Below are 72089 nucleotides of genomic sequence, written 5' to 3' on the forward strand. Positions count from 1 at the left end.
GCACGTCGGATGGAACTTTGCATCGTACTTCTGAAGAACACAGGCGCTGCAATACTGTACTCATGTGTGTGGTTTTCTCTCGTCTGACTGAGCGTTGGCTACGCGCATTGGTATCCTGGCACTTTTGGCCAGATTTTTGAGTGCCGATATACCTAGTTGAATCGGTAAAATTTTTATTAACACTTTTATGGGTCTTCATCAGTATATATCACAGCAGTTCTTTCCATGTTTCACACGAACTGTGTTACTTGGCAGTGACACATCATGTGAAAGTTACTTTGGTGTTCATGTTTAGCACATCAATGTATTTTTTTGAGTCAATTGTCGATTTTTAAAGTAGATTTGTGGTAATCCTTTCCATCCCTAATCTATTCACTGTAATTATTAAGAAAAAATCAGATCAAGTGAAATTCCACACCTTGTCGAGTGTCAGGGCCGGGGGTAGTCTAGTAGAAATGTGGTCTGAACTTTTCATATCTCCTTCTCTACTTCTCCGTGCAGCATTATGTTTTACCCTGCTGTTACAGAACTGACTTCGTTCTTACAAATTACACTTTCACTGCCAGTCAAAAGTTTTCGTTTACCCATGGAAAAACTTTTATACTTTATTTTAGTACAAAAACCGGTCGCATAAACCAAAGAGCATACAAAATTAGCCTTTTTCTCTTTCTCTCATATAGCACAGCGCAATATTAGATTCAATTCTTTGCCCTCAGAAGAACAGCACAATCTCTTAGGATTCTGGAGACGAGATACTTGAGTATTTTTGCAGATATTGCAGTCCAACATGTCCGTAAATAATTGCACGACCTCACTTTTCATACCTCCCTATCAAGTTCATGACATAAAATATTAATGGGGTTTAAGGCAGGTGACCGACTTGGCCGAATCATATTCTCCATTTCCCCACCTATCTCTTTTCTATTGAAATACCAACTGCGCGATTTAAAAATATCTCTGGGATCGTTGTTCTGCCGCAGAAAAACTCTCGACCAGAGAGTCTCCTACAAGGTGGAAGTGCATTTTTAGTCAGAATCCTGTCATATCCTGTTCTCATTAATGTTGCATTAATTCTCACTAGATCACTCACTTTATCGCCCGCAATACACCCCTATACCAGGACCGATCCTCCAGCGTGCTTCACCACTGGAGTCACATATCGACGTTCTCCGCAAATTCGACGAACAAACATTCTACGACAGTTTCAAATGCTTCAAGCTTAGATTCGTCCGTGAATACCTCCTCAGACAACTGCTACACTGTTATTTACTTCGTCACGAATGTCAGGTGATGTACAAGTCCTCCGACGTTTACTCTGTACACATATCAGACTGATCTTCCCTGTATGGTATCACTCTGTTTTCAAGGTCGCGAAACACTTGCATTGACACCAGTTTGCTTTATCCGATGCGATCTACGCACCAATGTAGATTGGACTCCATCAACTTTCGTTGGTGTTGTCCAACTTGCATAGCCGTCCTTGATGCTGAGTTACAATTTCGGCACATATTTCAGTTCAAATCTCCTGCTTCTTTCCCGTTAGGAGGTAATAGGGTATGAAAGTGATCAGGTATACAAACAAACTGCTAGATGCACACAATGTACTGCAAACTACTGCGAAGTGATAGCTACACAGACATCTTGTAATCTTACCCCTCCTTCCTATTTTCTGCTATTGTCCATAATATGCAAGATTTGAGAGAAGTAAGATGACAATAAACTTTTTAGTTTACTTATCTTTTCTTGTAGAAACGGTGTAAAGGTATGTGCTGCCTGCGATATGTAAGCTATAAGAGAATCTGAGACCAAAGAGCAGTGTTGACTGCAGTACGAACTGTGTAGCAGTAGCAGTAAGTTGTTGCTAGCGACCTGTCGCCTGTCTGCGCTTGTCAGTCCAGTCTGGTGTATCATGTTGGCTTGGCCGGTCACGGTGCAGCGATGCTGGAGCCTGAGTATTATTGTATAAGGTAAAAAGCGGCCTCGAGCAAATCTTTTAAAATGTCCTAATAATAATCTTCGTGATATAAAGTAATTTCTAACAAAAATTCATTTCAATTTAAAGAATTTACTAATTTCTTCAATCCATGATCATTCCTATTGTTGCAAAAGAAAAATCAGTTGCTTCCTTTCATAAATGACAATCTATCGCCCAGCATTGCACAGAGCTGTCCCGGAAAAATTTTATATAAGAGCAGATATATTCGCCTTTTTTATTGAGGTAAGAATTTTTCCTTTTTTATTCAGAATCATCTGACAGGGCCATGACGTAGCGCTGCTGTCATCCAAATTCTTTCAGGTTCCTGAATTTATTTTTTATTACGAGGTTTAGGAATTTTTCTGTTTCGAGCTTACATTAAATGGGAAACAAATTTTGTATCGAGGTTAAATGTGAATGAATATCTGTAGGGAGGTTATAAATGGGAACCAATTTTGTTCTGAGGTTACACTAAAATTAGAATCGCTATCCATAATAATTATTTAATTACAATTTTTTTTGTGGGGAGGTTACACTTGGCGACCCTGCCAGGATCGTATTTCTTTGGGAATCTCTGAGAAGTAGTCATACATCTGCTCTTATTTGCTTAAATGTAGTTTGCATCTGGCGCAACGCATTTACTAATTTGTCACTCTTTCTTTCACAGATCATCGGCAATTTGTTGCTCTTTGTTGTAATTCTGTTTGTTCCATTTTTGCTTCGTCTTTGTTTCATTTATGCTTAATTTTGATTTGTGAAAAATGCCGCGAAAAACTGTTAACAGTACGTCACGATGTGCAATGAGTGAAATAGCCGACTTGAACAGCTTGACCGACAATACTTGCAACACTCAGTGTAATAGCGATAATCCTCCATTTACTGACAATCAGTGTGTAGCGACCACTAGAAATGATTTTAATTCTAATGATGAGCAAACAAATTCAATTGTGTCCTCTGTTATTTTAACGACAATGGATGACGTGGCACGTTTCATTACAATGAATGCTGTCCAGTTTGACATGCCTAATTTGCAAAATTTACGTAGTGAACAGATAATTGTTTCTGACGAAGGTGAACAATGTACTCAAAGTACGTCAGATTTATTTGATTCTGAGGTAGTGACTAACAGTGCACAACCAAGTGGCGAACCTTTTCAAGAATCAGAGAATGACCAAATGGTTACACAAAACGCGACAAAAGCAGATACACCATCACACAGCACAGAGAATACAGTAGCTAATTTTGGAATGGATCGAGTCATAGCATTAATGCAACAACTTAACGAAAATCTCAAACGACAACTTAATGAAAATAATAAAAATGTCAAACAACTAAATGAAAAACAAGACAACAATTACAAACAACTTAATGAAAAACTAGACAACAATTCCAAACAGCCGAATGAAAAACAAGACAGGTCGATCGAACAAATTAATAAGAACTTTAAACAGATTAATGAACAGATTGCAGCCGTTTCCGTGCAATGCCATGATACTAAAGAACAATTACGTGAGGAGATTAAGGTTTGTGCTAGGAATAGTAGTGAAGAAATTAGATCCGTGGCGCAAGAATTAAATAATACGCAAGCAGCTACAACGAAATTACTTAAAGATGAAATTAGTGCAGTCGCTAAACAATGCTCTGAAAACGCAACACAGTTACGCGACGTGTTTAAATTAATGTCAGCAGAACTTTCACGCACACTGGATGCGAAAGTAGACGCGAAATTTCACCAACAGACCAGCCAAATTGACGAACGTTTTAATCACCACCTGCAAAACAGTGAAACGTGCTACCGTAAATTTATACAGGAACAGAATAAAGTAAAGCAACAAGTCATGGAAACAATTACTGCACAGAGACAGGAAGATTAGCGTAAATTGTTTACGAAAGCAAAAACATACGTAGACAACAATATTACTACAGTATCTGACGAAATTAATACTATCAAACAGTTGAACACCGAACTGCGTCATGAAATTTCCGATCTTAAATCAAAAACAGACACACACACATTAGACTTTCAGACAATGACCAACAGACTTGAAAAGTTGGAACCAATATAGGACCCCGATGCCATCAAAGCAGACGTTAAAGAATTGAACGAAACCACACGTAAAATACAAAAACAAGTTAATAGTTGTGATAATAAAAATGATGATCAGGTAAAAGCACTGACTGAAAAATATGATGAATTGGCCGGTCGTATTGACGTTATCAAAAGTAATAATGACACCAAATCAGACGATACTTCACCGATTTCGTGTAATCAAACACCTGAATTCCAAAATTTACAGCAGACAATCATTGAGATAGATTCGTCCAATAATACATTACGTAGAAAATTGTCAACTTTACAGCAAGAGGTAACAGAGATGAAAAATGTTTCAGCCTTTAACACATCACAGCATACGCCACTTTGTGAACATTTGCCAGACTCACACAGCCAGTATAATTTACGTAATTTACAGAGAGTACATGAGTTAGATTCCGAACAGTCACAGACAAATAGATTCTCATACAATCCTGAACCTGTTCAGAGATACAGAGACGATAATTTTGATTACAAGCATTTTCTATCCGTGAGAAAATTTAAAGTATTTAAAAGTGACAGAACACAGATTCACCCATTGGATTGGATACAACAATTTTGCTTTGCTTTTCCACCGACTTGGCCCGTAATACATAAATTTGAATTTATTTGCAGTTTTTTGGAAGGCAAACCGGCAACTTGTATGAGACCGATCACGAGGCAATGCTATTCGGTAGAAGAATTTCAGAATGATTTTCTGTCAGCGTATTGGTCGAAGATGACACGGCACAGAATCAGGGATCAACTAATTAGTTTACCGAATTATGAGAACTCAAATTTTCCCACTGTCACGCAATTTTTTGAACACATGGTCCAACAAAACCAATACTTAAGTGAGCCATACAGTGAATCTGCACTTATTCAATTATGTATTTCGAAATTACCACGATCATTAAGAGTATCACTTTTAACAGGACAGCAGAAAGAAAATATTTCGGCCTTTAGAGATCTGTTACAGTTTTTGGAAGTTCCGCAATCAGATTATTCCTTCATAAACAAAAATTTTTCACATCATAACCAAGGACAACCAACATACAGTAATTAAGATCAGTCACGTTATTTCAATAGCAAAGGTAATGGACGGTCCAGGAATGACAACCACCAGATCTTTAATAATAGACAAAATTTTAATTATCAGTATCGTCAAAATTATCAGCAACAGGAACCACATTTTGGTAACAATAGACGCTTTTCACCGCAACAGCATCAAAGCCAGCCGGTTAGCATACCTAACCAACAATGTAATGTACAAGGCCAACCAAGCTTTAATGTTTCGCCGCCTACACGCGTAGCGTCGGCTCCACGAAATAATAACGCACCGCAACAAGGAAACCAGTACGTACAGAAAACACATCATTTCAATTCGTATCGCAACGCGCCATATAGCAATGACTATCATGACAGACGTAAATATAATGAGCACAATTTTCAGCGTACGTTTAATAACAGTCGGTCTTATCGGCAGCAAAATCATCCGCAACAACATATTATCATGAGTGAACCAGACAGTAGATATCATCCCGAACGTAATACGTCAGGAAGAAATAACAGAACAGTACAAATAGTGGAAATGCCACAGCATCCTTCCGAAAATAATAGCACGTCAGATAGAATTTGACTTGATACAGTACAGGTTGCATCTTCCAGCAACGCAAGCAATACTTCAGATACGCAGAATGTGGTTCACGAAAATGTTATTACTTTTGACGACATCCGAGGCACACTTTTGCAGTAAAAACCAGTTATTCAAAAAACCATTTCACACCCTGTCATTGAAGTAAAGATTGGATCATCTAAACTTTCAGCAGTAATCGATTCTGGATCACCTATGTCAGTTATAAATGAGGAAACTTTCAACGAATGTAACAAAGGGAATACCTATCCTACGTTACCATTAGGAAAAACTAAAGTAAAAGGAGCAGTATCTGGTAAAGGAGTGGATGTAAAATTACAGACACATTTATCATTTTGTATTGCAGGTCATACATTTCACTCAAATTTTTGGATTGTTCCCTTATTGACAACAGTCGTTATTTTAGGTACGAATTTTCTGGTACAACACGACGCAATTATTGACTTTCAAAATGCCTATTTAATGTTAAGGAATGAAAATGTACAACTGGCTTTAGAATTTCAGCACTCTTTATCTGCAGAAGAACAAACAATTAATTGTACAGAGGTTATTTCCGCATAACTAACATTGACTGCCATTCCACATTGTTCACAGATACGTGCGTACACAACTATAATACTCCAGACGAAGCCGACTATGAGGTTATACAGATGATTTCTGATAAAGTTAAACAGAGCAGTGCAAATACAGACGACGAACGCACGCAATTACGCAAAATTCTTTTACAGCAAGCTCCAGTTTTTGACAACGTCCCTGGTACTATGTCCGGTTTTATGTATGAATTTCAAGTTAAACAGCACGACACATTTAAAGCCAAACATTATCCCATTCCGTATATTCACAGAGAACAAGTTAAGAAAGAATTTCAAGCTATGTTTGACCAAGGAATTATTGAACCGGCAGTTAGTCCGTACACAAACCCACTCCATATTGTTAGGAAAAAGGATGGTTGACTTCGCCTTGTACTTGATTCGCGTCACATTAATGACATTATTATAATTGAAACAGATCGCCCACAGACACTAGAAGAACTTCTACAGAAATTTCATGGTACTGCTATTTATTCCACATTAGATTTGAAATCGGGATTTTGGCAAATTCAGCTCCATCCGAACTGTAGAAAGTACACAGCTTTTCTCCGTTTTTATGACTGTTACCAGTTTTGCAAATTACCGTTCGGTTTAACAATTTCTTCAGCAGCATTTATTCGCGGTTTGAATACTATACTTCCTACAGAATCACAGCATATGTAGACGACATTCTTATTGCAGAAGCCAACTGGTCTGAACACAATCTGATTCATGAACAACTGTTACGAACTTTTCGTGCACAAGGACTCACAGTTAATCTCAGTAAATCGCACTTTGGGAAAACTTCTATAAAATTTCTTGGGCATGTAATTTCAGCAGAAGGCATTGCGCCTGACCCGGAAAAACTTCAAGCTTTACGTGACAGTACTGTTCCTAAGACGAAGAAACAATTACGCAGCTTTTTGGGTTTAATTAACTTTTTTCGTAAATTTATTCATTACTATGCTTTAGACACCCCTAGATTATGTCAATTGACGGGTAAAAACACTAATTGGTTCTGGGATAGCCAAGCACATTCTGAATTTGTGAATCTGAAAGAAGCTTTGTTGAATGCACCACTTTTATCACATTCAGATCTTACTAGAAATTTTTCCATTGCCACCGACAGTTCCAACACCGCTTTAGGCGTATACATTTTTCAGGAAATTGAAGTAGATGGTTGTACAGTAATTAAAAACATCGCCTTTGCGAGTCGCATTCTGTCACCTGCTGAACGCAATTATTCTGTCACAAAACCTGAAACATTATGTGTTGTATGGGCATTTACGATATTTCGGCATTTTCTTTATGGAAGACACACTACCGTTTACACAGATCATAGAGCTATACAGTTTTTACTTTCCGCAAAATTTACACACGACAGGTTAAGCAGATGGAAACTTTATTTACTGGAATTTAATTTTACAATTGTTCACATTCCCGGTACACAAAATATTGTAGCGGACGCGCTATCCCGTTCTCTCGGCAGCAATCGGCAGGACATCGCAACCAACTTCTGCAAAGCAAATTTCGGCGTCATGTATATTCAACAAGTTGCATTTGAAAATTTCATTTCTTCGTCATTGCGAGACATAGCACAAGAGCAGAGTAAAGACAACGTATGGAAAGAAATTAAACACCTTTGGCAACATAGGAATAATGTCACCATTAGAAACCATTACACTGTACGCAATAATATTCTGTTTCGCCGCACTGCTCTCACCCTGACAGCAACAACTGGTTACTACGCATTCCTGACGAACTTGTTAACAAATTAAATTGGTATACTCATTTAAGTTACGCACATTACGGAGCCAGAAAATGTTTTCTTATACTGAGACAGAACTGTTACTTTGCCAACATGGAGAAACGTATTCGACGAGTTTTAGCGTCATGTAAAATCTGCCAGAAAGCTGTCAGATACGACTTAACATATTCCTCCATTACATCCCATTGTACCTGTTAAATTGAGACACATGGCCGCTGTAGACATTTTTGGTCCGATTCCCAGAACTAATAGAGGTTTTTGCTACATCTTTGTCGCTGTTGAACTCACTTCGAAATTTGTTACGTTCACTCCGTTACGCAAAGCTACTGCTAAATCTGTTTCGAATGCATTTGTAAAACATTTTGTATTCATTGTAGGGCATGTATTGAAAGTAATTTCCGACAATGTATCACAGTTTCGATCTGCTATATGGACACGTATGTTACGAGCTAGAAACATTTCTCCGATCTATATATCCAGGTACCATGCTTCTTCGAACCCTTGTGAACGACTAATGAAAGAAATTGGTAAACTGTGTAGAATATACTGCCATAAAAAACATATTGATTGGGATACACACATACTGTCATACCAGGATGTAATTGACTCCATACCAAATGAATCTACTATGCTGTCTCCGACTGTTATAATGAAAAATGTTGAACCACCTAACAAAATTAAAGAATTAGTATCCTTTCCTACATCTCGTCGACTACGACACCATGAAATAACTGACATTGCGCTGAACAACATCAAACGTGCCGCAGAGCGCCGGAGAAGACAGCAAAAACGGGTTTGTACACGCCGTGACTTTCACATTGGACAAAAGATATTAGTACGTACACACTATCTATCCAACAGAGGAAAGAATAGATGTAGTAAATATGAGCTTCTATATGCAGGTCCATATCGAATGTGCAGCATTCCTCACCCCAATGTAGTACACGTCGAAACTCTGAGAACCAGAAAAAGTAAAGGCAATCACCATGTCTCCAATATTAAACCCTTTATTGAATGAACATACTTTATGAATTATCACACTGTAATGCCATTTCCTGATTTTTATATGACCACTTATGCAATTATATTTATATGAATACTTACTGATGATTATCATATGTTTTCTTGGCAAGTGCCCGGCAAGGTAAGGTTCGCAGGTCGCTTTTCTTGTCGTTACACATCAGACCGTGTACATTTTTCCGGATAAACTTACACATATTATGACCACTTATGCAATTATATTTGTATGAATAGTTACTGATGATTACCATATTTTTTCTTGGCAAGTGCCCGGAAAGGTAAGGTTAGCAGGCCGCTTTTTTTGTCGTTGTATATCAGACCGGGCACATTTTCCATTTTTCATGTATGTATGATTGTTTTCCTGTTTGTTTGTAAGCACTATGAAATCTTTAAGATGTAACAAACACCAGTTGACTTTGACATTTTGTCTTATCATATCTCAACATCAAACTTATATCAACTATTTTACATTTTTTTTTTTTTTTTTTTTTTGCTACTACATAATGATACTCTGTGTACATTTTTTTGCACTTGAAAACTGTCTATGTTTTTGACATAATACGTTTTCTGTCATGCTATGCTGTATGCTTAATTATATCACTAGAAACCAGTTTTTATTTAATGGGTATATGATTTAAATGCAAGACATTAATCATTGTTCATCATTTTCAGAAATCAGTAACGTGTAAAAGAAATAAGCTAAACAAACCACAGTGGATTACTCTGAAATGGGAATTTCACCTTCGGAATGAACGAAATAAGATGCAATACCTCGTCATGAAGAGTAAACGGATCAGAATTAACAAGCATTAACAAGAATATACTATACACATCGTATGATAGCAGTCATAACTAATTTTTTTCTTTCAGAATACGAGGCGATTGATGCAGGCTGTCAGACAGAACTACACATATTAGTTTTAGTGATGAAATATGCTAGAAATAAGACACTCTATACTATGAATAGTTATATGAAGTAAATGGTAATATGAATAATGAATAGTGAAGTGTCTTTTTGCAGATGATAATGAGTGGTGATGAATAGTTATATGAAGAATATGCTAATATGAATAATGAAGTTTTTCTTTGCAGGTGATGATAGTAATGAAGCTATGGTAATATGAGTAATGATGTTTTTCTATGCGGATGAGAATAATGATGAAGTTTATATATTTACTGATAGTTAAGAAATGCTATGTAGTTACTTAAGTATTTGTTGCATTTCGTTTTGAAAGTATATCTTATGTTGCATGGTATAATGATTGAATGTTTTGGAAAGGTCAGCTAGAGTACACACATATTGAGTACACATTTCATTACCTGTTAATTCGAAGTTCACTACTTTTCAGCATAACATACGTTTCTTCTTTCAGCTTAATAATCCATTTTGTATTTTTTCCAGGAGAAGCTATTCATGAAATTAATGTGCTATAAGCAGTTGGTCATTAAACCTGTTCTAGTACTTGCATTTTTTTACCCATTTGTGTGTGTCATTCATGAATGTGGTCACATATACTCTACTTGTTTCATAACCTTGCTACAGCTGACTCATGACGAATCACGTTACCTATCCTCATTTGTAGCAATAAGTCAAAAGCAAATATTTTCATGCCCCAGCAATTAATTACTGATCCCAACGCAATGCATTGCTAGCACAAAAAAGTACTACCAGTCCCAAGTAATGTTACCAGTTTAAGAGAGTTCTAAGTAATACTGAATTATGTTTTCTAACCACAGACCTTAAGTTATAGTTACAGTGTGTTACATTTTAAAAATGTCCTATGTAACTTGAATGATGAGTTCTGAGTAATAGTGAATGATATTTTGTAATAATGCATACATGCTATGCCAATAATATCTGTAGACAATATTTTTGTTATACTCTATAAATGCTATGCCAATAATTAACTCTCATTTGAATGATAACTTCTGACAGTTTGTAACTGGCCAACGAGTGCTAATGATTACTATAACTAGGTGAACTATGTTAATACTATGCCATTCATTAGCTCCCGTTTTGAATGATGACTTCTGATGGTTTGTAGCTGGCCAATGAGAGCCAATGATTACTATAACTAGATGAATTATGTAAATGGTATACCATTAATTAACTCTTGCTTTGAATGATCACTTTTAAATAACGTATAAAAATGGTTTGTAACTGGCCAATGAGTGCCAATGTTCACTGTAATCAGATGTTTTATGAACATTATTCTGTAATACTTCATACATAGTACAGAAGTGTTCAGTAACTAGGCGATGAGTGCCAACAATTAGTCAAATCGGTTGATAGACTAGTGTAATTCTCAATGATGACTAGCATGAGACTTAATGTCCTTGACCTTCTGACCTAATTACCAGAAATTACTGCAATATACGTTTGTCCTGTCTATCCTTATGATCACAGGGCGCTATATTTGGTTTCTGCACTAATTCTACGTTGGTGAATGAGTGTGGTGTTGACATATCATGGTGTCCACCACCTTGAACAATGGAGATGTTATTATGGTTCCACTGTTTGGTGTACCTAATGTACTACCAAAATGATAACATGGAATATTAATACGACATTTCAGTGTCTTGTCTACACTGATTAATACTTCAGGGAAGAGAACTTCAGATTGTCTCACTTGGTGTTGTGCTTCTGTAGAAAGATATGGACTTTCAGTGCAGCTACGTGCAACCTAATGTGCTACAACCATGATGCAATCCTTTCCTTTCCTATCCTAGTTCTAGTAAAATGGTAAAAAAATACTACAGTGCGTATGCACTTTATGTCATTTGTTAATATGTTTTGCACTCATTGCGTATACATTTTGTCATTGCTTGATATGTTCTGTACTACAGTGTGTATGCATCTTATGTCATTTGTTAATATGATTTGTACTCATTGTGTATACATTTTCTCATTGCTTGATATGTTCTGTACTACAGTGTGTATGCACTTTATGTCATTTGTTAACATGATTTGTACTCATTGGATATATATTTTGTCATTGCTTGATATGTTCTGTACTACAGTGTGTATGCACTTTATGTCATTTCTTAATATGATTTGTACTCATTACGTATACATTTTGTCATTGCTTGATATGTTCTGTACTCAGTGCATGTGCACTATATTTCATTTCATGTTATGCACTTATATATATATGTATAGACTCTGTGACTGTAAACTTAGTTAATTAAGAAAAATTGCGTATATATTTCGTGATTTCTTGATATGTTCTGTACTCAGTGCATGTGCACTCTATTTCATTTTATGTTCTGTACTTATATATATATGTATATACGCTGTGACTGTCAACTTAGTTAAGTAAGTAGATTTTAGAAAAAATTGTTGCTCATGGCAAGGCCAATTGACTCACCATCGCTGCCAAATTTTTGCCCCCCCCCAGTGGAGGATTATGTAAGAGGTACGTGCTGCCTGCGATATGTAAGCTATAAGAGAATCTGAGACAAAAGAGCAGTGTTGACTGCAGTACGAACTGTGTAGCAGTATCAGTAAGTTGTTGCTAGTGACCAGTCGCCTATCTGCGCTTGTCAGTCCAGTCTGGTGTATCATGTTGGCTGGGCCAGTCACGGTGCAGCGATGCCGGAGCCTGAGTATTATTATATAAGGGTAAAAGCAGCCTCGTGCATATCTAGTAATGTTATGTGAAGTCCCATGTAAATCTTTTAAAAATGTCCTAATAATAATAATCTTCGTGATATAAATTAATTTCTAACATAAATTCATTTCAATGTAAGGAATTTACTAATTTCTTCAATCCATGATCATTCCTATTGTTGCAAAAGAAAAATCAGTTGCTTCCTTTCATAAATGACAAATCTATCGGCCAGCATTGCACAGAGCTGTCCCGGAAAAATTTTATGTAAGAGCAGATATATTCGCCGTTTTTATTGAGGTAAGAATTTTTCCTTTTTTTTCAGAATGATCTTACAGGGCCATGACGTAGCGCTGCTGTCCTCCAAATTCTACCAGGTTCCTGAATTTATTTTTTATTATGAGGTTTAGGAATTTTTCTGTTTCAAGGTTACATTAAATGGGAAACAAATTTTGTGTCGAGGTTAAATGTGAATGAATTTCTGTAGGGAGGTTATAAATGGGAACCAATTTTGTTCTGAGGTTACACTAAAATTAGAATCGTTATCCATAATGATTATTTAATTACAACTTTTTTTTTGTGGGGTGGTTACACTGGTTCCAGTTCTTCTTGTCTAATAGTCTGATTCTTGAAGCTGAAAATCTAACAATTTAGGTCCTCATGGTTGAACTGATCAAAATAATTTAGAAGATTGTTGTTGCAGAAATTTTCTTTTCGCTTTAGCATATTTTGTCATATCTTAGTTTTTGAATTTTCACATAAACAAAGTCAAAATTACATTGTTCGCCTAAAATACAACAAATACGTCCGATCACATCAGAGGAATACTTACTACTGCTTCACTCTGCTGTAATAATCATATTCCAAAGGGTTTACGATTTTTCTTGACAAATAAGTTTCTGTTAATTTCGATCATTATTTCATAAATGAACCCAGAAATACACTGAGTAAACAGTACTAGATTGCGTAATTAATAATAAAAATTTTAAGTGTGCCAAATATTTCGTAATTTCCGATGTTTCTAGAAAAGACAATTTTAACAGTACATTCAGCGCTAATATTGATCGATTGTAACATCGAAAATATAGTAATTCCTTTTCATAAATTTTAGCTTGGAATATAGCATATTCTGTACATAATTATATGGAATTTTTCGGAAAAGCATCTGAGGTAACTCTGACCTGTCCAAAATGCGAAAAATATTACTGGTATCGACAACTACTGTTGAGGAAAAGTAATGCAAGAGGAGGATGTCCCGTTACAACCTGAAGGAATAAGATCTAATGGAATGTCTTTGGTGAAGGCATGTCAGTGTTGTGGATACTCATCAGCGCTCCTCTATGCAAATAACCAGTGAAATACACGAAAGAGGGGCTTAGTGTTTATATGTTTATACTTATTTTATTATCAGAGCGCGAATGTGGTAGAATATTCAAATCGAAATCCCTGTTCTAAATACAAACCCATAGTTGTGATAGGTGACCGATGGCTTTTGACTGGTAGTATAAATTTGATTTTTGACAAGTTCCTAGAATCTTCGAAAGTGCATGACCTGCTGAGACGTATGAGATCTAAAAATGGTTCGGTTAGCGGAAGGAGCAATGAGTATGTAAGGACAAAACCATGATGTTGATAGGCTTTTATAATTTGCAGTAGAAGGTGTCAGATATGCTCAAACGGTCTCTGCTGACAGACATTCTATGCACGTCGTCTTTTGATAAGTCACAGTACTTATGGTCAACATATCTTTCCCATGCTTGCCATAAATGCAAAATTAAACTAATGGCAGCTCGCAAAGAGACATGTACACTACTTCGTTATAACTGAAACAGCAAGAATTTTTCATTTGACTCAAGTGGAGTTTACGTGCATTACATCAAACGAATGATTAAAAGGGCCCACCTACATGTAAATTGTGGAAGTCAGAAATCAGTAAAATGTGGCGCCCAGAGGCTCTAAACATTTGGAAGGAGTTCGTAACAAAGGCCAGATGTCTTTCTGAAGATCATCCCGCAAAATAAAACATCAGCGTGCCAGCTAGAAAATTATACGGACACATTGACCGGAATCAAAAGACCAGTGAGTTTGGAGGAAGTGGATGTTATGGGAGCTATGGAACCCAGTGTACTCCGACGAAAGATTAATCACGATTCGCCAATCGTTGCAAGTATTGACTTACTAAAACACTGCAAGTGGTCTTATGGCGTTGCGAATGCCTTCCATTCTTAGGAATCGATATTGCACTGGACATATGAAAGTGCACCGAACTACTAAGCATGACATTATATTAATTACTTTGTCGAAAGCAACGCAGTAGAAAGCAATACTAAAGTGACCGTTATTATACAACTCGGGAAACCTGCTACATAGGTCACGTGACCAATCAACCTGAGACGTTTGTAGGTAATACGAATGGAGTCCAACGCAATACACGAATGGCACTAGCCCATTCTACTACAGGAACGTCACACACAGTTTTTATCCATTCCGAGACAATTAGAAACTATTCTGAATGCCAACGGTGGTCCGTACCCTACCATGCACGGAAATGTTTTGTTTTCGGCGGTCCTATACTTTTGTTTGTTCCTGTAACTCCTCTGTTAAAATTGTCAGTAAGCGTTTGTGTGAAAGCGTATAAAAGAACCATAATGTGCACCGGGAGAATCACCTAAAACGGTCCCCGGAAATACTGCGGAAATGGAAAGGTCTACTGATGTGCGGTTTTCACAGAATGGATTGGTATTCAGGGCTCGTATTGTTAACCAGTAAACAGATTGTAGTAAACTTAGAAAATGATTTTTTTTTGTGCAGTCATATATTTGTTGAAATGGAAGAATGGCTATTGACATTAGCAGACTGAAAGTAGGGTAAATAAGAATGTCTGTGGTGTTTGTTGTAGGGTTCTAGTGCCAGTTGTTTACCAGATACCGTTATTTTGAAAACGACCATTCGAAGCAAAAAATGTCTAGTAACCAATGGCTCTAAAATGTTTATCTTGAGAGCTATGAGCATTTATTCATCTCCGATAATGGAAACACATCTCTTCTACTGAGCAAGTGCTCATAGCTCTTAAGGTATACCCTTCAGAATTTCTGTTAACTAGACAGTTATTTCTTATTTTCATCCACAGTAACTCCTGCCAAAACCTGGGAAGCAAAGAGCTTAGTTAAGTTACCAGTAGGTCGATTGATTTTTAAAATGATGACTCCATGTCTTTATCTGTCCTGTTTCGTTATTCTTCTTACTCTAGTCTTTTTTGGTCGATTGTTTAACACTGCGGAATTACATTTAGTAGATTTGCACAAAGTACACATGTAAACACGCAGAAATTATTGAAGCATATTTGTGCGTACTTTTCCCTATTCCGTAGCATTCACGAAACAATTTGCACCCATTCACTCGCACGACTAGTTTCACAGCTTTTTCACATTTAGTCACGTGCATCGAGATGTTCGTATTAATGGTACTGTCACATTGCTTCCACTGCAACTGTAAGTACGCGATCCTCATTCAGCATACCTGCGAAACTGAGCTTATCCATTCAGCTGAACGTAAAGTTCACAATGTATTTACCGTTAATAACTGCCTACCTGTAACTGCCCTCCTGCACTTGTTTTAATAAATATCGCAGGTTGTATTCAACACTTTAAGTTCACAGCGGCACACTAAAGTAACTAGCACCCACACGAATCCATCAAGAATTCCCACAATTCGCACCATCTCTGGACTATTGACAGTCAAATATCAACAATTGTAAAGCCCTAATTCTACCTCTTGTTGAGTATCACATAATACAGTGCAACACCAACCTGTGTATAGAAACAAACTATGGCCAGATAAATTCATTTTGTTAATGCTAGATAAGTGTCTCTCCTCACACCAACTGGTAGTTATAAACTTGTCATACATTCATTTGGCGTCACTGCTCTTATTCAGTTTTAGTTTTAGCTTCCCTGGTTGAAGTTGCTTTCATTTTGATCGACATTGAATTCTATTGCCAGCTACTGAAAGCTACAGCCATTATTTTTCCCGAGGTCACGCAGGTCTGCAACATGCCCATTAGCTCTATAGATGGTGAAGAGATTAAAAAAATGAATGCTCAGAGATATTTAAGAGAGAAGAAAATTTAATTGTGATAAGGGACTGAAATTTGGTAGTACGTAAAGACATTAGCAGGGCAGATCTGTGCTCTTAGTAGAATTTATTGGTTATGAAGTGTAGATTAGAAATGAAGAAATTGCGAAAACATGGGAAGTTAAGATGACGCGACTTGGATGAACTGAAATAATCAGAAGTTGCTGAGGGTTTCAGAAGGAGCATTAGACAACCATTGACTCAAACATGAGAAAGTAATACAGAAGATGACGGATAGGTTGCTTTGAGAGATGAACTAGTTAGGGCAGCAGAGAATCACATAATTAAAAAGAAAGGGGTAGTAGAAATTCTTAGATATAACAGGAGATGCTGTAATTAAGTGAGGAAAAAAATTAAAAATGCAGAAAATGAAGCAGGCGAAAGGAATAGAAAGTTCTAAAAGCTGAGGTTGGTTAGCTGTGCAAAATTGCAAAGCAGGAGTGGTTCGAGGACAAATGAAGGATTTAGATGCATGTGTTAGTTAGTGAGTTATGTGTTCCCTAGATGATTTGAACGATATTTTTTATCGAAATGATGTGAAATGAGTCAGTTTAAAGGATATGTATACGTGACTAGTTTTTAACATTAATGAACACATTAAGAATTTATTTAAGCACAAGGCACTCTTCCAGAAAAAGGTTCTTTTATTTTTTTATTTTTAGTGGCTGCCAGATTTAAGTCGCCAGTGTAATAGCTCAGGAGAAATGATTTCAAGTTAGATTTAAAACATTCTTGGTTAGCCGTTAGACGATTTACGTTGGGAAAATAATAGAAGGTTTTTGTTGCTGAATATTGAACTCCATTCGGAGCCACTTACAGCTTTAATAATGGATGATGAAGGTCAGTTTTGTCTCTAGTTGTAGGTATGGACTTCACTGTTCTTCTCAAATTGTGATAGATTATTTATGATGAATTTCACTAGTCAATGTATGTATTATACGAGGCGCAAAAGTAGATGGACTTACTTGTTTTAGAAACTCAGTAATATGCGTCTCCTCGTTCAAGTTTTCATCAGTATGTTCACCCCACTGTTGAGAGCAGTGCTCTATTTCATATAATATATGGTACTGCCTCTTTGGTAAGACATTGGCTGAGTCCGGGCCGACAGAGACCGGATGTTTTACCTAACATCAACGCTCAGTTCACACGAACATCGTTCTACGGCAGTGCAGTTGACTAGGAACACTATGTTGAATACAGCTGACGGAGGGACGCCCACTGAAGGACCCTTTCACCATCAACAGGAGGACTGGGGGTGGCCACGTGGGGCGTGCCGGACTGGTCGGTGAGTGTGAATCGACATTGAGAATGCTCTATGCTCCCCAGCTCGGTCCGCGACTGGACGTGTCCATTAGTTCCTTCCTTTGGGGGCGCAATGCCACTCAATGTAAGTGCGGCAGCCTCCTGTTCGCGTAGCAAGTTTGAGTATAGTACACCCCTTAGGCGTAAGCTTTCGCAGGTATAAAACCTCCGTTGGTGACTGAAAACTGTCCTTTCTTTAGAAGGCTTCGTCCTAGCATCACCGGACGCCCAGCTTCCCACTCATTTTCTCATCCTGGCAAAATAAGACACGCACATTCCTTTCTAATTGATGACTTACCCCAGAAAATGTTTCTGTAAGACGTTATTGAAGAGAATTATGCAAAATATGTCAGGAGGCTGATTCGTTTATTTCCAAGGTTAGCAATTACACGAAGCGCAAAAGTGGATGAACTTAATTAATTGTTTTAGAAGCCCCATCAGTATGTGAACCCAAATATTTGGAGCATTTTACTCTATATACTGACTCCCAGTCATGTGCAACAACAATCGCTTGTATAACTCTATTCGGTGAGCAGAACTTGATGTACTATGTTTTCTTTCTGTATTTAGCGAGAGTCTATTTTCTGATAACCACTGTACAATCTTTTATAAAATATCACTAACCAACTCTTCCGTTACTTTCTCTTTAATAGAATCAATTATAACACCGAAGAGTCTACAGAAAGTACCAATTTTGCTTATTAAATGTCATGCTAATGGTCATTCACAGATATAAGGAACAGGAGTGTACGCATAATTGAACCTTGTGGGATTCCCTTTGTGTTATATTCCCAGTCACTGAAATTTTCTATTTTTCCAATACTTTTTGGATTATTCAGCACAACATTTTGCATTATTTTCTTAAGTGTAATTCAAACCAGTTGTGCATAATACCAGCTGCTTTACAATTGAATCTTTCTAAGAGAGTAACATCATCAAGACAATCAAAAACGTTGGAATGATCTGAAAAAAGTTCCGTCCGGTGACATATTATTATTTGACTTGTGCTATTGAATGAGTGTATGTACAAAGCATTCTGAGTCGCGTAACCCTTCTGGAATCCAAACTGTGTTGTGTTAAGTAAATACTTTCTACTTAAGTGTGAAACTGCTTCTAAGTACTTTAAGTTTTGGAGTCAGTAAGGAAACAGGAGGATAATTGTTAATGTGTGCCTTGCCAACTTTCTTATGAAAATATTTAACAACTGCTTATTTTAACCTGCCTGGAAAAATTCCCTATGTCAGTGTTGTACTGCATAAACCACTAAGGACATTACTAATTCTCCTGAAAAAACTTTTCAGAATTCTGTTCGAAATTTCACCAACGCCACATGAGCTTCTATTTCCTACAATTTTTATAATTCTATTAATTACAGTGAAGGATGGAGATGCTACTTGTAGTTGCTTATTGTTTTCCGGAATGACATTATTAATATATTCTCTTGCTTCTTCTTGTGAGCCAATTAATGGTATTTTTGTTGCTACATTTAGAAATTGATTGTTCAAAGTACCTGCAACTTGAGAATTCTCGGTCACAACACGGTCATTTAGTTCAATTGTTATGTAACTATGAAAAATATATATCGCCTATATAAAAATGAAAGAGGCCTTTGAAATAAACAGAATCAGTTGTACGGATATCTAGAGCTCAGGTGGAAAACCAGTACTAAGCAAAGAACGTAAAGCGTAGAGTGTTGAAAGTTGCATATACAGACACTATTACGGGAGTGAATTTGAAGGCAGTAATGTAGATGTGGAAGAGGACGAAAATGAATATTAAATTGGACAAAGGGTAAGAAATGGGAGATATGATACTGCGAGAAGAATTTGACACAGCGCAGAAAGTCGAAACAACGCCCCCAGAATAGGTGAAAATCCCTCAGAACTACTGATGTTCTTGGGAGAGCCAAGCATAACAGAACTATTCAGCCGGGTATGGAAAATGTGTCAGAGAAGCGATAATACTTCCGACTTCGAAAAGAATGAAATAATTCCAATTTAAAAGAAAGCTATGGTTGATAGGGGATGGTGTTACCGAACCATCATCTTAGTCAGTCATGGCTGCAAAATACTAACAAGAATTACTTACAAATGAATGGAGGAAACTGGTTGAAATGCTACCAAGGGCAAGATCAATTTTGGTTTCGGAGAAATGCTGGAACTTTTGAAGCAAAACTGACTCTACGATGTATCTTGGAAGGTAGTTTAGAATGTTAATGGAATTAGTAGGAAGTCACACGAAAGCCGCGGCAAAATATTGTAGTAGCAACAGCACACCAGTAAGTGCAGTACGGCGACGTGTGGGTCAGAATGAAACATAATCAACAGGATTGGGAGCGGGCTAGCCACACTCCGCTAAAACCTGCACCGCACAACAGTAATAGCTGAAGTAGTCAGATCGATATAACCAGTGTGGGGTAAGCCTCTTTCTGACTGGGAGGGTGGATAGTAATGCAACGAAGGTACCTGAGAGCTATGTAGATACATATGGATTTTGGGGTGGATTATACGGAGTCCAGCAACACCTTAACGATTTGAGGTCCAGGCCAGACGACGAGACGACTGGATATTGCCATGGGTTCGAAACCTGGCGATGCCAACCACCAACTGCATTTAGTCTCGTTGCAGGACTTGTCACCAAAGTGCTGTTGCCCTGCCGTCAATGCCTGTTTTCACTAGACTCTTGTTCGGGGCAGAGGACTGTGTCTCCTGCACAGCAGTCTCCAGTGGCCTCCACAGGGGATGCTTGAGGGGACCGAGTCCCGGAAAGCGGCGACGCCACAGAAGAGCGCCCTTGCAGCAGGAGTAGGAGAACTCTGCCGTTATTAGTCAAGAACGCGGCCTACTGTCAGAGATCATTTCCTCACCAGGGCGGAAGCAGCCACAGTAAACCAACGTCAGTCAGTGTCACCATACTGGGTTGTGTCTCCCTCGAATTACTAGTGATGGATATTTCAAGTTGAATACAACATTTCTACCTGCTGCAGGGGTGCAGTTTCGGCAGTATTTTTAACTGAGGCGTCATGGCAAGTCTGTGGGTTTTGCGAGCGGTTGACTTACACTGATAAGTTCAGTATCTTACAGGAGGCTATTTTTTAAAGAGGAAGAAATGCGTTACTTTACACCTGACTGGTATCAGCAATATGCGCGTTACCAGCATGAGGTGTGGCTCATTGTATAGTAGTACATATAAGCTGTGAACCATGAGTAGTGATTCAAGAGGTGAAGCTAAGTTTAGCCGTTGTTTTGGTGTGTAACAATAAGTATGATTAGCCACTCAGGTAAGAGCAATTATGTTAAATAGTAATATGATAGTGCTACAGTTGTGTGTTCTCGTAATTTGTTTTTGTTTTGTGCAGTGCAAGGAATATGGCTCAGTATTCTAGCAAATAAGGTAGTGGGAGATGTTAGAATAATGGTATCTTTAAGTGTTCTTTTCATTCATGTCTGCGTAAGCGATAAGGGGTAAACATGTTCTGACCACAATCACGGGCACCAGGGTTTTCGATGCCGTAAGGGGCTACCAAGGGGAGGTATTGAGAATTTAAGCAAATGAGGTAGATAAGGTGGGTGGGCAAAAACCAAAACTGGTTAACGAAGAACCTGTTGAAAGTAAGGTCGCAATTTCATCTTTAGTAAGGCTCAACTGAAATTATTGGGTTAATAATTATGATATGTAAAAATATTAGCTGCTACTGACAGCATCAGAAAGGCGACAGAAAATGAGAGTCCGGGAGGTACAGAGATTGACCTTCTATGGAATGTATGTATTACACTTCACAAAATGGACATCGTTGACATTCAAGAAATGTTCAAAAAAGTCCATTAACTGGCACCAAGAACACCGAATGAGAAGTGGCCGCACGCAGTTTGATGTCCATAACGTAGTACGTCACTGTCATACATATCCTGTAAATTGTATGGAACATTTTTAAATGGCACAAACACCAGTTTTTCTAATAAGCGCGCCTTGATCTCCCTCGAATATCCGTAGTTTTTCTTATACACAATACGGTCATATTGCTGCGGACTTCCTCGAAATCCGTTGATAGTTGCTTTCTTACTACGCTGAGGATGATCTTCCAAGTTCATAATTGCCTGTAGTATCCGCTCTTTGGACAATGATTGTTCTTTACCATTTTTCACTGGAGACGGAATGTGCGGCTCGCTGTCCCACGAGTATGTTGAACCACTTTACGCGACTCCTGTTTGAGTGTCATCATTGTAGTCCTCATGGACACTGTAGAGACTGTTCAGTGTAAAGGAAACTAGACATTCCACTGACGTATCTGGCAGAAACGTTAATATTCCATCTGCCGCTTTTCTCATTCTGCGAAATTCCTTGTGTTCCTTTGTAAAGAAATGTCAACTTCAGCAACTGTTGCTGTAGACATAATGCCATGTTTGTTGTGTTAATATTTTCCAATGCTCCGCTTTGTATCAACACCACTAGCATTGTAGCAGGGTTGTAAATTATTCGTCGAATAAGCATTTCAGCTACTCTCCGTAGCCTCATTCTGTGCTTAACGTTGCATACTTCCAGTGTCGCCACCTGCTGTCATTAGCAACCAGTACTGTGGTCGCAAGGTGGACAATATAATGGGCGTCGAATGGTGTAAACATCACTGGCCTTCTGCGACCTCGCACTCAATGGGTTCCTTGTAAGAGAGAGGAAGCATATCATGGTGAGGAGAGGGAGATATCGCATATCTACGAACTAAAGAGAGAGGTTTCGGAGAGCCCAAGATGAATTGTTTACCGAAAACAGATCTCGGATGTGATAAATATGTTGATTACGAAGAGAATGCAAAAGGGGGAAAGAAAGAAAAAAAAAAAAAGAGGAGAGAGAAGGAGGAAGCTGAAAGGGAGAGTAGCAGGCTGATGAATAGTTTACCTGCTAGTGCAGGACGCCTACTATCGTTCATATAGTTGAAACAGTTGGTCCTGGGGAGATTAAATTAGTTGTAGATGGTGTAGAAATAAAAGCTCTTGCGAATTCGAGCAATGAACACAATAATCATATTGTTGAAAGTAAGAAGAGTAATGTAGAAGTACCAGCTCCGATATCAAGTGGAAATGTGGAGTTATAGGTTGTAAGAATGTGTGTGGACTCTACCGAAACGATTGAATCTGTTCATAACAACAAGGGTGATTTGAGTGTGGTGGTATCTCCCCACCGCGTGATAATGGGTGTTGTACTGTCCGAAAATATTGGGCCGAAAGCACAGGGAAGTGCATTTGCCGGTAAGTTTTGTGGTCTGCAGGGGTGTTGTTGTTTAGGGTTCTACGGGGAATGCACAAGAAGCCGTTGATAATGTTTTTCAGATGCTGGCAGAAACGGTACAGAGACATATATCCCCTCAGAAGGGGGGTTAATAGAGAAAAAGGAAGAGGAGACCAATGTGTGGATAATGAAGTTGACAGGGCTGAATCTGTTAAAGAGTGTACGCCATGGGCTAAGAATATAGCGTGGGCGCAAGCACATGAACATAAATTTCCAGGGCAAGCATTTAACGTCCTCAGGGAGCTGTGCACACCACAGCCAGAGGAAGACGTGCGCGACGAATGCGAAGCGGTTAAAGGGTAACGGGTTGTTATAATTAAACTTTCGCAACTTGGTCCAGTGTACATGTAAAAACTATGGATGGGTGCAGATGGTCATCACCACGAGCAACATTTGTGACATAGAACGTAAACATGATACGCAGTTAGCGTATGTTATACTCTCAAGTGGAAATGAAAATGAATTTCTTTCAATGGTTTATTTGTTGTTTCTCTTCTGCTAGTTTCCAAAAAGTTTCACTGTAGTACCATTACCTACTATTAGTGGGGCCCCAATCAGTACTGAAGGTTTAACTATACCGACCGTGTTTAACGCGAGCCTGAAAGTAAAAGCACTAACTGAACATCATGTTAAAGTTTGCCTTTGGTGGTACGAAGCTTTCGTCAATGTTCATTTGTCGAGAGGAGCGTCTGTTGTACATGGCAATTCAGATATACTATGAACAACCACTCTCCACATTGCCATCAGGCACAAGATAGATGTTTCGGATGAAGAGGAGTACCAGAAGACAAGGCACTTAGAGGGAATTCAGTCAGTAACGAGCGACAGGGGGAAGGAAAAAAGTTGGGGGTGGGGGAAGGGGGGGGGGCAGCCAAAGATTGGAGTGAGGGAGAAAGAGAGAGAGTAAGAGGTGATTACAGTTATTCGTAGATGCAGAGGCTTTTACAGGACAGCGTAGCTTGGAGAACTGCATCAAATCAGCATTCGGAACGATGATCACAACAAAGCTACTCTACGGCTGTTTCAGTTGCTGCACACATACCTAGCTGATGTATTGGTGAAAGCAATTAAGGTTTTAGATTTGTCGTGATTTCAAGTATGTTCATAAGTGTGCCAGAAAATTTTCTCTGCTTTTGCGGTTGAGCTGGTATCCTATATAAAGGCGTTGATGATCATGGAACGTTTATTTTCTGCTCGCGGGTACCAGCCTTAGGATCCTTCGGTCGAACGATACAATAAATTTTGCGCAGTTATTCACAGAGATTTCTTATTTATTAATATCTCAGCATTCCTAGTACAGTAGCTAACGAATCACCCACAGAAGCTGCGACTGATGGGGTTAATACAAGTTTCTCCATTCCAAAATATGCCCTTAATCGAGAAAAAATCAATTATTTCGTTTGCTTTTTACGATAGAATTCTTCGTACGTGTTCCCGAAGTCTTGCCTTTGCTAGTATAATGTCCTGATTGAAATAATAACAATAATTTAAGGTCACTGGAACGACGCGAATTACTGACACATTTAAAGGGAGCTGCAAGTTTACATTATCCCAGTAAAAATTAGTAGTTAATTTCATTACTCGACTATTTGGTTTCTGACACGTTCTAGATTCTCTGTAGCTAATGAAATTTACCTTCATGTCGTAGTTTCTGAGACAGCCCGAACAGTTGACGAAATTGTTAAAATGTGGTTTCGTGATCCAGTACAGGATCAATCTCGGGAATGGAAATGGTGAAAATAGTGTTAAATAACATTGGCAGTGTTGATGAATAATTAGTCATCTGTTTTGTGGAGATAACAGATCTCTATATACAAATGGACAGCTTTCAGTGTACTTCATTATGAACTGCTAGTATTTAAAATAATTAAGAACATTTACACCACCAGAAAAGTGTACAGAGAAAATCATCAGCCACGCTGGATTAGCAGAGCGGTCTACGGCGCTGCAGTCATGGCCTGTGCGGCTGGTCCCGGCGGAGGTTCGAGTCCTCCCTCGGGCAGGTTGTGTGTGTTTGTCCTTAGGATAATTTAGGTTAAGTAGTGTGTAAGCTTAGGGACTGATGACCTTAGTAGTTCGGCCTCATAAGATTTCACACACATCTGAATATTTTTTTTAGAACAACATCAAATCATAGAATTAGAATCGAATCTCCACAGAAGTTAGAGGATATACATTTTATATGTATTGTACAATAGGTATATGTTTCGTCACGCTTATTTAGTCCAGTAGTCTATTAATTTCGCGCAGTGAGGGATTCGGAATTGCCCGGTTATACTAGTAACCGATCAAAACTTTTATCATTTCCATATTACCCCACAAATACTATATTTTTTGCCTTAAATCATTTTTATTATTTTATGAAATGTGAAATTAACTTTATACCAAACTGGTGCAATTAAAGGAAATAAGAAATTTATTGCAGAGATCTACAGGATACTTACATACAGAATATGTTTTCCGACATCTTATGAAAATATATGCACAATCAAATGCCGACTGATTTGTAATTAGCATGTTAATTGTTGAGTTGTGCAGTAAGTAAATAATCGCAACACTTATAATGTACAAACTACAGTACTCATTTCAGTTACAGTCTTCAGACAACTCAAGCGATAAAACAGGTTGCTTGGTTACGAGGAACCAGTGAACAAACGTAAGAGTACTTGTCTCAGAAAATTAATTTTCATTTGTTCCGGAGTCAGCTGCACAAAGGGACGCTCATCCCCCAACCCACTCATACATCCAGGCATATCCTCTTTCATGTTTTACACGAACACACAGCCACACTGTAAGTGTATGCAGAAACTCACAAAGGTAATAGTCCGTGCTATAGAGCTCATATTTTATACAACAATTTCCCAGATCTCTCAGAAATGAGGAGTGAGCCAACGTTTTCCATTAGTGTAAATTTTCGTTACCAGGCACGCTATCAATTCGTGTGTGCATTATGTAACATAACAGATATGCTGGCGAGCTGTCAGCCATGTAAAGTTATTAAAATCATAGGAGTTTTAAGTGTTGGTCTAGGCGAAAGGAGGCAGCTGCACATTGACGGCCCATTGCAAGTCCGGCACACAGCCTTGGCTAGCGATTCAGGGGAGCGGAAGCTAGGTTTTGTAAGGGTACAATGGAGTGAGGGGGAGTGAGCACAGCTAGTTTCGGAGGCAGTACAGTCTGAAGTTTATGGGACTGGTAAAATGGCAGATTTTGTTACTTCATGGAAGATGGTGATGTGCAAACACTTCTTCATTCCGAAAATAACGTAATAAATATCTTAAAATCTACAGTTATATGGCCACAGAAAACAAATATTCTTACTGTGATCACTGGAAATTAACATTAGGTAGATGCATAAGTTCATAGCGTATTTGTTTTAAATGTTGATATTGTGGTTGCTTTGGATTTATTTGTCGATTATCATGTTTTTTATTTCTAGTTCGCTGTTGCTATTCCAGTTCACAAATTTTGATACTGTCATTCCGACGTAGCAAGTGGAGCTGTGGACGCTAGAAAATATAGGGCCAAATGGAGAAATGAGAGCATTTACGACGCGTTGTTCTATTTGAGTTCAACAGAGAGGTGGCAGCAGAGGAGGCAGCCAGAAATATTTGCGCCGTGTTTGAAGGTAAGGCTATTGGACACAGCAGGGCAAAAAAATGGTATTCTCGTTTTCGAGGGAATCGGTTTGGTGTTAGTGACTCTCCCTTCAGAAAGACCTTCGGAATTTGATAAAAATCGTTTAACCGCATTAATCCACACTTGAGAAATTATAAACGGGATAAAGTCTGATCATTCCACCATCGTCCGACGTTTGCACGCAATGGGGGAAGTTCAAAAATCGAGTGTATGGCTACGGCATGCTCTAAGCCAAAATCACAAAGAATCTGTGGGTGGCCGCCATCTCTCGTGAACAACACAGACCAATCCTATCCTCTATTGTTAATGATGACAAGAAATTGTGTCCTTATGCTAACATAAGGGAAAGAAAGAAATGGCTGAACCCAAATAAAGCAGCAACTTCCCGTGTGATCATACAGATAATGTTATGTATTTGGTGGAACAGCAGCGGTGCGGTGTACCACGAATTGCTTCCCCGAGGTGAAACCATCACTGCTGGCATTTATTGTCAAAAGCTGGAGACGTCTTGCAGACGCAGTGCACGAACAACGACCAGGAAAACTGTTTTAAGGGTTGCTGCTCACACCCTCATTCTGCTAGACTGACAAAAGACGTCATTCAGGAACTGAATTGTTCATATGATCTTTCCTCCTCCGATTTTCACCTTTCCCGTTTTCTATCGAACGACCCCCAAGGAACTTCCTTTCCGGATGAAAATGCGGTCTTGAAAATGGGTCGACAAGTTGTTCACCTCATGTCGAGCGGTTCTAGGCCCTTCAGTCTGGAACTGCGCGACCGCTACGGTCGCAGGTTCGAATCCTGCCTCGGGCATGGATGGGTGTGATGTCCTTAGGTTAGTTAGGTTTAAGTAGTTCTAAGTTCTAGGGGACTGATGACCTCAGATGTTAAGTCCCATAGTGCTCATGGCCATTTGAACTATTTTCTTGTTCACCTCAAAACCACGTGATTTCTAAAGCCGGAGCAACAAAAGGTTATTCCTGGGTCGGAAGGCTGTTATAAACGCCGAAGAATGATATATCATTTATGACTAAAGTCTCTGTTGTGTTTATTCAACTTGAGGAAACGTCCTACTGTCTTATGCTCCAAACCAGTGACACCTGAACACTTCAAGCAATCTTTATAAACCTTACCGGATGACAGTTTAGGACTCAGGCCATCATCCCTGAAAGCCACAAGTTTATACATGTTATGTTTATCGAGGTGGTAGTTTTTCGAGTTTTTTGAAATATTTCAGTCTTTCAGACCATCGGATTCTGCACAGTTACCCAAGATATGAAACAAGTATGGCAAATCTCATATGTTACATTTATCTACATTATTAACTAATTACGAGTCACTTAATTTGAAAGTGAAGTTAGCAAATATTAAAAACAAATGAACTTGAAAAAGGTAAATCATCCGTAACATTGAATACCATCACTAGATTGAGCGTGAAATAACACATAAATTGAGCAGGCTAAGTTTATCGTTTCGTATGTATATACGTATGTCTGTTGCTATTTGTTACAAGCGTGTATGGGCTGGATCCGTAACTAGTTATTTGTGTCTAAACTCCTATGTACACAATAGTTTGTTTGGTCTCTATAGAGTCAGAAGGAAGTGAACGTTTTATTTAAATCTTCGTCGTTATTCAAATTGTGCTACATTTCCTGTGCTTTTAAATAAACTGTGCGAAGATGGGGAAATGAAAATTCTAATTGGGGAGCGGAGGCAAATGATCGAGCATTCTGTGTGGCTCCTGGGAGAAAGGTTGTTTTGAGGATGAGGATTAGTCGACACTTTGAGTCGATCAGGCTGAGGATTAGGAAGTCGAGCTTGGTGCAGAGCAATCTTGAGGTAACACATCGTAGATCTAACAGTGCTGTAAACTGTTAGTTTCTCGGCGGCAGGTGGACGCACAAATAGTAACATTCGGTCGAACTTATGTAATTTCCGACTCATCTTGGATAAGATTATGGGAGCTGCCTGGGACTTTAACATATTGTGAGCATTATATGGTGCAAAAGTTGAACTCCTGTCGGTTCCACTTTTGGGAGTCATATTAGGTACAGATTACGAAAATCTGCAAGAGAATTCGCGCGAGTTAATATTTTGGTTCCCATAACTGAATTTCAAGTATTTATGTGTTTGTGAACAAGCTGTCTTTAGTTAATGGAAAGGAACTCTGCTCTTTGCGACCGTGGATGCCGAGACACTATCTGGGCATTCTGCTAACATTCTAATTAGTCATATATACAAGTTTAACTGCATTTGACAGCTATTATTATTTTCTGTCATGTATTATTAATTTATTATAGGATCACCATTATTAACAGTTTCTTTAACTGACTGAAAAAATAATTTTGTTAAATTTAAACCTTTTGTTTCCTCACCATCAGTTATTCATTAGAGTTATTATTGTTATACAGCTTTATTGCAACTTACCTGACTTAATAATTCGTGTTATATGCAGATGCTTTCATAATTACACTGCAGTATCACAGGTGTACCTATTTTGTTGCGAGATTAGCTGCTGGCCATGAAAGCAGATGTGTACGACGCGACCCTATAACTGCACCGAGCCGCAGCTCTAAATAGAGTCACGCATTGCACAATTACCGCACATAAGCGGACGTCGCATTTAGTTGTCTTGTCCATGATCTGGGTCCGAATACAATTCTTTGGTACGTTGCAAGTACCACTGTCCTAATCTCATCTTCTCGCGTTTATACATGTCACAAACAGATGATGGAGCATATACATCAGTGTGCATGACATTTGTGAGAAAGGTGCCTAGCATTGTTTTCGCCAGCTTGAGTTTGGACTGTTGAGGAAACGCGAGTCATCATATTTATTTCATTATACGTCATGACGAATTCGTAATTACTGCACAGTGAAATTATTCACATGTTGTGCTATGGAAATACACGCAGATAACAAGTAGATAATCTTAGTTTCAAAATTTTGAACAATTTCACCAAATGAGAGCGTATTTTCTTCTTAGGAGCATGTTGCAGCCTTACTGTAAAAGATAAAATGTAGTCACAACCCCTATGTCAAATAATAATTCTCAAAACAAAGTATCTCTAAAAGTTGTCAAATCGATGATCCTCATTTCTGCATAATAAGAAAAGCATATAACTGTTCAAGGAAGAACAAATGACTTAATATGTGTTCTGGTAACTACAAATTTGCGTGACGGATTTTAATGAATAAAGTAAAACAATAAATTCACTCTGCGCAACGAATTATTTTGTTGGCTGCTGAAACAAGTTCTCCATTTCTACTTCTTTTGATGAAATGCCAGTACATTTAGTCTCCAGCGACATTAAATAGTTTTCTTGGCTTCTGGCAAGTGCTCGTCTCCGTTTCCTGCTCCTGCGTGAATATTATGTAAATATAAATGTTGAATATTAAATATATTAATTAACTTTGAATAAATTGCATCTGCGGTCACTTTCAATTCAATGATTTACAATTAACAATAATTCCGGAATTAATTCCAGTCCACCGTTTCCCAACAGCGTAGTTATTACTCCCCACAACAGAAGAAAACGACAATACACAGTCTGAAGGTTTATTATTTGACATTTTCATATTTCACTAGAAATATTATTTGATACTGTGGTAAACACACAACAGAAGTAAAAGAGGAATATATTCATTAAAAATATTACTATGTGTTTTCGTCGGAAAATTATGGCTGAAATACTCATGAACTATAAGTGCAAACATTATTATTAAATGTTACTAAAACAAATTATCAAGTGTGACTCCTTCCCACTGAAACTGTTGTATATAGCAGTTGTTCTTCCTAATATCCACGTGTGGTGGTAACATTTCTTCGTTTACCTAGCTATTATGTGCTTATTTCTTCCGTTCCGCTTTACTTCCACATTTTTGCCTATGACTTTTTTATTCATAGCTTGAAGTTTGCACATGCTTGACACCTGATATATTTTCATTTAAGTGAACTATATGATCGCTATGGGCAGTTTAATCTCCTTTAATCTCCTCCAAACTCGTTAAGAACACTTGCACTTTTCGCATGCCTCAGATTTTATAGGTTTGTCTACATATTATTTCATTGTTCATTAATCATTGAAACTGAAAGAGCTATGTCAAATTGTAACCTGAAACATTTTGGAACGTTAAATCTGTGTGTCACGCTGCAATTCGAGCCAAGAGCCTTTGCCTCTCGGGGACTAGTGTACTATCATCGACTGAGCTACTCAAGCTTGACTGAGAAACTCCTTCACAGTGTTACTTGTGCCACTATCTCTCTCTTACAATACAAACATCACAGGTCTCCTGCAAAACGTGTGGGAATGCCACTCCTGGTACAATGAGTGTAGCATAGAAATGATTTACGCACAGCAAAGGTGATTGATTTCCAGAATGAAATAGTCCTTTGCAGCGAAGTGTGCGCTGATTCGATTACACCTATTATCTGGAGGACTCATGACAGATTATACCATTTTACATTGTCGAATGCCTTTACCAGATCGACAAATCCTGTGTATGTATCTTGATTTTTCGAAAGTCTCTCTTCCATTATCAAGCAAATGATCAACACTGCCTCTCTGGACCCATTACCTTTTCTAAAACGAAACTTGTCATGTAAAACATCCTTACTATTCTTTACCGTTCTTCTGTACAGTAGTTACTGAATGGGTTTATTAATATAAAAATCTGATTTTAATTTTTTCACTTTATGTTCGTCAGTGCCTTCTGCCTGACGGTAAGCTGCAGCGTCTCAGTCTCGTTCCTCAGAACCGGATAGAAACATCCTGAAACTCACGTATTGAACCATCAGCAGCTAAACTCACGTGTTGCTGACGAGGTAACGCTACCGAACTGCGCGTCTTACGACCTGACCGACCAATAGGGAGGCTTGGAGGTGGTCAAGTGGGGGCGCAACCGCGGCCAGTTGCTGGAAGCGGACACACCGTTCGCTCTCTTCTGCTGGCAGCTTCCAAACCGATCAGAGGCCCTCCTCACCTGCTCTCTTGGGCGGCTGCCCATTCAGTTTCAGCGGCTTCTCCAGGCCTGCCTTTCTTTACGGCATTAAAACTTCACACAGGTTAAACGGTGATTTGTTCTTCACCTCAACGGGTGCCTACCGCTTTCCCCTCCTGGCCAATCCTGGCGCATTAACACTTCTTATGGTACTCTGGTCAGCAGTGTGCTTGAAACAAAGAAATGTTTAGGTGATTTTGTGACAGTTATCTCAAGTACCTGTCCCTGCTATCTTGCTTTTTCAGCCTTTAGATTCCACAAACTAATTTAAATCGTAACTTGGTTGTCACATCCCCTAGTGATTTTAAAAATTACCTATGAATATTATCATGCCTGGCGCCTTATTAGATCAGAACTCTGCGGAAACTCTGTCAAACTCTTGACTCTAATACTTGATCCCTCATGTCTCCCATGCCTATTCGCATCTCTTCTTCTGTATTTTCCCCTTCGTAGAGTCCCTGAACGTTTTCTTTCCTCCCATCCTCTCTCTTCTCTAAGTTTAATGGTGGAATCCTCCTGCTTCTGACGGCCATTTATTTTGCGATTTCTACACTTTTTTCCTGCAGCCTTTTCTGCACTTCCTGTTTATTCCATTCCTAAGTGAGTTAAAAAAAGCCTGCAGACTTACATTAAATGTCCGTATTTCTGTCTCGACCTGGAATTTTTTGATCTTCCTTCTTCCTACTGCTACTCAAGGTTTCTTCGCAGTTAGATTCCTTATGCCTATGTTTATCTGTCCATCTTGTATTTTTTCCCTTTTTAGAGTTGTCTATTCCTCTTAAACTGAACTGCGTGTTACGGTATTCATTACTGCCGCAGTTACAGTCTTAGAGAACACCTCAGTACTTCAGTACCTCAATTCTTTCCACAACGACTCTTCTCTTACACTTCTATCTATTCTTCATTAAATTGTGATTTGTGTCTGTATCTGCACCTGGATACTCCGTATAATCCAAGGTCTGATTTCAAGATCTGTTTGACCATGGTGTAATCCAAATGCTGTGTTCCTGAAACTGAGGTTTTTTTTTGCATGTATACTTCCTCCTCATGTGATTTTGGACAGTGTGTGTGCTATTAACAGCTGAAATGTAATGTTGAACTCAATTTCCCTTTTGACGTCAATAAGCTTACCTTATTTTTCTTGGATTGGGTTTTCTATCGATTATTGTGAGAATAATATCATTAAACCGTCCACAGTAACTCTCCTCTGCCCTACTTTCCAGTTTATGATGCAACCGAGCCCTATTGCACCATTTTCTGCTGCGTGGTATTAACATTGCCCTGTACTCCTGACCAGATATTATTCTCATCTTTCCATTTGAGTTAGCAGGCCCCTACTGTATCTACACTGATCAGTATCATTTGCCTTTTTTAGTTTTTATACCTTCTCCTCCGCTTTCTTTCTTTTAACATTGCACTTTCCGTCTCATAGAATGTTACTCTCGTGTTGACTATTCTACGTTTCGCTTATGGCCACCTCTCCCATGAAAGTCCCCTGAATGGACACAAACTCCTCATCGACCCGTATACATTTGCCAGTGGAGAGATAATGATGCAGCTGCGTGTTCTGTTGACATACATTATACGTCTCCATTTCAGTGGCTGACCTTGGTCTCGGAATCCTGAGACCCTTGATGGGGCCGGCCACTGTGGCCGAGCGGTTCCAGGCGCTACTGCAGCAGATTCGAATCCTTCCTCGGGCATGGATGTGTGTGATGTCCTTAGGTTCGTTAGGTTTAAGTAGCTCCAAGTCTAGGGGACTGATGGCCTCAGATGTTAAGTCCCATAGTGCTTAGAACCATTTGAACCCTTGATAGGAGCACGAGGATAGGTCGCTATACTGCTTCTTTTTGTGCAAACAGCCACTGGACCTGTGAACGTACTTCATTTGTGAAGGACGCAGCGTGCTAAACTCCACGCGCGCGCGAGCTGCGAACATGCCAAGTCCTGGTCTGAACTCCACGTTGCTCGTTCCTTCTCGGAAGTACCCAGTACAGCGCAATACTTCATTTAGCATTGCGAGACGGCATTTATCGGACGGCTCAACTCTCTGAGATTGGCAGAACTGTGTTGACAGTGCTGTTTAACACTAACTATTTATTCGTAGTCTGAAGGACGTTCACAGGTCCAGTGAGCTGTTTGCACAGAAAGAGGCAGTCTATCATCGCAGTCCTTAAAATTCACATAAGTGACAGATATGAAGTTTTGCTGTGCATCGACATGACAATAGCATGCAGGAAGAATTCCAAGATGTAGTTATCAATGGATGAGCAAAAAATTACAATGATCGATAGTTGGCATTCGTTGTTCTCTACATAAAAAAAAATCTTTGTGTTAAATTTGCAGGCTTGGAGCACGTAACGAAGTCGGTGGTTGGAACAGCAAATTTTTTCAAGGCGCAGGCATTGTTCCATTGTCAGTAGCAGTGGGGATGAACAAAGAACATGAAGACTTCACACATTATAGCAAAGTATGTTGGTTAACTCAAGGTGCAAGACTAGAAAGATTTTATTATTGAAGACTCGTAATTATTTAATGTATGAAGGAAAAGGAAGTGCCGGAATGAGAATTGGAGCATCTGGATTGGGTTGCACGCGTTTTAATGGACATGACTGCACACTGCCCATAGTATGACGTTGCAAGATAGCTTCTTTTTGAGTTGATGGTGATACATTTATAAAGAAAATCGCATTGTGGAAAGGGCACGTTCTGACAAAATGAGTCCCGTTCCCTAAGACCACTACCGTTAAGAAAAACGCGAGATTTGAAGAATTCATTGTTGCGTTGAAAGAATTAAAGGGTAGTTTTATAAAGATTTTTAGGACACTGTCGGTCTTACATCAGTTTCTGTACTGTTTTTCGAGACCGTTTGCCCTTTCAATTGAAAATGCCTCTGTGCATGTACCGATGTAGCTGACTAACCTGCAAGGTAATTTCAGTTTTAATGGCATACCTTTCTCGTTAAAACTCTCCAGGATGTTTACATTGTTCCCTCAGGGAAGAATTTACAAGTCTCCATAATGAGGTTGTACCAGTGCTTCAATATTGCAACAGAGATATTTGTGTGAAAAACCTTTTTCTGATATAAGTCACGACAATGGGGCAACTTGAGTTCGAAATTCTGTGAAACTGTCTGCGTGTGTCTGTACGCCGACAGATTGTACCAGATAAAAATTTATCATGTCTTCAGTGCACCAAATGTAATTAAATAATATTGAAAATTTGTTTTGTTTGTGACCTATGTTACTGACAAATGTGAAATATAAAACCAAGTAGTATGCAATGCGACTGCGGTGCCATTTAAATGCGGCGAATTTGCAGCTTTTCCCTCTTCCCCGTCCCCTCAGTCAGACAACGTGGCATGGCGGTTGGGAAATGTGAAGTGAGGCTGAGTACCTTGGCACTCGTACCTAGCCATGGCTCCTGATCCGAAATCTTGGCCGCCCTGGTCAAGATCGCTGACAGAACAAGGGTGACTTTTGTACTGGAATTATACGGCTGCCATTTCTGGTTAGTGATATTGAAAATTCACTCATTCACTTTCAGGTTGACACCGACCCCTTGACGCTGGACGTATTAAGTACTAAACAAAAATGCTAACCGGAGGCCACACCGAAGTGTATTTTCAAAACTGTGTAGTAGGATTGAGTTATGGTAATATAGCGATGGATTGGGTGCTCAGCTCTTGAGGCCCCCGTGGGGCCTATCACCTTTGTTATAAAGGTCAAAAGGCGCGACGAGGAATGGGCAAAATCCAACTCTCTTGGAGACATCTCGGCTACATGACGAATAACACAAACCTAAAAGCTGTTAATTCAACTAAATACCTAGGAATTACAATATTGTCCTAGGACATAAGAAAAGTTGAAGGAAGGGCTTATCACGAACCAGGGGAGAGAGTGTTACGGGTATTAAAAGCGAGTTGGGATGGCAGTCTTCAAATAAGGGCGTTTTTCATTGCGAAGAGACCTTTTCACGAAATTTCAGTCTCCGACGTTCTCCTTCGAATGCGAATATATTTTGCCAGCACCCATCTAGATATGGAGAAATGAACATTGTAATAAAAGAAGTCAGAACTCGTGTTCGTTTTTCCCGTGCAGTGTTGGTGGACCGGTAGAGAAAGATCCCTCTGACAGGCAGTTCATTGTGAATTTCAGAGTAGTCATGTAGATGTAGACCCTAATTTGTGTCTATAAAAGAAATATATGCATGATGCATAAATGGGGTTCAGCTTTAGTTCATTGACCTGAGATAATGTCCGCCCCCAGTAGCTTAGTGGTTGCCAGCATGGTAGCTCAGCGTGTTCGCTCAGAGAGCCGGTTGGCCTCTGTAATAAAAATCTGAGTGGAAGGAGCAACAAACGAACTTGAACGGAAGTCATGTGACGTCCGCAACGACCAAACACAACGATTAAAAAAAAAAGTGGTCAGCGAGACAGACAGTCAATCGAAAGCGGCCCGGGTTCGATCCCGACTGGGTCGGAGATTTTTCTCCGCTCAGGGACTGGGTGTTGTGTTTTCCTAATCATCATCATTTCATCCCCATGGACGCGCAAGTGCCGGCCGCATTAGCCGAGCGGTTCTAGGCGCTACAGTCTGGAACCGCGCGACCGCTACGGTCGCAGGTTCGAATCCTGCCTCGGGCATGGATGTGTGTGATGTCCTTAGGTTAGTTAGGTTTAAGTAGTTCTAAGTTCTAGGGGACTGATGACCTCAGAAGTTAAGTCCCATAGTGCTCAGAGCCATTTGAACCATTTTTTGACACGGATGTCGCTGAAGTGGCGTCACATCGAAAGACGTGCACCAGGCGAACGGTCTACCCGACGGGAGGCCCTCGTCACACAACATTATTATTACCTGAGATTATTTTTTCACTTCACTGTTAGCAACTGTATGTTCACAGTTCGTGCAACGATGGACTGTGCTAGAGCACCGCTTTGTGTTTGAAATGGTTTTACAGCTATGACTCTTAGACGTCAGGTATTATGAAATAGGAATAAGTAAACTATGTGAAATTAATTGGTGACGTTAGTTTCGTGTATTTACTTCTATGATCAGTGAACACGATATGTTACTTACGTTCCGAGATAAATGCGTTTGCTCTACATTTAGTGCTCTCCGAGTACGGCGCCCTGAACACAATAGCTTCAGCGTTCTGCTCGCAGCACAATTCGCAGACCAACTGCAGCATCACAACTCGGCGCCATAATACCAGCAGGCCCTGTTAGCAGTCAGAGGCAGTAGAAAGCGGAGTTGCCAGTTTGCGCGCGCCGGGATTGTTTGGGTCTGCCGCGTGAAACTAGTCGGTCCTCCCTCTGTTATAACTCGTCCCATCCCTTAGCTGCGACAATAATGGAGGCTACCGTTGCTCTGCGTATTCAGCCGATTTATCAATGCATCGTCACCTGCTTACGAATTAGTTTAGTCAGCTACAAAGTGTACGCTGTCAGATATGTTACTGCTTACGTAAGAAGATATATACAAGATCAGAAGTAGCTAATTAATCAACAAATATGACTTTTATATTTTGAATTATGCAATTGAATCTATGTATTTTTATTATGTCCAACATTCGTTTTGGCAACTGCTGTGGCCAATCCGTGTCCAATTTTTAAAAAATGGATCAAATGGCTCTGAGCACTATGGGACTTAACATCTTAGGTCATCAGTCCCATAGAACTTCTTAAACCTAACTAACCTAAGGACATCACACACATCCATGCCCGAGGCAGGATTCGAACCTGCGACCGTAGCAGTCCCGCGGTTCCGGACTGCAGCGCCTAGAACCGCACGGCCAATGCGGCCTGCCCCAATTTTAAACTTTTTGCTCCCATATAGTTGAAGAGCGGCGACTGGTAGTCTTTGGCAGCCCACCCTCGCCCATACGGGACGAGGGGAATGAGGTAACAATATATATATATATATATATATATATATATATATATATATATATATAATATGCAGTTTCCAATGCTATAGCTTTTGCTATGCTATAGCATTGGAAACTGCACTGTACTTTTTCAGTATGGGGTCTACTTGATGCACTTGTCTTCAAAGTTCAGTGTTTTACAGAGTATTACATGTACAAGTGTGGCTTATGCAATAATGGAAGCGTAAATCTACCGAGTTTACATTGTGCTCACTGGTTCACGTTACGACTATAGTGCATTGACAAAATGGCGAGAAAGTAAGAAAAGAGATTTTGTGTGTTGGAATATGTGAGTTACTTATCTGTTACAAAAGTGCATCCCGTGTTCAGGAGGGATTATGGAAACGAAGTGTCATGTAAATGGAGCTCTGTGCTTTAGTGTCGGAAATATAGGGACGCTGGTTCTCTCTGTGAACAAGTAGCGGTCGATCAAGTGTCCCAGATGCAATCGTGGCAAGGGGAGAGAAAGTTTCATTCGTAGCCCTGAAAAATAGACGGCCCGCGCAAGCCACGAACTTGGAGGAATACTGCAGGGAAATGTGTGGAGGATTTTGCGACAGTGCTTACATCTCAAATTGTAACGTCTACAGTTCGTGCAACAATTACAGGCGAACGATTTTGGTCTGCGCCTTTAATTCGCGTACCAATGCGGGAACCATTTGAGGATGAGAATTTCGCCTTCAATTTTATGGTTAACGTCGAAGCAATCAACCGTTTTCCTACTATGATTAACATCACAATGTGAAAGTGTAGGCACTGAAAATCCCCATGAAATGTTGAGAATGAACGAGATTTGCAGAAGGTTAATATTTCCGTCGCAATGTCACAGATGAAGATGCATGGGCCGTTTCTCTTCAGTGATAAGACAGTGATGGATGCATCTTACCGCGATATGTTGCAGTTGTAGCCGTTTCCACAACTAGATGCTCATTACAAGACGACGCACGCCTCTTGAGCAACGAGTTTCGTCGCTAACTAAACGACCAACTTCCGCGTCGCCGCATTAGGCGGAGTGGTGGAGATAATGTAACTCTGATCACCTACCTGGCTGCCTGAGCCACCTAACTTTCTCCTCTTGGGTACAATAGGGACCATGTTAACATACTCCCACGGCGAACGACACTGAAAGAGCTCAGAGCTCAGTGCTGCTATGATGACAGCTCACAGGATGTTGCTAAGTAAGGCACAGAACGAATTTGAATGCCGCTTGGAGGTGTATATGTGACCAGGGGGGCACTCATAGAATATGCGCAGAGTCCAAATGCTAATCTAGTGAGTTTACGGTTCTATTTATGCACCAGTCGCATTTAAATGTAATACTCTGGAAAATATGGAGCTTTAAGGACATATGAATCCTTAATTGTAGTCCTGTACTTCTACGTATGCTTAAACAACGTGTATTTACTGCGAAATGTCAATAATGATCACATACAAGATGTCTTCATACACTAAGCCTTCAATCGGGTTTTGCTAGCTTCAGCTACAACCTTATCGGTGCTGTGTGGTAATATATGGAATACACGTAACATGATTCGGTGCGTGCTGCACAATGGGAGGGATTAAGTTTCCAGGCATTTTATTTGCTTTCTACAAGCATCGATATTAAGCTTCTTCCCTGCGGCGAGCATTATCTGCGTAGTTTAGTATACAGACCGGAGTACCAGTTAACCGGTGCATTGATATTTTGAATTTTGTGACGTTTCCTATTTTATATCGCAATTATGGAGACTTCCATATGTTTTGAATTGGGAAGTATTTCTTGATCACTTACATACTTATACAGTTACACACGCGTGCTTCTACTGGGGTGACATACGTTACTTTGCTGGCGTTGGTTCACTCCACTCCTGAAATGTAACTATTACAAGCAAAACTAAAAGTTTTACTCGTGGTAGTTGACTTAATTTATGGTTTGTTACGCTGTTTATTCGACGCCTTCTAGACTGATTTTTTATCTTAACTATGGTTATGTGCTTACAATATTTATTTTTTATATGAGTAGTATTATAATAATGTGCTGTCTTATGTTAAAACGTATGTAATTGCAAACCTCACTTTCTTTCATCTTCTGTGACTCCTAAAACTTTACTATTCTCACAAATACTAAATTTTCACCCTCCGATTAGCCGGCCGGAGTAGTCGTGCGGTTCTAGGCGCTGCAGTCTGGAACCGAGCAACCGCTACGTTCGCAGGTTCGAATCCTGCCTTGGGCATGGATGTGTGTGATGTCCTTAGGTTAGTTAGGTTTAATTAGTTCTGAGTTCTAGGCGACTGATGACCTCAGAAGTTAAGTCGCATAGTGCTCAGAGCCATTTGAACCATTTTTTTACCCTCTGATTAAATAGCTGCTACACTCTCTTTTAAAATATGTACACTGTTATACTTGAAAATGGTGCTCCATCGGTTCATTCTCTTTTAGTTGCGCGGAGTCCATACATTCATACACTCATTCATTACTCCAGAGTAACTACAAATGCAATGGGTAATCTTATTATCAAACTATATTCTTATTGTAAGATAGGCAACAAACGCATTCATAAAATGAGAATTATCCGTTGCGTCCAGTCGTAACGTCATCATCAATATCATCATCATCATCATTTAAGACTGATTATGCCTTTCAGCGTTCAGTCTGGAGCATAGCCCCCTTATAAAATTCCTCCATGATCCCCTATTCAGAGCTAACTTTGGTGCCTCTTCTGATATTAAACCTATTACTTCAAAATCATTCTTAACCGAATCCAGGTACCTTCTCCTTGGTCTGCCCCGGCTCCTCCTACCCTCTACTGCTGAACCCATGAGTCTCTTGGGTAACCTTACTTTTCCCATGCGTGTAACATGACCCCACAATCTAAGCCTGTTCGCCCTGACTGCTTCATCTATAGAGTTCATTCCCAGTTTTTCTTTGATTTCCTCATTGTGGACATCCTCCTGCCATTGTTCCCATCTGCTAGTACCTGCAATCATCCTAGCTACTTTCATATCCGTAACCTCAACCTTGTTGATAAGGTAACCTGAATCCACCCAGCTTTCGCTCCCATACAACAAAGTTGGTCGAAAGATTGGACGGTGCACAGATAACTTAGTCTTGGTACTGACTTCCTTCTTGCAGAAGAGAGTAGATCGTAGCTGAGCGCTCACTGCATTAGCTTTGCTACACCACGCTCCCAGTTCTTTCATTATGTTGCCATCCTGTGAGAATATGCATCCTAAGTACTTGAAACCGTCCACCTGTTCTATCTTTGTTCCTCCTATTTGTCACTCAATCCGTTTATGTTTCTTTCCTACTGACATTACTTTCGTTTTCGAGATGCTAATCTTCATACCATAATCCTTACATTTCTGATCTAGCTCTGAAATATTACTTTGCAAACTTTCAATCGAATCAGCCATCACAACTAAGTAATCCGCATATGCAAGACTGCTTATTTTGTGTTCACATATCTTAATATCACCCAGCCAGTCTATTTTTTCAACATATGATCCATAAATAATATGTACAACAGTGGAGACAGGTTCCAGCCTTGTCTTACCCCTGAAACTACTCTGAACCATGAATTCAATTTACCATCAACTCTAACTGCTGCCTGACTATCCATGTAAAGACCTTTAATTGCTTGCAAAAGTTTGCCTCCTATTCCATAATCTCGTAGAACAGACAATAACTTCCTCCTAGGAAGCCGGTCATATGCCTTTTCTAGATCTATAAAGCATAGATACAATTCCCTGTTCCACTCGTAACACTTCTCCATTATTTGCCGTAAGCTAAAGGTCTGGTCCTGACAACCTCTAAGAGGCCTAAACCCACACTGATTTTCATCCAATTTGTACTCAACTAGTACTCGCACTTTCCTTTCAACAATACCTGAGAAGATTTTACCCACAACGCTGTATAAAGAGATACCTCTGTAGTTGTTACAATCTTTTCTGTTTACATGTTTAAAGATTGGTGTGATTACTGCTTTTGTCCAGTCTGATGGAACCTGTCCCGACTCCCAGGCCATTTCAATTATCCTGTGTAGCCATTTAAGACCTGACATTCCACTGTATTTGATGAGTTCCGACTTAATTTCATCCACCCCAGCTGCTTTATTGCACTGCAATCTATTGTCCATTTTCTCCACTTCCTCAAATGCGATCCTACTTCCATCATCATTCCTGTCCCATTCTACCTCGAAATCTGAAACATTACTGACTGTATTTTCACCTACATTGAGCAACTCTTCAAAATATTCCCTCCAACTGCCAAATTCATCCACAGGATTCACCAGCAGTTTTCTGACCTGTCCAAAATACTTGTCATTTCCTTCTTACCTCCCTTTCGAAGACTGCTAACTACAATCCAGAATGGTTTTCCAGCAGCCTGACCCATAGTCTCCAACCTGTTTCCAAAGTCTTCCCAAGATTTCTTCTTGGATGCTGCAATTATCTGTTTGGCTTTGTTTCTTTCTTCAACAGAACTTTCTCTGTCTACCTGAGTTCTAGTATGTAGCCATTTTTGATACGCCTTCTTTTTCCTTTTACTGGCTGCCTTGACTGTGTCATTCCACCAAGCTGTTTGCTTCATCCTACTCTTACACACTAATGTTCCAAGACATTCTTTAGCCACTTCTAGTACTGTGTCCCTGTACCTTGTCCATTCCTTTTCCAATGACTGTAATTCACTACATTCAACTAACTGGTACCTTTCTGAGATCTCTGTTACGTACTTGTGCCTGATTTCCTTATCCTGAAGTTTCTCCACTCTTATCCTCCTACATATGGACCTGACCTCCTGCACTTTCGGCCTCACAATCCCAATTTCACTGCAGATTAAATAATGATCAGTGACATCAAAGAATCCCCTGAATACACGTGTGTCCCTCACAGCCTTCCTGAATTCCTGATCTGTTATTATACAGTCAATGACAGATCTGGTTCCCCTGCCTTCCCAAGTATACCGGTGAATGTTCTTATGTTTAAAAAAGGAGTTTGTGATTACTAAGCCCATTGCAACTACGCTGGGTTCCATTTCTTTCCTGATGTAAAGCCCTACACGCCATTGTGCTGTTCCTGCTTTGACTCCTGACAGGTAGACCTCGTATTCTCCCACTTCCTCTTCTTGCTCACCCCTTACCCGAATGTCACTGACAGCTAAAACGTCCAGCCCCATCTTACTTGCAGCTTCTGCCAGCTCTACCTTCTTCCCAGAGTAGCCCCCATTGATATTAATAGCTCCCCATCTCATTACCATTTGTTTGCCAATTCGTATCTTAGGAGTCCCTGGTTTGTCAGTTAGAGGTGGGACTCAGTCACCTCCAAAGGTCCGAGGAATTTTGCTCTGATTGTTGCCAGCATCATATTTAAAGTACCAGGGAAGCAGGTTGCTAGTCGTAACGTTACGTGTAAAATTTTGATAATAACCCAGGGTCATTTAAATACTGTTCTAATTAAATAGAACACAAGCCTCATGGATAAACCTTAAACGTCATAGGAGAACATTATCTTCCTGTAATCCAACACGAATTTGGGTTTCATGAAGATTTTTCAGAGCTAATGCTAGTTCTAGATATTCCTAAAATGTGGTTCAACGAAATTCTGCTGCGAGACATTTTTGCATTCTGACTGAGCCAGAACAAACATTACAGCTGTTGAGAGTTGCAATAACATCCTCATTTATAAACTCAATAAAACGTTCGTAACAGTATAAAGTTAATGCTGAATTTCTTACAATATAAATTGAGTAGCTTTCGCTATGATAATTACCAGAAGTGTTTTTGTGAGTACTGCAACAAGTCGTTCTTCGCTCGTGATGAACTTGTTATTATGTTGTTTCAAGGAATCATCGAAGTACCTTGATGATGTCACCACTTGTTGTGCTTTGCTCGTCTCCCGTCTTACTCTGCTGCAAAACATCTCTCGTCAGCAAATTTACACCAATTTTGCTCCTAAATAACGATGTAGAATAAACGTTTTAGACAATCAAAAGAAAACCACTGTATCGGATGTGATGTAAAGATTTCAAGAAATCCACAAGGATGATATAAAAAAGAGTAGACGCACACATGAATTCATTTGTTTCACGATGTGCACACCTATTTAGTAACGTCACTTCACTTAAAACATCTTGCTATGCACTCACGTATTATTTGATAGTCCTAAATTAGTTACCATTTCCAGTGTTCACGTAATGTAGTAATTATCCTAGTAGAGATTTCGTCCGATAGTCACAGTCTGTTCACACATTCAAACCCTCTGCAATAATGATATTATTAATGCCTGACGGCAATAGTTTCTTTACACTCCTCCCACCTACACATCTTGCAACAATGTCCAAACTTCCCGAAGTTAAACTAAAATGCAGTCCGCCGTTAACATTTCCGAAACATCTTCCCTTTTTTTCTTTATTGTGAATCTTCAGTTTGAAAATACTTCTGTCCACTCTTCTATTTCTCAGTTCTCTCAACTGGCTTGTTTTACCACCACCACGACCATCACCGTCCACGTGTGCTGAAAGGAAACGGTAGATCGATATTAGGTTCATTAAACTGTTCTAAAACATCGATATGTTGCGGTGACGAATTTCAACGTACGACAGTATCTCTCCGGACTGGTTTCAGCTTTAAATACATCGGAGGATACTTCGATAAACACTCCTTTACATCGTTACAACCCGCATTACTGCTCCTTCTGTTGCCACATTCCTGAACTCTAATGTTCTTAAATTATCGGTTCACATCTGCACCCGAAACTGTATCCGTCTCCCTATTTGCCTTAAAGACAGGTTACATATAATACTAACTGGGAATAATATGCAATAAATTAATTTGCAATAATACAAAACCTTATACCAATTTCCGTAACAAGAACATTTCCATAAATAACACTTTCACATACCAAACGCACTGAGGTGACGAAAGACATGGGATAGCTCGAATGTCATTTCGGACCTCCTTTTGCTCGGCACAGTGCAGCAAATCGTCGTCGCATGGACTCAAGTCTTTGGAAGTCCCTCGCATAAATACTTAGCTATGCTGTCTTTAAAGCCGTCTGTGACTACGACAGCGTTACCGGAGCAAGATTTTGTGCACAAACTAACCTCTCGAGTATGTCCCATTAATTTTCGATGAGATTAATGTCGAGCAATCTGGGTGGCAAAATTATTCCCTCGAACAGTCCAGAATGTTCTTCAAATCAATCGCTTAAAATTGTGGCGAGCTTACATGGCGCACTGTTATTCATACTAATTCCTTCGTTGCTTGGGAGCATGAGTCCACGAACGGCAGCAAATGGTCTCCAAGTAGCCGAACATAATAATTTGCAGTGAAGGCTCGTTTCAGTTGGACCAAAGGACTCATTGCATACCACGTAAACACAACCTACAACCAGTATGGAGCCACCATCAGTTTAAACAGTGCCGTGTTGACAACTTAAGTCCATGACTTCTTGGGGTCTGCGCCACATTTGAACCACACCATCACTTCTTACCAACTGAATTCGGGACTTCGTTATGGTGCAACAGATATTGTCACGCGCTCAAGAGAGGGCCTAAACGTTTTTAGCCCAGTTACTCGCGTCGGTCGAATGTTGCCATAGCAAATTTCGCTGCACTGCCCTAAAAAATACGTTAGGCGTGCATCCCAAATTTTTCTTTGCGGTTACTTCACGAAATTTTGCTTACCTGTTAGCACTGACAACTGTATGCGGAAATGCTGCTCTAGGTTGTTAAGCGAAGGCCGTCACCCACGGCATTGTAGGTGATGAGTGGTAATGCCGAATATTTTGTATTCTCGGCACGATCTTTAATGAGTGGACCTCGAAATACTGAATTCCGTAACTATTTCCGAAATCAAATTGCCACGCGTCTAGCGGCAACTACCATTCCGCGTTCAACCCCGGATAAATCCCGTCGTGCGGCCACAATCATACCGGAAACCCTTTCATATGAATCACATGAGTAAAAATGCTATCATCGCCAATGCACTGCACTTTTCTACCACGTATACGCGATACTAGCGCCATATGTGTATGTGCATATTGCTATTCCATGACTTTAGTCACCACAGAGTGCATTTATAAATAAATTGCATTTGTATGCACACATCTCCTCGTCTGAAGAAATGATCGCAGGTTAATAAATTTTACGTCTCAACGTCATCCTTATGTACTTCCCTTTTACCTCGTCTTCTTTACTGCTATAGTAATAATACTGTCAGCAGACGCCAACAATTACACTATCTCATATGCACGCAAGTCAGCCACCAATGATGGCTTTCCTGGTGCATTCGACAATACCAAAGTAACACAGACTTCTTATAACGTTTTCAGTTGTCTCTACGGTGAACCATTCACATTCCATAGCTGTTTTGTTTCCTGGTGTCTGCTTATGCTACTGTTCCTGTGAACGGATATATCTGATGCTGTATTTTATATTCAGAATTCAATCACGAATGTTGCGTAAATAATCAACGTCACCGATGTGAAGCCTGAGGACGGCTGCAATCTTTCAGCTAATAATAAGCATATAAATCGCTTGTGAGTATTATTATCCCATAATAATGAGGGATGACCTCACATTATCCTTATAATATTGACAAGGTATGTATCGTAAGATAAGTATCGACGCATAGTCAGCGAGATCAAACTCTCAAACTTCCTAATCTGAATGGCCGCATTCAGGTCAAGAGATTCATATACATGCCGTATTAGATTGTCACGATGAATTAGGGAACAGAGGGGCCCTGCCTCGAAATGGTTGTGTGTGTAAAGTCTGTAAAGTTACGAAGTCACAAAAGAGATTATGATAGAACTTTTCATTAGAGTTACATAGTTAAGCTAGTCACACAGGCATTGTTTTTCATTTTTTATTGACTCACTGATGCTGTATAATCTAGCATCTAGTGTCTAAATAATGTCTGTAAATAAAAATCCCCCCTTGCACATGCCTTAGTGGTGTAATATTTCAAAGTCAATACAAAATAGTTAGTCATCATGTCTAGGTATATAATGAGCAGTTTTAACAAATGTGAATTAGACTAGCTGACTGGACTACTCTTCAACCTCTTCCATTGTTTTCCGATCCCAGTCATGTTCTCGAGTTCTTCCAGGGCATCTTCATATTACATTACTCCTTCCTGCCGCCTCAACTTTCGTCCACCAAGGGGTCCCTTTCTATGTGACTTTCCTTGTGGAACTCCTTTTACTATCCCTTGTTCTCTTCACAGTGCATGTTCCATCCATTTATTCTTCCTGGTGCTTATTACTATTGTTTAATCGGGCTCACTGAACAGTGCATATCCATGTTTTTCCCTCTTCTGCTCAAACAATAGCAGACACCAAATCGTTTAGAACGTACTAACTCTCCTACGTTTTTGTCTTGCAGTCTGTATCTTGGCCTCATATATTAAGACTGCTCACATAATTGTCCTGCAAACACATAGTTTCACTGTCCTTATTTGCAGTTTACTGGTGAACAGTTAATTTATTGCACAATTGTAACGCTTTGCAGATATTATTCGGTTCATTATCGGCCCCGCCAACAAATTTTATAAATAACAATGCTTCGTAGGTACTAAAAGGATCCAGTGTCCTCAAGGAATTTGATTCCCGTATGCAGTGTTACCTCCCATAATTTATCTTCCGTTTTTACTGCCATACACTCTGTTACCTCTTAGATCTTCTTAAAACTCCTCTATTAGCTCTCCAGCTGTCCGTATTACTTCGTCTTCATTATGTGATACAACAACAATACTGTGAGCAATCGCTAACAATTACATATAATGTCATAAGGTCACACATCTGACAATCAATTACATTGGATTCTGGTACCACTTTACATCCGTCCGTACCGTAAAAGCTCAGATTCCCTGGCTTTAGACCTTGTTTCAGCCATAGTTTCCTGAATGCATATTATAGTCAGTCTTCTCAGTTTAAAGGTGTTCCTAATTTTTCCATATGGTTGCTTTAAGTCTATAACAGATATGATACCCTCTTACCAAATTGCCATCAATCAGCAAAACGGAACATAAGTTTTGGGGGAGCACTTTTTCCGTTTGGGTCTCGCTGTGAATTTGGTGATTAGAACCTTTAATGGATTATCTACAACCTAGTCTGTATTTATCCAGCCTATTTTAGTTCTACAGTTCCCATCTCACTTACGTAACGAGTACGGGGTGTGACAATAAAGTAATGAGACTGATGTGGAAAAAATGTTGCTTCCAGTTTTAGTCAAGTTTGGTGTTGTCTCTTTCTAAATAATTCCCTTTTGATTGCACACACTTTTCCAGCGCTTCTGCCGTTGATGGTAACATTTCTGGAACTCATCTTCTGTAATATCCTCCAACACCCTCGTCACAACTTTTTGGACATCTTGTGTTGTTTGAAAATGATGATCCTTGACCGCCGTTTTGACTCTTGGAAATAGAAGTCGCACGGAGCGATATATGGTGAATAAGGTGGATGTGGCAATACTGAAATTTTTGGTTAAAGACTGCTGTACTGACAGAGCACTATGGGATGACGCATAATCGTGATGCAGAATCCAATTATCAGCAATGTTGGAACTGACATGAAGAACAATTTTACGAAGTCTTTCTAAAATTTCTTTGCGTCAATATTGCTTAACTGTTTGTCCAGGAGGCACCCACTAGTTATGAACAATTCCCTTGGAATCAAAGAAGCACAAAAGCATGCATTTCGCTTTTGACTTTGACATTCGAGTTTTTTTTTGTCTGAGTTATCCCTTTGAGCACTATTGCGAACTTTGGCGTTTCGTCTCTGGATCGTACCGAAAAAACAAACTTTCCAGTGAGAACACGGCTCAACAATTCTAGATTGATTTACGTTTGATCTAACAGATCGGCTGCCACATTTTTCCGTGTTTCTCGCTGTTGTAATCTGAGATTTTTGTGGACAATTTTTGCACAAACCTTTCTCGTACCAAGATCTTCAGTTATCGTTACACGAACCGTTTGTCTATTGATGTTCAGTTTTTCTGCAACCATTTTCACCGATAATCTTTGATCAGATCGTACGAGTTCATGCACAGTGTCCAAGTTGACATCTGTCCGTGAGGTTGATGGTCGTTCATTGCCGTCTTCACCTTCAATTTTCGTTCTGCCCTCAATAAACATTTAATGTCAACGAAAAACTTGAGCTCTTGACATAACCTCCTCTCCAAAAGCCTTCTGAAGCTTACCGCAAGTTGTCGCAGCGCTTCCGCCCAATTTAGCGCAAAAAGAAATGGCATAGCATTGCGCAATATCATGCGGTTCCATTTCTGTGACGAGAGGCAGAAACATGTGTTAACGTATTACAGGACAACTCACGACTGAGCCTTTGCATCGATGTGCTACTTGAACTAGAAGCAGGTCAAAGATATTGTCAAGTATATTGTGCCTACGCAAGCCTGCATAGTTATCACATCTTGCATAGAAAATCTGCCTCATTACTTTATTGTTGCACCTCGTATATCTCTAATATGTGTCTCAAGCAATTGAATCTATTGAACATCCTTGTTCACTATTTATTCACTAATTTTATTTACGTTTCCTTACAGTGCAAGGTATTATTTCGTGAACTGTTCCTTCCTTGAACAGAGTCTTACTTAACTAATATGGTTTAGGATTTCTAAGGAACTGAATTACCTTACAAAAATATATGTAACGAACTGTATACCAGTACCATCAAAAATTAATTTCCATCATTAAACACTTTGTTCCGTTATATACAGATGGTTGATGTTCTCTGTGTTTCAGAAAGGAAACCGTTTCTAATAATACGTTGGTGCCTTCGGACTCTGCACGCGCCACACTATACTCCAGCTGCGGCTGGCGAATAGTGGACAGCACAAAATCCGCAGTTTATTACTCTACGAAGATTCGCTCACATGAAAGTTTCTTTTATATCTCAGGTTGTGGTGAAGTTATGCGATTCGTAATAGCAACCAACACATAAATTACGTGAGCGTCAGATTCACTGTTCGTTTCAACACAAGAGATAGCTCGTTTGAAAAATGTCTCCTAATTCACAGTTCACGTGTTGTATTCCATATATTAATTCAACATCTAACAGTAATAGCTACCATCAGACGAAACACAAGTAATAGCTATCAGTTTACAGACCACCCATGAACGCCTAAATCACAGCTGACAATCCCATCGTAACACATTATTCAATACATGTTTCAAACTACACGTGACACTCAATGTATCAGTTCATCGGAAACTTATTAAACAGTAATTAGAGTACAAGTCACGGTACTGTGCACCGCAGAAAACCGTCCACTTATAAAACCTGCTTTGATCTCACAGTACTTCATGTAATAATTGAATTGCTTATGATGGTGAACGCGTAGACGCGTTTAATGATCCACTTCTCACGCTACACTTCACATATAAATGAAAGCACTCCATTTTACACAGTTCCGTTTCGCGCGTCATGCCTCGCTTACTACCAACAACAAATCTGCACTACTCTATCCAGACTGCTTCACATAGAGACCTACCGATATATTTTAAAACCCCTCTTTTGAAATGCGAGGGGGTACCCAAAAAAATTGGAATAACATTGCCGTGGGCGGAGGTTGTGTAATACGCATTTCTGCAGAGCGCAATCCATTGCCAGATCATTGCCTCCTGTGTTGTCGACCTGGCTTGTTCTGCTCATCTGCAGTGACTGCTTTTGCAAACGCTTTTTTGTTCTTATTTCATTTTTTATAATGGCAAGTTTAAGTGAATAATGTGCAGCTGTGAAATTTTGTTTTGCACTCACTAAAAATGCTGCTAAATCTGTTTTGATGTCGAAAAGAGCTAACCGTATGAGTGGTATATTCGATTTAAAAATAGTGACATGTCGATTGACGACAAACCTCGTTCTGGACGTCCTCAGCTGACCGAATATGGAAAAATGTGGAGAGCTTGTGTTCACAGACCGTCAACTGACAATTAATCGACTGTCAGAGATTAGTGGCTATATTGGCGCTCGGTATTCGTCAAAAAACAAAAAAAAATAAAATAAAATAAAGTTGCAGACAGGAGACTGGTTCCTCCACCATGACAATGCACCTGCACAGACAACCAACTCTGTTAGACAGTTTCTGGCTAAAAGTGGGATGGTTTTACTGCCACACAGACCTTACTCAGCTATCATAGTTCCGTGCAACATTTTCTTTTTTCCACGTATGAGCAGGGGCATGAAAGGACACAGATTTGACAACACTGAGGAAGTGAAGAAAAACAGGGAAAGAGCTGTCAGTCATTTCTAAAGATGACTACAAATAATGTTTCAAACTGTGGAAGCACCGGTGGGGCGAATGTGTTACTTGTAATGGAGAGTATTATAAAGGGGTAAGGTTGTTTTGTAAACAATTTGAGAATATAGAGCTTTTAACCCCCCCATGAACCATGGACCTTGCCGTCGGTGGGGAGGCTTGCGTGCCTCAGCGATACAGATGGCAACCACAACGGAGGGGTATCTGTTGGGAGGCCAGACAAACATGTGGTTCCTGAAGAGGGGCAGCAGCCTTTTCAGTAGTTGCAGGGGCAACAGTCTGGATGATTGAATGATCTGGCCTTGTAACATTAACCAAAACGGCCTTGCTGTGCTGGTACTGCGAACGGCTGAAAGCAAGGGGAAACTACAGCCGTAATTTTTCCCGAGGACATGCAGCTTTACTGTATGATTAAATGATGATGGTGTCCTCTTGGGTAAAATATTCCGGAGGTAAAATAGTCCCCCATTCGGATCTCCGGGCGGGGACTACTCAAGGGGACGTCATTATCAGGAGAAAGAAAACTGGCGTTCTACGGATCGGAGCGTGGAATGTCAGATCCCTTAATCGGGCAGGTAGGTTAGAAAATTTAAAAAGGAAAATGGATAGGTTAAAGTTAGATGTAGTGGGAATTAGTGAAGTTCGGTGGCAGGAGGAACAAGACTTTTGGTCAGGTGAATACAGGGTTATAAATACAAAATCAAATAGGGGTAATGCAGGAGTAGGCTTCCCTATTCAATACCTCCTCATTAGTTACGTGATCTACCCACCATATCTTCAGCATTCTTCTGTAACACCACATTTCGAAAGCTTCTATTCTCTTCTTGTCCAAACTAGTTATCGTCCATGTTTCACTTCCATACATGACTACACTCCATACAAATACTTTCAGAAACGACTTCCTGACACTTAAATCTATACCCGATGTTAACAAATTTCTCTTCTTCAGAAACGATTTCCTTGCCATTGCCAGTCTACATTTTATATCCTCTCTACTTCGACCATCATCAGTTATTTTACTCCCTAAATAGCAAAACTCCTTCACTACTTGAAGTGTCTCATTTCCTAATCTAATTCCCTCAGCATCACCCGATTTAATTTGACTACATTCCATTATCCTCGTTTTGCTTTTGTTGATGTTCATCTTATAGCCTCCTTTCAAGACACTGTCCATTCCGTTCAACTGCTCTTCCAAGTCTTTTGCTGTCTCTGACAGAATTACAATGTCATCGGCGAACCTCAAAGTTTTTACTTCTTCTCCATGAATTTTAATACCTACTCCGAATTTTTCTTTTGTTTCCTTTACTGCTTGCTCAATATACAGATTAAATAACATCGGGGAGAGACTACAACCCTCTCTCACTCCTTTCCCAACCACTGCTTCCCTTTCATGCCCCTCGACTCTTATAACTGCCATCTGGTTTCTGTACAAATTGTAAATAGCCTTTCGCTCCCTGTATTTTACCCCTGCCACCTTCAGAATTTGAAAGAGAGTATTCCAATTAACATTGTCAAAAGCTTTCTCTAAGTCTACAAATGCTAGAAATGTAGGTTTGCCTTTTCTTAATCTTTCTTCTAAGATAAGTCGTAAGGTTAGTATTGCCTCACGTGTTCCAACATTTCTACGGAATCCAAACTGATCTTCCCCGAGGTCCGCTTCTACCAGTTTTTCCATTCGTCTGTAAAGAATTCGCGTTAGTATTTTACAGCTGTGACTTAATTAACTGATAGTTCGGTAATTTTCACATCTGTCAACACTTGCTTTCTTTGGGATTGGAATTATTATATTCTTCTTGAAGTCTGAGGGTATTTCGCCTGTCTCATACATCTTGCTCACCATATGGTAGAGTTTTGTCATGACTGGCTCTCCCAAGGCCATCAGTAGTTCTAATGGAATGTTGTCTACTCCAGGGGCCTTGTTTCGACTCAGGTCTTTCAGTGCTCTGTCAAACTCTTCACGCAGTATCTTATGTCCCATTTCGTCTTCGTCTACATCCTCTTCCATTTCCATAATATTGTCCTGAAGTACATCGCCCTTGTATAAACCCTCTATATACTCCTTCCACCTTTCTGCCTTCCCTTCTTTGCTTAGAACTGGGTTGCCATCTGAGCTCTTGATATTCATACAAGTGGTTCTCTTCTCTCCAAAGGTCTCTTTAATTTTCCTGTAGGCAGTATCTATCTTACCCCTAGTGAGACAAGCCTCTATATCCTTACATTTGTCCTCTAGCCATCCCTGCTTAGCCATTTTGCACTTCCTGTCGATCTCATTTTTGAGACGTTTGTATTCCTTTTTGCCTGCTTCATTCACTGCATTTTTATATTTTCTCCTTTCATCAATTAAATTCAATATTTCTTCTGTTACCCAAGGATTTCTATTAGCCCTCGCCTTTTTACCTACGTGATCGTCTGCTGCCTTCACTACTTCATCCCTCAGAGCTACCCATTCTTCTTCTACTGTATTTCTTTCCCCCATTCCTGTCTTTTGTTCCCTTATGCTCTCCCTGAAACTCTCTACAACCTCTGGTTTTTTCAGCTTATCCAGGTCCCATTTCCTTAAATTCCCACCTTTTTTGCAGTTTCTTCAGTTTCAATCTGCAGTTCATAACCAATACATTGTGGTCAGAATCCACATCTGCCCCTGGAAATGTCTTACAATTTAAAACCTGGTTGCTAAATCTCTGTCTTACCATTATATAATCTATCTGATACCTTTTAGTATCGCCAGGATTCTTCCAGGTATACAACCTTCTCTTATGATTCTTGAACGAAGTATTAGCTATGATTAAGTTATGCTCTGTGCAAAATTCTACAAGGCGGCTTCCTCTTCCATTTCTTCCCCCCAATCCATATTCACCTACTATGTTTCCTTCTCTCCCTTTTCCTACTGACGAATTCCAGTCACCCATGACTATTGAATTTTCGTCTCCCTTCACCACCCGAATAATTTCTTTTATTTCGTCATACATTTCTCCAATTTCTTCATCATCTGCAGAGCTAGTTGGCATATAAACTTGTACTACTGTAGTAGGCATGGGCTTTGTGTCTATCTGGGCCACAATAATGCGTTCACTATGCTACTTGTAGTAGGTAACCCGCACTCCTATTTTTTTATTCATTATGAAGCCTACTCCTGCATGGTGGGTAGATCACGTAACTAATGAGGAGGTATTGAATAGGATTGGGGAGAAGAGAAGTTTGTGGCACAACTTGACTAGAAGAAGGGATCAGTTGGTAGGACATGTTTTGAGGCATCAAGGGATCACAAATGTAGCATTGGAGGGCAGTGTGGAGGGTAAAAATCGTAGAGGTAGACCACGAGATGAATACACTAAGCAGATTCAGAAGGATGTAGGCTGCAGTAGGCACTGGGAGATGAAGAAGATTGCACAGGATAGAGTAGCATGGAGAGCTGCATCAAACCAGTCTCAGGACTGAAGACCACAACAACAACAACAACAACAGAGCTTTTAAAAAGTAATTCTGTTTTTTTTGGGTATACTACGGAAGTTACAAGCCCTTGTGTATGTACAGTTTGTGTATGTACAGTTTTACGCTTTTATGAATATTTCGCTGAAAAGTACCATTTTCTTAAATGTGTAATTCCGCAACATTAGTAAATAAAAAATAGAAAAAAGTAGATGCCAGTACGTTATGGTAAATACAAAACATGATGTACACTACTGCAATTCAATCCTGGACGCAAACAGAAAAGGAAAAATAAGCAGAATATATAGAATCATTGCAGCGTCTGTACAGAACGTACAGACCGTTCACGTTCTAAATGGGCATAAGCTATCTACTCGACAGAGTTGGCAGCAAAATTCGACTGTATGGGTAAGTGTCATCCTTGAAAATTTATATTTATTGTAATTAAGGTCACTTTTCTTTTGACGTGGGGAGATGTATGTTGATACGGACAGGGAGGGGATACATTTCGCAGTGGACAATTCCACTATTAGAGGTTTGCTCATTTTATTCATTCACGTGGATTAAACAGAGAGGTGCGGCATTCTAAAACGACACGGAGCTGAATGTCCACATTAAGTCACTTTTATGGAGGGCCGGTTACCGATTACGGTTTATTGGGAGAGCTTTGGTAAACTGTAAAATACCTGTAAAACATGCAGCGTACAGAATGCTAGTCCGACACATTCTTCAATATTGCTTGAGTGTGGGACATGTCCAACAAGTATAATTAAAGCAACGTACAGTAGTTATTCAGAGGCATGCAAATAGATGTGTTACTGGCCGGTTCGAGCAGTATGAGAATAGTTCCCCAATGGTCTTCGAAGTTGAATGGTAGCCCTAAGGAGTAGGAAACTATATACACACGAAACGCTACTGATAATTTTTGGAGAACCAACCTTAGCAACTATCTGCAGAACGATTCAGTTGCCTCTGCATTAATGTAGGGAAAAGACCATAAGGGTAAAGTAAGGGGACTAGGGTCATGTAGAGGACTATAGGCAAGCACATTCCTCTCATTCAAATGGCGCACAGAACACAACAGTACCTATGTACTGTGCAGAATACCATCTGCCACGCACTATAAAGTTTCTTAAGGAGTACTTTGGAAGATGTAAATTCAGTCTCTTCAGTAGCTGATTTCTCCATGAGAACGATAATGACCGCACCTATTTTCCAATCGCTTGGAAAGCACGTTAATCCAGAGTAATTTCTTTCGCATAACCGCTCAAAAATGCCTTCTTCTTTCTGTTAAGTGATTTGAGTTCGATTCAGATTCCATGTTCACAGAATAGATTATACAGTTATGGCATAAATACGGAGATTGAAAGTTGGAACCATAGTACGATTTTCATGTAATGCAACATACACACTGTATGTCATCTATGTTGAATGCTGTAGGGTACGTAAGAATCACAGAAATTGTTACTTAAGTGTCAGTTTATGAACCAGGGACATAATTTAAAAAATTACCTTTGTTGTTGTGCAGCTAAGGATCATGATAGAGAAGTAATGGAAATGTTTTCTTGTATGATTTGTTTTTATCCAAAACTGGAGAACAAATCGGTGTTCACTATAAAACAACAGATGAGCTCAATCTTAATAACTCCCTTATCAAAATATATGTAATGTTAGAGATCACTTACAGAACTTCTACAAGGACATGATGTCAGAGAGAAGTTAACAGACTTCCCAAAGGTTTTCCTCTGCATACACAGCGATTCATCACGAATTCAAATGACACCGAGATTTAAGCTATTTATCTCTTCACCGAGATAATTCTAATCTATGTTTGCTGGAAATATTCATTCGATATTTATAACACATTATAGAAGTGTTTAGCTCTTCAGTGTGTTAATTCCAGTTGACACTTGTTTAGGATATTCACTTGATCTTCACAACACTTCACGCAACGCGTTTAAAGGCTGGACGTTGACACAGACCATTCGTCACTAGAACATACAACAGTAGATACAACGCATAAAACTGAGTAGACAAACAAAAACTTGCGACCGTGACAGGATACCTATTTGAATGCATTAACAAACATAAAACAATTTGTGGGAAAAATTTTCTTTCACAATTGTAAGATGTGTATATTTCTATTGTCTATTGTCAAACCAGAATTTATGAAAGATGTTTATATTTCATTAATAGGATTAAGTAGGAATAATTAATATTTGTCATGTTGGCAATAATTGTGGTAGCAGGGAATCTCTGCACCAAAGTATTGTTAATAACTTTAAAAAGGGCGGGGGAAACCACGTACGGATACATTTGAAGATAAGAGCGGGAAAGACCGCACAATGATACATTTTGTAATGGTAGAAGGGATTGTCTGCACCAGAAAGCATTGTTGGCAGGAGAAACGGCACTTTGGCGTTCGTAGGAATTCAGTAGTAAGCGAGAAGTGAAGTGAGTCGCTAGCGAGTCTGAAGCGAGAGGTTGAGAGGAGCGGTGTGTATGCCAGCCACTTGCTATTATTTACAAGAGATTATAAATGGATGTACAGAGACATCAGCTAACTATTATAATAAGAGGAACTAATATTATTGAATTAATTTTTTGAGAAACTCAAGACTACTGAAGGTATGTTTGCGCATTGCTATTGTAAGATTATTGTAAAAAGTAAGTCCCATTTGAACGTTTGTAAAATCATTTCATTCAGAATATAATTAACTTTTGACAGCAATGTTGCATTTCTTATTATAATCCATCCCAAAAACCATCAACGTAAAACTTAGCAAAATTTTATTGTTGTCAAGAAAAAGTTTAACTATGAATTACGTAACTTCAGTTAAATTAATTAAAGAATAACGTCAGCTTTGCTATTAAAGAATAACGTCAGCTTTGGTAATAAATACAGCCACTTATTATGAAAGCCCGCCAGCAGCTAATAGAGTATAGTAAACCAGAGTAAGTATATTCATGTCGCAGTTTGATGTAGCATTCAAATGGCGATCCTGTAACAGTAAAAAAAGGTAAGGAACAGTTTTGTGTTATTTCAGATAACGATTGGGGGCCACGACGACGACACATACTATGTTTCGTCGAAATAATCAGAAAATCACTTTTAATACGCAGCAATTAAATTTGTATGCGAAGATTTAGAAAGAGAATAAATTTCAAAGCGGAGATTTCATTTGTTGTTATTAAAAGCAAGAGATAGAAATCCTAAGGAAAGGTTACATAGGTTATTGTAAAAGGGAAGGTTATCAATAACAAAATAGATACAGAGGAGACGGGAAGGTTTCACAAATACTGTAATTGTATTTAATATCAGTGACTAATTCTGTGTTTCTTTTTCATGGACATTTGTTAGAGTCGAACTTGTGCCAAAACAAAGCATGATTTGATGTTTTTAAGGAATGGTTAATGGCTGTAAACCAATCTGATGACAACACGGCTATCTATGGAAATTAAGATCCGCAATTCCATTTCTGTCTCCGGTGACGCTTCTGTGGGTGTGGAGAAGACGTACTTGCAGTAGTTATCGTAGTGAATTTTTGTTTGATTTCTATGTACACGATCGATAGCAAACTGGAATCATCGTTAGACTGTTTATCTTGCATGTTATTTTAAAGCTACAGGAAAGCAGATTGATCAAATTGAATAATATTCTCCACTTCAGGACAATTGATTTACGTCATTGCAAAAGACTGAATCCATTCTGGTGTGTAATTGTTTACTTTTTATACTCATGACGAGAAATAAAGTGAAGATGGTGGAGGATGGGACAAAATATTGAGCAGATGGTATCTACACAGGAGGTTCTTGATCTGCTTACATTACTTTTAAGCTGCATGGAACAGTTGGCACTTGGAATGCAAAATGACTCGCAGACTAGTAAAGCAGCACCCGAAACTACATTTCTAACGGGGCTGGAAGCTAATAGGATTGCACTGCAAACCAAACCGAAGTTTAGTCAAAAAGCACATAAAGCTGCGTTTCCAATGGAAGTACAGGCTAATGCGAGTGCACTGCCAAACGAATTTCAGCTAGTAAAGCTGCACTTCAACCAGGTCTTAAAACTGCATTTCAAACGGAATTTTCAAGGTACTAAGTTTGCACTGTAAACAGAACTTCAATGTACGGAAGCTGCACTTCAAATTCAGTTTGAAACAAGCCAGACAGCAATGTGAACCTAATTGGGTGCAAAAAGATTGCGTTGAAAAGATAAAAAATGCTTGATTCACATAGCATACTGAACCATGCGATAAAAAGGTTTCCTCTGCACAGCAAAGTAAAGCAACTGAATTCATTCAGTTCTGTGATAAGCATATACGTTTACCAGAGGCATTTGACTATTCACAAAGTCAATTTGGCAACATGAAGCAAAGCCGAAATGCATTAACTAGTAGTATTGCTGAGCTGTCATAAACAGTAGAAACTATCTCACAAGACGAAGGTGATTATTAAGACACAAATTACACAGCATGTGGAGCAGTTCACTGACATTTTCCAGCACAGTTACAGGAGAAAGACTCGCAAGTGACCACTACCGTCAAACAAAAGTTTCATTAAGTAGCAAAAGGAAATACTTCAGACCGAGATTTTGCCAAGAGAGATATTTAAATTGGTATACAAGAGGTGTGCACAAAACTAAGCAAACTTTTCTTGCATTGGTCAGATGTTATTGACAAACAAGTCGCGTATGCGAACCAGGAAATGAGGAGTGTGCATCACACTCTTCGAGAGAACCATCCCTTCATTAATGAAACAAACAAATGCAAAATTAAACTTGGACATGCCCTGCTCAACGTTTTTACAAAGGAGATGTGCACGCACAGCCAACAGCACAGCCGCAATCTCCACTTACGCCTATATCAGATTATGTGGTATTATGTACAGACGAGAAAGTAATTAAGTACAGACAGTTTTCAACATTCAACTCTGAAAAAAGGACTGTGTATATAATCGTATTCAGCAGTTCTTTTGACAGGCTTGACGGTGGATTTGGATGGAGAATCGAAAGATATGATATGTTAGTGGAAAAATAAAAGGTGACAGGACTCTGTGGGTAATAGACATGCAGAATCTAGTGAAATATACTCTCAGTTTGAGACCGTATTCATTGCAAAACACTGGTCTGCTGCAGTACTGGAGAGACACCGAAAGCAAGTATACAATCTTAAACCTTACAATCTACATTTAGGTACAATTCGAAAGCATGTCGAGAGGTACTATAACAAAACCAAGCATCTGTCAGAACCTTGTAAGAACACTAAAGACAAAGGTGCCACTTGACATCAAGCAAAAACTACAGCATGTGTGTGACATTACATCCGAAGAATTTTTGTGTGTATTTGATGCTGTCGACATGCTAATAGAAGACGCCGGAGCTAGAGTTCCCAACATCAACAGGCACAGTCGTAATAGCGTGCAAAATTATTCTATACATGAGTCTTTTAACCTCCGTCACTACCATCAGCAACTGAAAATCGATGCTAAACAACAATGACATCGTAATAGTATGTTTAATAATGTGAGTGGTAGCAAATGGAGCAAAAACAATCTAACGAAGCGATTAACGACTGGAGAAGCTGTTCTCCAATTATTACTGATGTGACTAGTGAGCAGTCAACATAATAATGAATTAAGCACTGTTAAACTAGACGCAACAAACTTTAGCCCTGAAAGGCTGATCGTCAGAAGTAAATGGGGCAGTGACAGTGAAATCAGAATGATATGTCACAAAAGTGGAAATGACATTAGGGACGAATTATTGCATGATGATCAACCCTATAACTTCAAACCAAGAAAACTGTCAAAAGCAGCTATCATTGTCAACAAAGAGGAGGTTCAATATTTTAAGGGTTCTCAACACCGAGACCAGTGTGCATGGTATCTTTATAGCTCTATCCAAGAGACTTCAGGAACGAGTAAAGTTGACGACCATCTTGTGGCGAACTCTATGATACTAGATGCCGTTACAGGATGCTCTCGCTGCATTAAACCACAAGCAGGAGCTAATACGGACTTCAGGAAGGGAATCACTGAATGAACTTGCTTAGAGGCATCTAATCTTGTTTTAGACTCAATTATAGGATAAGATTTACTTAGAGAGGTAATGCCACAATAGATGGTCCCTCTAGTTAACTCATGTTGATGGAGGACAGATCTCCCATAACTGTTAATTCAGTTCAAAAAGACCAGTTACATTGACGCTACTCTCAAGGAATCATGATTAAAACGATGACTCAAATGTCTGTTAATGTTTCAAATTTGACTGCGTCTGAGCAGATTAACCAAAAACAGTTACATCCAATGCCCTAACGACAGAATAATATGAGGAATTATAACAATTACTACAAGATTATGCTACTGTATTTGATGAGAAGCCATGAAAACATTCATTTGCTCAGCTGGGGAATTATAGAACCATCACGTATTTAATATCACAATCCATTACTGATTGTACCGAAATAGGATGGAAGTGTCCGTTTAGTTATCGAGACCAGGAAGTAAACGAAATTATCCTTCCTCTGAGGACAAGAGGTTCAAGCTTTGAAGAGTTTGTTCAGCAATTTTCTAGTGTTCAACTTATGACTACTAGATTTTAGGCGATGTTTCTGGCAAGTACCTTTAGATTTTGAATCAAGAAAACATTGCCTATATCTACTCAGGATGGAGTTAATGTTTCACTCTGTTACCATTTGGGCTTAATGTTATCTCAGGAGCTTTTCTTTCTTCACTAGACACTGCTTGGGACCTGAGGTAGATGGTTTAGTAAAGCCATTTGTAGATGACTGTTAATTGCAAACAAAACTCGACAGAAGCACAAGGATATTTTTCCACACGTGCTAACAATATTCCAGAGTTCTAGTGTTACTGCCAGCTTAAACAAATCAAAGTTTCCCCTCACAGAGGTAACGTTTTTCTGTCATTTAATTACTTCTTACGGCGTTTTACTTGTTAAAAAGAAGATGAGTGCTGTTGGGAATACTCCACCATCTCATAACAGAGCTCAAGTAAAAGGATTTTTTGGATTAGCTTCATTTCACCATCGTTTCATCCCTACTCAAGCCCCAAACTCTATGTTATTGTTGATTTTGTTGAAGAAAATGTGTCATGGCAAGAAAATCATGATTGTCAGTTGGCATTTGACAAAATCAAAACCACGTCAGTGAATGTGGCAATGCTGTACCACCCACAAATGGCCACATATTTTGGACTAATGACAAATACATCATCATATGGATTAGGATCATGCCTATTCGAATCACTTAGTTGATCACTTATCTTCTGTGCCTTAGCCTTTGCCTGAAAACTCTTAAGATCTTTGAAAGAGTATACACTACTGCAGAGCTGAAAGCACTGGTGATTGTATGGTCATTTTGCTAGGTTCGTAATAATCTTGCTGGGGCGAGCGATCACCATACACTGAGCTTTTTGTATACTTGTGAACTTTTACATCCATGCTTTGCAATATGGATATTTATTCTGCAGGATTACTATTTTAACATCACCTACATGCAAGGCAAGGAAAACACCTTTGCAGATGCGCTGTAAAGACTTCCAGAAGAATTGGAAGACTCTGCTTAGGTTCGAGAACTGGCCTCAGAGTTTAAATTTACTCATGAAGGATACTGAGAACAATAGAAGCTATTTCAGAATGTGTAAGAACATGGCAGGTATGCAGCAAACTGATCCTCTGTGGAATGCTATCATCCAACGGATTCTGACAGGCAGTAAACTGAAGGCGGAAGAGCTCTATCAACCACACCATGGTGTACTATGTAGCAGGAAGCATTCACATGGGGAAAATTGGTGTGTTTGCCTTCTGGACAAGAATGCGGAAAAGATAAATTCATGTATACTGGATGAAGCATAAAGAATGGACATATAAAAAGAAAATAATATATCGTTACTTACGCTTAAGAAATTTTTCTGTTTGCAGAATAATACTCAAATGACGTTGCTATTTTACAAAATTAATTATTGAAAACAATATCTCCCAGTTGACAGCTGTTTTCAGCGATGCACTTCTCAAACCACTCTCGGAAATTAGCTTCCACTCTCTCCAACACTGCTTTGACAATTTCAATGACTTCCACACGAACTACTCCTTCAACTGGTAAGAGATGGAACTGATCCCCCATGGTACACAAAACAGGTCCGAACGCTGTTGCAGAGCAACGGAAAAAGCATGCGAAGTTCAGAAGAACGCGAAATACCAAAGATTGGCTAAAATTTACAGACACGCGAAATTTGGTACGGACTTCAGTGCGAGATGCCTTTAATAGGTTCCACAACGAAACATTGTCTCGACATTTGGTAGAAAATACGAAGAAATTTGGGTCGTATGTAAATTACACAAGCGGCAAGACGCAGTCAATACCTTCGCTGCGCAGTGCCGATGGTACTGCTACCGACGACTGTGCCGCTAAAGCGGAGTTATTGAACGCAGTTTTCCGAAATTCCTTCACCAGGGAAGACGAATGGAATATTCCAGAATTTGAAACACGAACAGCTGATAGCATGAGTTTCTTAGAAGTAGATACCTTAGGGGTTGCGAAGCAACTCAAATAGCTTGATACAGGCAAGTCTTCAGGTCCAGATTGTATACCGATTAGGTTCCTTTCAGATTACGCCGATACAATAACTCCCTACTTAGCAATCATATACAACCGCTCGCTCACCGATAGATCTGTACCTACAGATTGGAAACTTGCGCGGGTCACACCAGTGTTTAAGAAGGGTAGTAGGAGTAATCAATCGAACTACAGACCTATATCATTGACGTCGGTTTGCAGTAAGGTTTTAGAGCATATACTGATTCAAACATTATGAATCACCTCGAAGGGAACAATCTATTAATACGTAATCAGCATGGTTTCAGAAAATTCGTTCTTGTGCAACGCAGCTAGCTCTTTATTCGCACGAAGTAATGGCCGCTTTCGACAGGGGATCTCAAGTTGATTCCGTATTTCTAGATTTCCGGAAAGCTTTTGACACCGTTCCTCACAAGCGACTTCTAATCAAGCTGCGGGCCTATGGGGTATAGTCTCAGTTGTGCGACTGGATTCGTGATTTCCTATCAGGAAGGTCGCACTTCGTAGTAATAGACGGCAAATCATCGAGTAAAACTGAAGTGATATCAGGTGTTCCCCAGGGAAGCGTCCTGGGACCTCTGCTGTCCCTGATCTATATCATTGACCTGGGTGACAATCTGAGCAGTTCTCTTAGGTTGTTCGCAGATGATGCTGTAATTTACCGTATAGTTAGGTCATACGAAGACCAGTATCAGTTGCAAAGCGATTTAGAAAAGATTGCTGTATGGTGTGGCAGGTGGCAGTTGACGCTAAATAACGAAAAGTGTGAGGTGATCCACATGAGTTCCAAACAAATCCGTTGGAATTAGATTACTCGATAAATAGTACAATTCTCAAGGCTGTCAACTCAACTAAGTACCTGGGTGTTAAAATTACGAACAACTTCAGTTGGAAAGACCACATAGATAAAATTTTGGGGAAGGCGAGCCAAAGGTTGCGTTTCATTAGCAGGACACTTAGAAGATGCAACAAGTCCACAAAAGAGACAGCTTACACTACACTCGTTCGTCCTCTGTTAGAATATTTCTGCGCGGTGTGGGGTCCTTACCAGGTGGGATTGTCGGAGGACATCGAAAGGGTGCAAAAAAGGGCAGCTAGTTTTGTATTATCACGTAATAGGGGAGTGTGGCAGATATGATACGCGATTTGGGATGGAAGTCATTAAAGCAAAGACGTTTTTCGTCACGGCGAGATCTATTTACGAAATTTCAGTCACCAACTTTCTCTTCCGAATGCGAAAATATTTTTTTGAGCCCAACCTACATAGATAGGAATGATCATCAAAATAAAATAAGAGAAATCAGAGCTCGAACAGAAAGGTTTAGTTGTTCGTTTTTCCCGCGCGCTGTTCGGGAGTGGAATGGTAGAGAGATAGTATGAGTGTGGTTCGATGAACCCTCTACCAAGCACTTAAATGTGAATTGCAGAGTAATCATGTAGATGTAGATGTAGATGTACATGGTTTATGCTGATATACATGTGACGTGGTGTAACCTCACAAAAATTAGTCGTACATGGGCAGGTCTGGGGAACAAGGAGGCTAACTAATATCACCAAACTTGGAAATGATGCAGCCAAGAAAAACAGTTCAGTTACTTTCCATAGGCATTCTTGTTGTGGCCCTGTCCTGCTGAAACCACACTCGCCCAATAAGAATACGATTTCTTCTTAGTTCAGGTAGAAAAAAATTCATCTGTCTATAATGTCCCAAGTTACAGTTATAATGTTGCAATTATCGTCTTGGAAAAAGCATGGTCCAATAACATCTCTACTGGTTACAGCACACCAAAGTCACCTTGGGAGTATGTAATGATTGGCTTTCCTTTAGCCCAAGAACGACATTTCTGCTGATTTACCGTGCTGTTAAAATGAAAATGAGGTTTATCATTCATAAACAAAATAATGTTGTCTTACTGCTCAACTATGCCATCTATTTCTTGAGCAAAATTTAGCCGCTGTACGTATAATCTTTAGAGTTCAATTGTTGCACCATGGCCATTTAGTAGGTAAGAATTCTTAGGAAGAAACGTATTGCTGATCAACTACTTAGACGAAATTGAACAGAATATCTCCTAGCAGATCCACCAGGCCTACCGAATATGGCTTACCGAACTCTTTCAACTTCTTCTGCAGTGTGTACTGAGTGAGGAGCCCCAGACGGATTTCTATTCAACACTGTTGCTCATAAACGGAATGATTCAGCCCAATATAAAATGGTGTTACAAGCATGAACAGTATCATGTCTTGTAAGATCGAAGTGACAACAAAACTCAAGCAGAACTTGAACGATAGACTCATTATTATGCACCAAACTACTGTAAGTGAACATGCAATATTGCACAGTCTGTGGCTCAATGATCACGACTCAACAAACATGTGACCACATCATTCTCCCACTCATGGTACATGAACCTGAATACTATCTGTTCTAAAAGCATCTCTCCTTTCTGCTTCACCCTGTACATGTGGAATCCTTCGCAGGGGGTGGAAGACTCCAAGGTACTATCAAATATCAAGTCTCCAACCAATCGTGGAACGACTACACAGAAATATATTTGTGTCAAAAGGCTAACCTTTCAAACCATGGCTCCAGAAGACTTTAGGACCCCATAATCATGCAAGAACCATTGCAAGTTATTGTTGTCGATGTTATGGGACATTTGCCTCATGGTAGAGGAAATTTAAAATACATGGTGGGATTTTATGATCTCTTTTTAAAGTACATAAAACTGCACACTTAAGAAACGAATTGGGCTCAGTCCATAATCAACAAACTTGCATGAGATTACATTCTGTACAGTGCGAAGCCACACGTTTCATTCTCTGACAATGCTCCCATCTTTACTGATAACAGATGGAGAACGTAGTTGTGGAACACTAAGGTCACAAAAATCTTAATTTCAAAGTTCCATCACCAGGTTAATACCACTGTAAGGTTATTTCGTGAACTAAACAGATTTATACGCAAATATTTCCACCATAGGCAAAAAGAGACGGAGTGGGTGGAATACTTGCAACTAGTTTAGCTGAGCTGCTGTGGAATAAGAAAGAAAAAAATGAATTGGTCATTTACTCACCTCCAATACCATTAAAGAAATGTCTAGGGAGGCCAAGGTTCAGAAAGCTTTAGTAACGATAATGGCAACAGCTCAACAGCGAAGCGTTTTGATCAACAATTAAAAAGGATGCCGAAATACCCATTGGACACGAAAGTATAGCTAAAATGTAAGCGAAAGTCATCACTATTCGAAAGGAGAAATAATGAGAGGAAGTTTTTACACTCAGACCTATATGAAACTGTTCCAATACCGAATCGTGGTGCGTATGTGCATGCACGCATGCATATGTGTGTGTGTGTGTGTGTGTGTGTGTGTGTGTGTGTGTGTGTATTATGTTATCCTACCTGTCACAAACTCAAAGGGATCTATTATTACCAAGGTTTGAAGCAATAACATTCATTAGACTGAGACGCTCAGGAAAAAATATTTTTCATTAGAAAAAATGTTTAGCAATAAGATTTGTAATAGTGTCAACATCTGTTACTTTTCCTTTTGTGTCTGTCAAAGCTAACTTACACAGAAATATATCATTAGTTTACATGTTACACTGCCACTGAACGCTATTTTCGTATATGTGGTATATAAGAGGGCTGTCCAGAAAGTAAGTTACGATTGATCGCGAAATGAAAATCACAGTGAAAATCAGAAATGTTTCATTTGTAACAGTTAGCTACACCTTTCAGCTACTTCTCTACGTAGTCGCAGTTTGGACTCAGAGATTCGTCGTAGCGTTGTATCAACTTTTCAATACTCTCATCATAGAAGGCAGCCGCCAGTGCTTTCCACCAGTTCTCTACGCTGTCTGTGCCAAAATGTTGTCTTCATAGCCAGCGGTTCGTTTGAGCAGAGATGAAACTCAGTGGGAGACAATTACGGGCTGTATTGTGGGTAACCAAACATTTCCAATTGAAACGATGCAGGAACATCTTTATTGCCCCTGAAGAATGAGGCTGAGAATTGTCTCGAAGAAGAAACCACACGACAGTTATGTAATATTGGTTGCATAGCTTCAGGGGAAAATTCTCACCAGGCTCTCGTACTTGGTGGGAGACACTATTTTATAACATCTTTACGCGCTCACTAAGAGCTCAGGAATGAAAAGAGCGACGTAATTCTACCTAGAGTCATACTAGAGACACTGCTCAATATATCTTTGCAAAGCTTTATCGGATTTTCGTAGTCGTTTCCATTTCGCGACCAATCGTAACTTACTTTCTGGACAGCCCTCGTATATAAAATCTTACGAGCATGTAAAAATATTACAGAGATTTCGTTTTATTTTATTCACTATGTAATTTTAAGTCAGTAACATTAAGGTTTACCTGTCACTGAAAATTCTAAATAACCTATCCCTATGAAACTTACACATGGCAAATTGACTTCTTAAAGATTACGACGTATATCATTTCTTCCTTTTCCTTTCATGTCTACCTATGACAAATAGACTGTTATTTGACAGGGAGATGTTAATCCTATTATTTGACTATCTGTTGCCTTTAGTTTTATTGTTGGTGATTGGGAACCCGACCCTATATGAAGAGTCGGTAGACTTAGACATGGGAGTGTATAGGCTATATAAAATTACAGCTGCACATAATGCAAGTACCTATTGTAATTTAGTATACCTTAATCTACTTGTTAAAGAAGGAAATGATGTACGTGGATATACAATGGCTGTGGAACCATGTGTTATCTAAAGGCATTCGGATACAGTGTACTCAACGCTAGTTTTGTGCCGTAATTTCGTTTGAAATAACGTTCAAGTAATATAGTGATTTGCATAAACTTCACGCAAGTGACTAGCATGAACCCTGTTTCAGTACTAGTGATACAGTATGTGATTCCAATGCTAATTTTGTGACATTTCTGTCACCATGTGATGTAATGTGATCTGTCACGAATGCTAAATCAGTGTCATATATTGTGGTGAAATCTCTTCACATGACCTTCACTGTGCCGTCATGTCCGCCCAGTTCATTACATTTTCACAAGTGATGTATTCTAATTTTCGACATTAGCTGAAACTAAAGTGTCCTTTATCAGCGTATTCTTCACAAAGACGTAGTCTCTGAGGTTTTAGCACATCAAATCAGTCTTCTGTAGCCATTCAGTATCCGGAAATCAAAACTGAATCCGAATCTCTAAGGACCACACATCAATTGAGTGAGTATAGAATATATGCAGAACAAATTCATATCTTACAGTCGCAATTTCAAGACATTTCATTTTCAAATCCTTTATACTGCCTTGAAATTGTTCCAAGTCCCATAAGTGAGCTGTCCGTACAAGGAAAGATTCCAGAGACTACGACGCTAACCAGAGGGAAAGTTGCCCTGCAAATCCATCGCCATGCCTGAGTACATCCTTCTCCGATGCAGATTCCAAACTTCCAGATTACCAATTTCATCATTACTTTTCATTGTTACATCGACAGAAGACCAACGACATCAAAAAAATCTGCAATAGAAATGAAATTCATACTGAAATACATCAACTAATTGTAATTTTTCATTATGTTTAGCAATATACTAAACTCCCAGTGTCTTCTTAGCAAAGAACTTGCCTGGTGAGATATTTTTGTCTAAGAAATTGAACTAAGGAAACCATTTACAAATTCATCACCTTTATTCAACAATGGTAATCAATTCAGCAGAACAAGATCAAAAATCGCTGCTCTACTGCTAATTTATTGTGTGTTTAACTAACTGTATTTTTTAGAACATTCCAGCACAGCAATTCTCATTGCTGAAGTCTTCGATGCGGTTTTTCCTGGTTTTCATGTTCATCCTCGCTCAAGTGTGGAGGCAATTTTCTATTATATACATTAAATATTTAATTGAGGTAAAAGTCCAGACAGAGATATTAAATGACAGTTTTAACACTAGAACCACCAGAACTAGTACTATACTTAGAACCACCGATATGGTCAAAGTGACCACTTTCTTTGTAAGTACATGCTGTGCTGTTTAATGTAAATATTAATGACCTTGATAACAATGTATCACTTTAATTACTTTTAATAACAGTATCATTGTATTTTACAACAACAGTGGGAACATAATATTGCTATTATTAAAGAACATAGTTCACAATGTTTATCTGCAACCATACTAATTGTATTGCAGTAGTTTTAAAATTAATAGAAATTAATCTAACTGGAGAAACTAAGTACCCATGAATATGTTAAGAGAAAGACTAATCATAAAATTTGACCATGTATAGTACCTAATCCGTCTTACAAGCATTACAAACTACTGTCTGTATTACTTTATATGTACATGGCCCACAAACATATCTCTTGCATTTACTGCATGCTTCATTTGTCTTGTTTCTGCATTTCCTAGTTTCGCATAGTTTTCTTATGTTCACAGGAATTTCCGCTTCTTCCCTTTCTTCATCACCATCGTCCTTTTCTTCCTTTTCTTTTCCATCCCTTGGCATCCTTTCCTGATTTCTGGTTTCCATATAGGATCTACTTAATTCTTCTGCTACATATAGAATGAGACTCCTCCTACTTATTTCATCCCTGTCACTAGCTTGAAAATGAGCCATGCGTTGACGGCTACTAAATCAAGGATATTGTGAAATACGTGTACAGGCCATCGTCGAGTACCACAGCGGACAGAATATTTCCTCGTCATCTCGTCCAAGGCAAATACAGCAATGTTTGTGCTATTGTAGAAGCTCACTGTTTCGGGAAAGAATTTCGAATTGTTTTGTATTTCTTGTGCATGGTGCTATACAGAAGAACATTTTTGTTTTTTTCCCTTGGTAAACAGTCAGAGTACCACCTTCCCTTTTCAAGAGAACAGACGTATAAAGAGGAGTTTCCATTTTTTTATATTGTTTGCGATTTATTTTCTTACACGGTTGATAGTGCCGACAAGACTAGTTTTCTCTTTTTCCAGTCTCTCCGCAAGTGTCACCGTAGTGAAAAAATTATCAGTAGTCACATTTCGCCCCTTATTGTGATATGGAGCTACCAACTTCATTACTACTTGTTCTGGAAGTTTCCCATTAGGTGCCCTCTGTTCATTCTTTCCATCACAAGGGAACCCATTAGAAAGATATTTTGTTTCTACATCCGCTAGAATTTGATTCCGAATTTATCAGGCTTATTAGACATATATTGCAAATATGGACACCTGGTTTTCCTGGGGAAAAGTTGTTTGTCCACTGTGACATTTGATGGTTTAAATGGCTCTGAGCACTGCGGGACTTAACTGCTAAGGTCATCAGTCCCCTAGAACTTGGAACTAGTTAAACATAACTAACCTAAGCACGTCACACACATCCATGCCAGAGGCGGGATTCGAACCTGCGACCGTAGCAGTCCAGCGGTTCCAGACTGTAGCTCCTAGAACCGCACGGCCACCCCGTCCGGCTGACATTTGATCCAGGTATGTAATTAAACTGACAGTTTTCTATAAAATGGTTCCAAGTAGTTGATGTAAGTGCATATTTGTCACTTATCAAACTTTCCGACCGTTTATATTTTTCATCAAGACGCAAATATTTCATAATTTCTCGAAACCTGTTTCTGCTCATTGTGCCAGTGAAAAATGGGGCTCCCCACTTTTTCGACCACAACTCATCTACTTCAATACATCTGGTACCTAGTGCACAACGAACATATAATAAAGCAATAAAAGCATCTAATTCTTCTAAATGCAAACTACAGGAATCATTTCCAAAAAGCCGTTGTGCCTCTGCTTCTGTGCATTTCTTTATGTGTTTCAGCATTGATTGATCAACTAAAAGGCGCCAGGCACTCGAAACATTACCATTCGAGACGTGCCGGTTTGTGTGTGGACTAGGTCCCCGTGTTTCTTTTAATATATTCTGTTGACCTGTCCTACCTGGAGTAGTAACACCGAAGGCTGCTACAGTCTGCTCCGTGATATCGTCCTTCCCCAGCAGTTTCGAGCCAGGTTCTGGAAGTGAACCCTCACTTCGTTCTCCTCTTCTACGTCGCTTCTGTATTGGTCCACTTACAGTTGCAGTTCATTTCTTTACCCAGGGTAAGTCCTTCTCTACCATTGTTTATACTACTGCTTGGTCCTTGTTCAGCAACTGCGTGAGGAAAGTGACAATTAGAAAGCTACAACTCATTATAAAGATAACATACCACACAATAAAATAGCAGTAACAGAAGTAGCAGTAGAAATGTCAGCTCTATTATAATAGTGATCATTATTCATATAGTAACAATAATAATAATAACAATAATAATAATAATATAAGTGAATGTAAATTACCTTCATCTTCAGTCTCGGAGCTGTCACTCTCCACATTAGCGACAGGTTGGTAATCTTCATCTGTAGAATCTTCCACAAGGTCCTCAACTTTACGATTGTTTTCAGCATCCGATTCATACTAAACTGTGACAATTTATACATCTGAAAGTGCCCGTGGCCGTTGTTTGTATCACTGTGATATCTGAGCCATGTCTACTGCTCTGAGACCAGTACTCAAATAATCAGTCTTGTTTATGCGAAACCCAATAGCAAACAATAAATGACCTATTGCACTGTTGAGCTTTTAAATTCAAACATTGCGAATAAACTTCAGTAACCAACAAATTTAGTACATTGTTGACGAGTGCTAAGAATAAAACCGGGGAGTGACGCACAACAATCTTCAAATAATCTGTTTTCAAATATACATGTAATGTGGTCAAAGTGACCACTCCGCGAATTTGAGTATAAGTGGTCTTTCAAAGAAAACTGCTGAAGATAAAATAAATATTGGCCTATTTATATGATCTACATGAACATTTAGGAAAAGTCATTAACTCACAAAAGCA

This window comes from Schistocerca serialis, chromosome 4 (genome assembly GCF_023864345.2).
Source record: "Schistocerca serialis cubense isolate TAMUIC-IGC-003099 chromosome 4, iqSchSeri2.2, whole genome shotgun sequence".
NCBI classification, from domain to species: domain Eukaryota; kingdom Metazoa; phylum Arthropoda; class Insecta; order Orthoptera; family Acrididae; genus Schistocerca; species Schistocerca serialis.